We start from the raw sequence: 72,089 nt of genomic DNA on the forward strand, positions 1-72,089 counted from the left end.
CGAGGAAACCACTTGGTTGTGTGGGGCAATTATAGACAGAACAGGGCATGGAGGGCCAAATTGGGGATAACCTTACTATGAGAGACACCATTAGACAGAAGTCAGAACTAAGAGGAAAATTGGACAGAACTCAGCACTGAGGGGCTAATAGGGAATAACTCTGCACTAAGTCTATCATGGCTGACAACCAGAGTTCTAAGAGGCAAAAGGAGGTAAATCTCACCACCAAGTTGTAAATGGAAGCAGAACTGTGCACTGATGTGTAAATTGGGCCAGACCCGAGCACTGAGAGGAAAATGGGAGTACATCTTCGGCCAGTGTGTCAATTGGGAGCAGTGATGGAGAAGTCCAGGCACACCTCAGCCTAGAAAGTTCAATGAGTCATTTCTCATCAACAATGGACACATTTTAGCAGATGTAAGACAAAGAAAGCAGCGGAGGAAAGGACTTTGCCCACAAGTTACACTGGAATATCATGTTGAGAGATGATTTTCTTTGGGACAGTAAGCATGAAAGGAGGGCAGCAAAGGGACATATTGTTGAAATAATAAGGACTTTAATTTGCTTGAAACACTAGTGGCGTGATAAGATGATGATCTGCCAAACTCCCCAGAGGGGTGAAGTGACTGGCCCCTGGAAACTGCTGCACTCCTCAGGTTCAGTTTAGCACAAGCTCTAGACACAATGGGTCCTGCACCAGGAGCCCCTGCTCCATGAAGTGCTTGAAGCTGAGGCTCTCTGACAGAAGAATCGGGGCATAGTGAAGTGAGACGCCAAGAGGAAGTTCTTCCCAAGAGGACCAGGGCCGAATTGGTGGAATTCATGTGCAGGGGAGGGAGCCATGCATCCCCCGCCTGCACCTGTCTGGTGCAGCTGCATGGTAAAATCAGAGAACTAGATGGGCCTCAAGCAGGACCCTAAGGTAAGGAAGTGTGTACACTATAATGGAAACCTCTCTTGCAACTGAAACAGCACCTACGAAGGTGAGGCCACATGAAACATCATGAAACAGCACGGAGGTAACACATATATCAACTGAATAGTGAAACCCACCCCACCTTGCATTCCATCAAATAATAGAGGTTTTACTGAGACACGTTCAATGGCAAGGGAAGTCAGGAGGCCAATACCCCTACCAGTTTCAAAAGTGAATAATTTGGTGACACGCCATCAACTATATATACTGAAATAACTGCAAAGCGTACACCATCCTCCTTACTACTAGGAATTCTTGGGAACCCTGTTTAACCAATATGAGTGTAACCCTAGCACACAGTCAGTGCATATCCAAGACAAATACCCACCCAGCCATATCTCCCTATCGGCAAAAGGTCCCTGCCTGACCCACTCACCATGAGTCATTTCAAAATCCAAAGAGGGGGAACCTCCTCCTCCAATAGGGACCTACTTCAACCCCCTAATGTGCGGTGACAGAGCTCTCAAGCCTCAGTCTCCTCAATCAGTGAAGCTCCAACTACAGAGCAAGAAGCCACCCCAGACACAAAAGGGGATATATCCAGACTCCTACTAACAGTGAAGCATGACATAACAACTTCTTTGCAGGAACTGCCTAATGCTTTCTGTGAACTGAACCATAGTGTACATGGCACAGAGAAGAGAATGGACACTCTGTAGAATAGAATTCTTGAACTAGAAGAACACTGGCACTGCAAGATGAGAACATTGAGTAAGGAGAAAACGGCTTGTGGCTTTAGACTTCAGGAATTTCTAAGGATGTTTTTTCTAACTCAGATCTAAAATAATACACAACACTGTTGTTTACCTCCATTACAGGTGAGACCCTGGGAATTGATACTTCTCTAGACTGTAGACTGTATCCACAGAGTCTTCACACATTTTCAAAAGCAAAAAGAATTCACTTCACATGTCATGGCTAGACTGAACTCTATTAAATCAAAGGAACTCATTTGACAGAAAGTTAGGTCTAAAGATGCTATCCTGTTTAGAGGGGCCTCTGTAAAACTCTTCCAGGATGTGGCTCTAGACACCATAATTCGACACTAGTTCATAAAACCCCTAATGTCATAGTTACAGCAAGAAAGCATTGCCTGCTGTTGGGGATACTCCTTCAAGATGATCTTTTCTTTTGAGGGAATTTTTCCACCAATTTTCATCATTAAAAACAGCCTTGAAGATGCTTAAAATGCCTACGAAGGATCCACGTCTACCGGGGAAACTGAATGATGTCAGCAGACCTCTTGCAGGGAGAGAAGACATAAGCTCAGAATGCCTTCAATGGACAGACGAGAACGTAGCAACAGTTCTACCCACTGGGGTGAATGGGGAGGATGCAAACAATGGGCACGTTAATGACGAGGCCGTTGTTTGCATCCTGGTCTGCTCGCAGGACCCGTTATGGACGCCTGGTTTTACCAGGCATCCTTAGCGGGTCCCTCAAGGAGACCTCGTAATGAGGTGCTAGGGGGTTAACGGGGCCAGCAGCTCTACCGGCCCCGTTAACACCCTACCACCAGGGTCGTAATGAAGCCCAATGTTCTATTTTAACTGTGAAAGTACGTATGCATACTCTTAGCTATATCCCATCACTTTCTTTAAAAACAGAACATTCCTGTATTCATACATACTAACAAACAAGCACTATCCCAGAGGGGAAAGCAAGGAAAATCATGGTTGGGCAGGATTAACAGATGGTATATATATTTCAAGCTCTTCCCATAGTTATCCCAAAGAAGGTCTTGCTAAATCTTCAATCACTTAGATTTAAATGTATTTAGACTAAAAGAATACCACAAATTTTAAGGAAAACAACACTGTCATCCAAATTGGATGGAGGTCTAAGTGTTTCCGAAATGGAGAGATATTTTCTCTATGCCCAACACTCAACCGCCCTTGAGTGGAACAGACAATCTGACACCAAACTCTGGATGGAACCTGAACAGCAAATGGTCTTGGCTTTCCCCAAAGATGCACAATGGTAAGCCTAACCTACTCCAGCAATGAGAGTGACCCTACAATATTGGGACTAGATGAAAAGGAGATTCCATACCTCTTCCCTCTTACCACAGTCCTGGCAAACTTAGACTTTCCCCCTTTAGTGCAGGCACTGTTTCGTCTGGCTGGCTGGTCTGTTCTTGCCATGAAGATGTCCTATATGCTTGATCTTGTTTGTAGGTATTCCATGATGCCTTCTCTGTAATTGTATTCACTCCTGGCTGATGAAGTGTCAACTACCTGGAAGGTGGATTGTTTTTCTTTTGGGCCATCTAGGTTGTTTATGCTCTGGAGTTCAAGACCCTGGGTGAAGAGATCCTGTAACACGATATGCGAGACAACATTTGTTTCACCTTTGCTGAACCATGTTCCCCAAAATCTGAACTGTGAATACATATCTCTGGGTGGTGGATTTGTGGGTTACTCTTCTAACTGACCCTCAATGCCATGTCCGTAGGTTTCTGCAGGTCCCCTTCTGCAGCTGTTTGACTTTGGTTACCTTCGTCTGAATCCTGCTTTGCTTCTCTTCATTGTGGGGCTTCTATGTCTCGAAATAGGAACTGGAACAATTTAAAAGGTTGTTCTCGTGTTCTCTAACATTCCCCAGAGGTTGGCTGCTGCCTTATCCACACCTATGTTGTAGACTCAGCCTTACCTGATTTTCCCCATAATTGCTTCTACACCAACAAACTTTGTTCCATATATTCCTCTGGAAAATATTTCTAACTCTACAAATTCAAAAAAATTACTCTTGAAGGTTCTCACCTGAAAGTAACATTTGTACTGGGTCCCTGGAGTTTATGACCAAAAAGTATAATGTTAGCTTCTGTCTCTGATCTGTGATGTATATGTTAAGCTATTGTAGGGAAAGTTAGCATAGGGGATGTGCTTCATATGAGGTGTAGGGTATTCATGATACAACTTTAACATGACTAACTATTAACAATACTAATTTTAACACTACTGACATTAGTAATTAGATTTGGGGCCATAATGGGCTACTGTTTCTCAGATCACCACAGACCGCTGATCCCTCTACTAGACTTTCTCTCCCACACTGACTGTTGCTTGCTATAAACTGTTGATTGTTCATGATTCCTCGCAGGTTGCAAATGGGTGCTGCCACACTACTGAGTGCTGCCTACTCCTGTCAGAGCCCGTCCGCTGCCGTTAGTAGCAAGTGCTCAACATGTGTCAAATGCACTGTGTACTGCTTCCATTCCATTGGAAAAAACCAATGGACACAGATCACTCTATAGCTAATACTATGTCATTCATGCCTACATCACAGCGCTCACCCTGGAATGGCCGTAATCTTCATTCGTCGGTACACCATCTCCATCTCTCTTGTAGTATTTAAACCTGCCACAAATGTCTGTCTTAGCCAACATTGCCTCCTGCCTCTCGGGCAAGGCGTTCCTGTTCATGCGAGGTGATCCACTGCTTCCTTGTTCCCCTTTCTGGCTGGATCATTATTGTCCCAGCTAGCAGGGTATGCCACTAAATGAACAATGCAACTTGTTAATCCTATAACTGCTCAGCATTTTAAAAATGAAATTTTTACTCAATCATTTGAGGCTTGATCTGCCCTGTGCACCAGCAGCAATGTTCCTTTCATACTCATTGGCACATCTGTAGCTTCCCCGGTACCATGTCAATTTGCTGCACGAGTAGGGTGTACCACCAGGTATGTGTAGCTTAAGCGCCAGGTACACTGTTCTGCCACTTGTGACTGCTTTGTAAATTATAAGTGCAGTCTTGAACAGTATCTTGGCTTGGAGAGGAAGCCAATGTAGTTTGCATAGGATGGTGTGATTCACACAAATTCCTGCTCACCCATAATAAGACGTGTTGCCACCTGGTGGACTGCTTTTAGGGGAGCCAAGTGAGTAGCTGTGAGCCCTAACAAGAGAGCATTTCCCCCATCAATGTGTGAGACCACAGGTGCCTGCACTATTTTCTGGAAGTCCTGCAGAGGGATTAAGGGTTTGATTTTGTGAAGTGTGGAGATTTGTAGCCAGGCCGTTTGGACTTCTTTGCTATGAGTTTCTGGATTGGCAGGCTGCTTCAATGGTGGACAAGTTGTTGTTTATCTGAGGAACCAGTGAAGATGAATTTGGTTTTAGATGGGTTAAGTTTGAGGTAGGCAGTCAGCATCTAGATCTGGATGATGGCTAGGTAAATATGAAGATGACTGATGTCCATGTAAATGTTAAAAAGGATAGGTGAGAGGATGACGTGTGGGAGGACTCCTCAGGACATTTGAAGTTGGTTAGAGTCCACTTTGTTTATCTGGACAATCTGGTGTCTGCCTGAGAGGCAGGATTTAAGCCAATTCAGGACAGTACCAGAAAATCCCATCCTGTCGCTGAGGAGAAAGAGGAGGGTGCAGTGGTGGACAGTGTTGTTTGATTCTGGTGAGTAGTTGTGCAACGACTAACTTTTCCAGGTATTTTGCCAACAAAAGGCAGGTCAGAAATGGGCCACTAGTTGAGGCAGGGATATTGTTACTGTCTCATTACAACACATGTCATTGCTAAAAGTTTATGGTAGTGCCCCCTTAATAAGAATCACCACCACTCTGAGATATTCTACCACTGTAAAGCCACCACGTTGATATGGTGTAGTGTTTTTACTGATAGCATTATAGAAAATGTGCAGAAAATGTGTTGTACTACTCAACAAAACATATTTAAACCATACTGAAAAGGAATGGTAATATCAATATATAAGAATCTGATGGGGTCAGCCGGTAGCTGCTCACATTTCCATCACTGTGCATGCAACCAGTTTAGGGAGACTGCAAGGGCAAATCAGGCGGGCTGTGTATTTATTCCTTCCACGCTATGCAGCGACTAATAAGAAATTCAAGCACTGTTCTCAAATACAGTCAGTGGGCCTCATTACAACTTTGCCGGTCCGGAAACAATGGTGCCCCTAAGCTAACCGGAACCACTGTTTCCGGATTGGCAAAATACAAGCCTGGTGGGCGGGTGCCCTCTCTCCCAGCCGGTCTGACTTGCGGGGACGGACCAGCACCTGCTCACAGACTTTCACGGAAGCAACGGCACCGTTATTACCGGTGCCAGTATTTCCATGGTCCCCATTCAGGGGAACAAAATATTATCGGCTCCTGACTTTCCGGCCACCAAGGTTGTAATACCCGAGTGTTATTGGCAAGCTAAGCACCGGTAGCTGTTTACGGGTTTACGGCTGCTACCTGCCAGTTTTACCGGGAGTGCTTACTGCCGTACCCGTAATGAGGCCCAATGTTGTACAAACTACAAACACAGTGCATTTGCATCCCTTGGCCCTCATTAGGACCCAGGCGTTAAGGGGTTTACGGCGCCGTAAACGGCGCCGACCCTTAACGCCTGATTCCAAGGTCCCTTTGCGGGATGGTGATTTTAACGCCTGCTTTTTGCAGGCGTTAAAACCCATGCCGCAAAGGGACCTTGGTGCTAATTACGCCACCGTAAATTACGGTGGCGTAATTAGCGCCTTTCCCCATTCCCATTATGCCCTATGGGGCAAAAATGGGAATGGGGAAGGGTAAAATGGGAAATGGGGATTTACCCCCCCACTCACCTTGGAATGGGGCGGTAAATCCGCCAACCACCATGGCGTAAACATAGTTTACGCCATGGTGGTAAGGGTACGACCCAGGCGGTAACTTACCGCCTGGGTCGTAATGAGGGCCCTTGTCTGCAATAGCTTGTCAGTTTATAAAATGGCAAAGATAGATAATGTATGATTCCATGAAACACAAACAAAAAAGGATGGGCCTGTAATGCTTTGCAAGTGGTTGGATGTAAATGCTAGGAGATAAAACGCTGCTTGAAACATTTTGGAAAGTGCTGGACAAATAACAGCCATTTATGCTGGATCAGAGTCTCTTACCCTTTCCTATAAGTTACAAGGAAACTAATAGACAGAGCTCTTCGATGATACATTTATCTGGATACTTCATTTAGTATAAAACAGTGCCAAAGAGTGATTACACACCCTTTTACTTACTCAGAAAGAGAGAAAATGAACCATTTCAATATCAAGCTTTATTTCGGATTTGTCTCCATAAAAGCAATATAATTATCTGCAATACATATATACAGATACATACAATATATGAACACACAGTTCATTTGATCATCATCATGGGACAGTAAATAATATTTGCAGTCCCAACTGGAGGAAGTCAGAATAAGTTCATATATGATTAAAAAGGATTATCAATTTTTCATCCATTATATTTGACAAATTGAAGGTCATTACAAGTTTGCCGGTCCGGGAACTACGGTACTGGTATGCTCTCCAGTACTGTAGTTCCTGGACCGGCAAACTACAAGTTCTACTTGCGGCTGCCATTACGGCCAGTTTTACCGGCACGGCTGCTGCCAAAGTCGTAATGATGCCCATTAACTTGAGTCTATTAGCTTTAAAAACATGTAATTATCACTAGATAGATGCTTCATCGTCTTAGCCCGATATATGTATTTGGAGACAGCATAAACAACAGAGTTTAGTTAGTGGATTTGCAGAGGATAATCACATCACTTACGCGGCAGATCGATAGTTTGTTTAATACTCAATTTAAATTATAGTGCTTTCGAAAAGAAAGTGTAAAACATCTTCTTTACCGACATAGTATATAGAGCATGTATCAAAGACAACCACGTGTCAAGCTGTAACGCTCACCTGGCTCCCACGGAGGCGCTGGTCTGGTCTGGGTTGCTGTGGCCTCTTCAAGCGTGGTGCGCAGAATTCGGACCACCGATTGAACAGGACCCCCAAATCTTGCCTCTTTTATCCTCTGGCCACCCAGTTTCCACAATAAGTCTATTAAAGGTTGCAATGTAGGAAAGGAGGTCTTGATTGCCCTGTCGCAGAGATAGAAGTTCGTCATCTAGAGCCTGCCCCTGGGAATGACGAGCAAATAACCTTTCCATGCTTGCTTGAAATCCTTGAAAATCACGAAGAATCGGGTCATCTTGAGTTACCAGTGGAACTGACCAATCGGCAGCACTGCCGCTGAGATATGACAATACAAAGTCTACCTTGGTCTGGTCATTAGGGAAGGCCCCAGGTCTGCACAGGAAATGCAAACGACACTGATTCATGAATACGGCGAATCATTTGGGGTCCCCAGCAAAGCGTTCGGGTGGGGCCAGCGGCATGTTTCCAGGTAGATTAATCTGCACCGGGTTACTGTAAAGCACAGGAGTGGGGTTCCCTCCGGAACCGGGTAAAGGAGTTTGTCCAGCTTGACCTTGCAAAAGCGGTCTAGCCAGGTCATCAGCTCTTTCCTTTGTTACAATCACTTCCCTCCTGAGAGCATTAGTCTCTTGACGAGCGGCGTGTACTTCGGCCCGTAATTCCACCAGTAGTTGGGCCAACTGGTCAGTCTCAGAAGTTTCCATAGCGCCTGGGTGGGAATTTGTAGGAAGGCTTCGCGTTCTGTAACGCTCAACTGGCTCCCACGGAGGCGCTGGTCTGGTCTGGGTTGCTGTGGCCTCTTCAAGCGTGATGCGCAGAATTCGGAACACCGATTGAACAGGACCCCCAAATCTTGCTTGTCTGGCCCGTAGGAATATCCTTCTGCAGATGAGAAAGGGGATTAACTGTCTGCTGATTAGTGTGCTTGCTCCCCCCTTTCCCCCTTCATTCTTCTCTGACTGCCTCCAAAACCCCCGGTTTAAGCTCACCTTATGGTTTGGAAGGATGAACTCTCCATCCTGCTTCTGGTGCAGGGGCGCGCGTTCGTCCAGTTACTTCACTGGTTTTCAGAATGGCGCTGGCAAATCCACTTGACTTTTCTGAGCGATACGCCGTAAGTAAGAAGCAAAAGTTCAAGTGAGCCTCCTTTTATGTTGTTTTTCCTAACCTGTGATCTGTCCTTTATTTCAGGTGCAGAACAAAGGCGATGCGTTGAGGGGTTAAATTGCCGGTGGTAAAATCAGGTGAGTTAGTGATGAGGGCGACACCTCTAAATGCGTTTATAATTCCCCTGTAATGTCTTTTGTCCTTTCCCCATAGGGGCTGGGGTGCGGTACCTGCCAAAGATGCGGCGCCGACCCGAGATGTGGAATGGTTCACCAAGAAAAGCCGGTAAGTAATATGGCTGAAAATTCGGCTTTCCTCTTGTGTTCCCTTGCTCACCTTTTGTTTCTTCTTCTCTCCCCTAGATGCAGAGATGTGGCGACCGGTGCTGTGAAACGCGACGGAGCCGGGCGGCGTCTCGGGAACAGGTGAGTGAAGCGCGGCGCTGCAGCGAGCAACACTGTGCTTTTAAATGGAAGTCTTCCTTCAGGAATGCTGGCATGAAGATTCCGGATGCAGGTAAGAAGGTTGAATAAGTTCTTGGTTTTCACCTTTCTCTTCTCTTCTTTCCTTACAGGAGTTTCAGGTTCGAGGCGGGCGTGGCTGGAGTCCAGGTGCAGGAGCAGACACAGTGAGCGTTCAGCTGCTGGGATGCAGAACAACGCGAAGCACGTGTGGCTGTCCGGGCGTGGCTTAAATAGCATTGGAAGAAGTTCCAGGTGAGTATTCTTCCACAGCCCAACCCAAGTAACAAAATAGTTCCTTCAGAAAAATAGTCCCTCCTAAGCCTCATTTGGCTTGGTTCTTCATGCAGCATGGTCTGCATCAGGTGAGTGTGCAGCATGGTCTGCTTCAGTTAAGTGCACCAAACACTTCCCCTTATGAGCCTGGCGCCTATGGCGCCAGGACTGATGTCCAAAGAGCCCCTATAAAGGGTCGCTGGGCTTTTCCCCAGGGGCGTGATGCCTGCTCCCGGGGGTGCTGGGCCTGGCCTGGTGCTCCGGGGGTAGGCATCATGACACAAGCATACTGTAGGGCAGTAAGAGGTAAAGTGCCTAAGCAAAATCTCACATATAGTTACCATGCATAGGATGGAATGATCAAATCAAGACGATTTTCATATCCGCCAGTATGTTTGCAGATCCAATGTGCATCCACCTGAGTGGATGAGTTGCAAAGCATGTGAATCTGATCTTCGAGAAGGTTATCATGGGCCTGGTGTAGAGGGTCATTACAGGTTTGCTGGTAACCCGCCTGTAATAATGGTAGATTACTGGCAAACCTGCCTTGCCATTACAGGCTCCCGATATCCTGGTGTTACCAAGATATTACGGGTGCGGCAACAGCGATAAGTCCCCATTCCATAGAGTTCTAAGGACTCCATGGAATGGGTTTGCCGCAATCTCCAGCACCGGTAGTACTGATGCCGGTGATAGGGGCAATTCTTTGCGACAGGGGCCGGAACTCCCGGAAGGTCCGGCCTGACGGTAGTACATTTAGTTAATCATTAAACTTGCAATTTAGGACATTTATGCTCAGCCCTGTATGACGATTTGCCATTTGTGAGGGTGTGAAAGCCCTAGCTTTTAATAACTGTTAGTAATATAAAGTAATGCAGCTAATTCTGAACCTATGTCCTAATGCTTCTTGGCAAAATTATAGTGCACACATGTGTCTTTTCTGAGACAACCTCCTGGTGCCCTCAGAACCAGCACTGCAGTGGCACAAGGCAGTTTCAAAGGTCATGTGCACTCCTGAGAGATGCTAGAACCCAAAGTTCCCGCAGGCAGAGGTGTCTTTTTAATTTTCTGCACCGCTATTTTTAAACGTCCTAATTGTATGCCTTAGTCAGTCTGGTGTCCCATAAATCTTTAAATGTAAGCCATGCCTGGTTGGGGCATAGCGACTACTAACAGCACACAATTATACAGTCAGAGAAATGAGATACTACACTAGGGTCAGCTCTGTGTGCAGGGCCCACCTAAGGCACAATTGATGTGTACTGGCATCTGATCTGAGTGTCTTCTCTGCTGCCATTTGGGACAAAAACTAGGCTGTTGACCTTTCATGCTCCTGCAAGTGGGGCAACACCTTCCTCTCAGGGCATCGGAACCCTCACCAGGAGATTTCCTTTCATAACAAAGCCACACTCACACCACACTGCTGACCACTGGAGTCCAGTAGATAAGGGACAGGGGTGTCAGTAGCCAGAATGGAAACTTGGGTTAAGAGTGGGCTTCACCATCTTGATTTTGTTAAGCCTCTCTACAACTTCCTCTCCTCCATCCTCCGCAGAACAAGGCACTCTTGGAACGATGTCGGAAGGCAAGGGTCACTTGTTGCAACAACAGTGATTGGAACACTGACAGCAGGCTTGCTTTGCCTTCAAAAGGAAGGCACTCATTCTTTGATTCATCTTTGGACTCTTTCAATTACACAATGAGAACATTGGGGTAAACTGATGTAGACCAAGGCCCTGCTGCTGTATATACTGGAATTAGTACCTTGTTTACTGGATGTGAAGGTGCCAGACAAACTTCCTAGAGTGGGAGTGCAGAAGAGATTGACTCACATAGTACTTTAGATAATGGAGTGGGTCTCCCAGCAACCACAGAAGCAAAGATGTGACCCCTGGCTCTCCCTGCATCACGAAACCTCACTGATGCTGGTGGGTACCTTTGTTGTCATCCAAGCTGCTGCAAGGGAACTGCCAGGGTCATCACTGACATTGACACTCAGCCACCTCCGCATTCCTGAGTTTTCTCTACACTGAAGCTCCACCGTTTCTGTATCTGCGATCTGCCTTGTATTCTAGCATCCCTAACTCTACACCGCCACCTGGTCACCACCTCCTTCAATCTGACAGAAGATGCAGCTGTAGTGCCTCAACACCATAGTGAGCCTGAAGTCACTGAGTCTTCCAATGCCACCAACATGAAACCGACTGCAATTCTTAGCATCTTCAGCCTGCAAGTTGATACCACTGCCAAACAGCACAGCATCATTGGTACCTATTGCCAACACTTCAGTACTTTCCACTGGCCTGGCATTAAACAGCAGCCAGACACCAGCATTTCCTTAAAAGGCCTGGTTAAACACCGGTGAGCACCAAAAACAAGACTGCAAAGAAGCTTTGTCTCCCACATCCCCTTTGGAACCACAGTGGCTATAAATGCCCCTCCATTTCTTCCTTTTTCTTCAAAGACATTTCCTCAAACAGTGACATTGTTGACATTCTGTCGCCTGCAAACCCCTGATCACGTATCCAGAATACGCTTTTCTGTGTTTCTTCCAGAGGTGTTTTTTCCTAGGGTTTCCTCGTTATTTGCTTGCATTTTATTGTTTCATTAAAGCTCTTATATTTGTATACACCTTGATTAGAGATTCTTTTATTTTGGAACCGTTGTAAGGGTCATGATGTTGCTACTGTAATCAGCTAACACCCCTCCTGAAGAAATAGCCTGCCCTCGTCCCTAGTTACCAAAAGAGGCAAAGTGGCATATCTTTCATTTTGTGCCTGTTTCACCTTTATGATTTGTGTCACTGCTGGTTTAGTAGTAGTGTGGGGCTGAGTAGGCGGTGTAGCCACTACTCATTCCTGTACTCCCGCCCAGAAGTAGTCAATTTGCAACACTGCTTTCATTTGTTTTTTTTATTATGATCAGACATTCAAAATTATCCTGAATTTATACGAACATAGGATGGCCCTTCTACTAATTCCTGGTGCCACAGTAGTTACAATTAATCCCTCCCAAATTCGTATGATTTGTCTGATTTACTTTAATATCAAATTTGGAAACTTGTTCAAAATATACTGCAGTAGCGTAGGGCAAATACCAGCTCCTTGTGAGACTCTCCATCTACTCACCAAATAAGCCCCTAATTACTTGACAAACAGGTGGATATTATCCTTTTAAAGAAGTTTGTGTTCCTTTTAAGATATGAAGCCCAGTGAGATTTGCCTGCACTAGCGGAAAGAGGAATTTTAATGGGAACATCTTTTAATCCAAACTAACTTCCAGATCAGATATACACTTTGTAGCAGGACTTCGAACTTAAATAGCTGGCTATGCAGCATCAGGCGGGGTAAGAATTTCTGACATGATTTTCAGGCCCCTGGAATGCACATGGGGGCACCCACCATTTTGTAATCATTTGTATTCCTTGATATTTCTCAGGGAACTACTCATAGTGGCATTGGGTATAGTTGGGTGTAGTTGGGAGTAGCTAGTCATTAGTAAATGCTGAACAGGTTGCATTATTGAACTTTTTAGTATGGTCGACCAGTCCTCGTGATCAACAATTGGTGACAATTTGGGAGACATGCATGTAAATCAAGGGGGAGCTGAGATCGAAGAGAGTGTGGCAATGCATGTATGCAGAGTTGGGGCAGTGTTAGAAAGGGTGGTGGGGAGGCAAGGGTGAGGAGAAGTGTGTAAGGAAACTGGGTTCAGGGAGGCCATATTCTGTCTTGAAGCGAACAGAGAAGGGGGAGGGATATGGGGTAGCTAGGGTGGATTGGAAGTAACAGTGTGAGGCGGGGGCAGGAGAGAGGGGTGGTGGAGCACACATGTAGTGGATGTAGGCAGGTGTGATGTCACCCTCTAGGGCTTCTGCCTGATACATAGTGGTCAGTGGGCAAAAGTACCCTCATTAACTGATTCATCTCTGCTTATGATGGCTTGTAACTTTGTAATACATTTATCAACCCCTTCCAGAAATGTTTCATTTCTTTATTAAAACTTGGGAAACCTTCCAACACATTTCTACTATCCCCAGGCATACAGGGGGCATGTAGAGTTTCCAAATTACCAACTCCATTAACTCCTGACAGTTGCTATAAAGGTGCCTGCAAACCAGACAAAACACATACAGGGCCAGCTCTGGTATGGGAAGGGCTAATGTTCTACAAATGCTTGCTTGGATGATAGGGGTGTACACAGGGTGTACCTAGTGTTAAACGGGAAATCATATTGTGCCTCCTTTCTAATATATATTGGCCTAAGCCCAGTCGCTCTATGAAGAAAGCCGCGTTGCAAAGCTCCGATTTTGGATCGACTTCTCCGCCATTTTAGGATCATCCGCCATTTTGATTTCTGTTCATATGTAATTCTGTGTTCTAAAATGGTGGACTGTGTTTCCATCTTGTAACCGAGCCTTCCTGACCTTTGCACCTAGTTAATGGTTAGACTGTCTGCGGGCCGAATGTTTATACTGGGTAATGAGACCTTGTCCCATACATGACTTGTGGTCTTAGGATTGTCTGCACCAACAAGCCTCATCCACGAACATACAACGAGAGCAATGTAATGCAAATGTCGAGCGTGGACACTGGCTGAACTGCATTGTGAAGGGATATGTGCTAAGACTTACTGCTAAATCCTGGAATACACTTTGCCATTGTAACTTGCCTGAAATGTAAACCAAAGTAATCCGTTTGCATATTGTTGTATGAGCCATAAGTGAATTCGGCACAAATTCTAGACCACAGATTATTAACTTGCAGAGGGGCTGGACATTATTACTGAACTGTATAAAAATGCAAATGTCCAGATGTCCAGTACCTCTCACTCCTCACACTGACGGGCTGACACTCACTGTGATGTATTGAGGGCCAGGTAGCTATCTGATTTTGTTTCTTTATAACTGCGCAGTAGAATAAAGATCTGTGAATCTTTATAAGCCCGTGTTTGGTGTATTTCCTTTTGTGGGACTCAACCTCGATATTTCCTTTTGCTTTTATGCTAAGGGTGTACACTGGCACATGCTTCTTTGACTTCATGCTGGAATCAGCTGTCGTCTGGGGCTGGAGTGTACCGTGAAACTGCGTGGGAGTCTGTCACTGCTGCTGAAGCTTCAGAAGTTATTTGGTCAGCATTCGTACTACTTAAGACATCTATAATATCTTCTCTAGGCCACATTTTCTGCTTAATCGTTTACACCAACAAATGAACTGAACTTGCATTGTAATCTTAAACCCCATTAACTAATTGTAGTCTTCTCCCCTTTCCTCCATGTCGCTAATGCAAACTGTAAATAATATGGCTTTGCTTGCAGCCCTAGAAGAGACACCAACTACATGGCCAACCCTGAATCAGAACCCCTCAAAGGTTTCAATTAGGCCTCTCACTTATCCTTTTTGTGCACACAGAGTTTTGAAGGGAGAAGTCCAAACTCCCATCACATTCTTATATGAGCATGATGAGGCAGGTCATAGCACCCACACTGTCAGAACTTCAAATAAATGCAAAGCTGATTCAAGACAGAGGATGATAGTAGAGACAGGGTTATTTCTTTAGAGCTGTAGTAAAACAGACAGGGAAACCAGCAGAGTATCTCCGTCCCAAGAACGTGCCTTGAGTCCATAATCGGTTGGGTTTTTAAAGGATTTTACACAGTGGGAGTGAAACATTACACAGTAAGATACATTTAGTCAGTGACCTTCAAATAGCCTAGCAATTCGGTGCTGGACTGCCAAAGTGGGTGGGACCAGACTCATACGCAAATAGTTATTTCTCCACTGTGAAAGGTACAGTGAGGTAAAATGTGGCTGTAGACCCTCCCAGTGGGATCCAATCCAGAGAACAGGGATATTAAAGTGAATATCTCAAAATCTTTTTAAATGAGTTATAAGCACCCTGGCAAAGGGAGCCAGCCGATCAGGTGGCTAGGAGCGTGGACATCGCTTGGTCCGATAACTTGGGCTGCTGGGCTGTTAGCCCCCGTTCCAGCCCCTGGAAAGGGGGACTAACGCCATATAGTAGGAACAAACAGGTTAACTCACTTATTTATTTGCGCAATGAAAATTTGAAAAGCGTGAAGATGATCTGGGCATTCAGCTTTCTGATGAGAATAATTAGTTGGCACATGTTGCAAAAACAGCAACATTGATGAATCAATTAAATGCAGGGATAATCTGTTTTACTTTCATTTATGATGGCAAAGCCGTTTTTCCAACTGTTAAGGCCTACCAGTCCATGTATGGTGGCATTTTCCGTTAGGGTACTTGCGTGTGGGGTTTTTCCCACATGTCATCTATTGCAGTTAGTGAGAGGATATTTCTACGTTTGCTTTTGGGTGTTTTTCCGGGAACAGCCACTGAACTCCAGTTTTTGGGTAAGTGGCCTCACCCGGCTAATTAACCAATTACAATCATTATGGTTTTCAATTTGTTTTTTGACAGGGCCATTTCGAATATGGGATTTGTTCAACTAGAGGACAGATTGAGCTCCAGTACGGTTTACTATCCATATTAAGCAATACAATAAAATTAAAAAAAATATATTGGCATTAGACCTATACATGTACTACATGTGTGTAACATGATGTTTAACTACTGCCTTGCATATGTCCGAAAACAATGTTTTACATTTTTTTTATTGTGTTTATGTCCAAAATTAGAACTTTTAAAAATTAAGAAAAACTTACATAGTTCATTAGATAGCAAGCAAAATTTAGCAATTCTAAAAAACAAATTCTTAAATAAGACAATTTTTCATGCCACTCATTATTTTATACAAACTCTCATATACATTCAAACATTCATTCATAAAATAAACCAAACTCCATTCTAGTTTTAGGCCCAGGGGCCCTATAAGAAGAACATTAAACTGTTGTTATTCAATGCATGATACAGTTCATCACAGCATCTACAGATGTTTTAAAAAATGTAGCACTTTCTAGTATATCCTAATTCATCCAACATTCTGATAACTTCCTTAGTTAACAAAAACGTTGTTTCCCGCGCTTAGCCTCTCCCATATTACTTGTGCCAGATCTTCATTGCTTAATGTGAAGAATCTACTCAGATATTTCGTTCTGAAATCTCTTAAGAGTGGACATTCCACTATCAAATGGTATAAGGTATGTTTGGTCATTTTACAATAGTGACACACACTTGTCTCTATCCTCCTGCTTCTAGTGGCCAAGATTTCCCTTGTGGGCAAGAGATTGAGAAGAAAGCGCAAAAATAATGGCTCCTAAACATGGGAATTGCTTCAAATATGTTGGGAGTATCCCCAATGGTTTTTCCATCCTGGCAAAAGTAGAATAGGTTTTGTATTTTCTAACCAAGGCGATCATATTAATCCAATCTGTTTCTTTCAGTCGTTTTGTTTTACTGCGTTTGGATTTTCAGACACCTCTTTCTGATCAAAATAGCGTCAGCCCTCTTAGCCATTACCATTAACAGGGATGATTTCTTAGACTCCAATTCTTTAGCTAAGTTTACAAAGAGTGTGTGTACAGTGGGATGGAGAATTTTTGTAACTAAGGTCAATAGTTTCCATTGGACCCAATATTCCAATGATAATAAGCCCCGTCCATACTGAATAGATGGCATCGGTGTCCAACTCGGTAAGCCTAGTACCTTTATCCATATGAAGCCCTCTATTTTTACCCATGCTATGGTAAGACTTGTAAGGTTCACTTCCACTCCATATAATATCTTGGGGACAACTTTCCCAACATAGTATGTGAGCAGGGGTTTTATTGTGAATTTGCAGTATTATGAGAGGATCTTCTTCATTTGGTACATCATATGAATGCTTTCATGCAGCATTCCATTCACAATGTCCTCACACAATGTTTTCTCAGTACCTGAATACCTAAATAGATTACTTCTCTTTCAGGTAGTATCTTGATAGTGTCTACTTGCCAGCTACATTTTGCTTGTAAAGCCTTATGGTGAGAAAGCTGTATCACCTGACACTTTTTATGATTAATTACAAGACCATTACTCTTCGCATATTCAGTGGTATTTATTAGCAGGTGCTGGAGCCCTACCGGAGCAAGATCCAGGAGTGCCAGGTCGTCTGCATATGCTAACCAGTTTATAGCTTCTCCTCCTAATTTCGGTGAGACTAAGCCCATTCCCTCTATTGCTCTCTTAAAGTCCACTATAAAGAGGTTAAACAAACATTGCACAAAAATGCGCCCTGACATAGACCCTTATGTGTCTTAATTGGCGATGTTAATGCACCTTCTAGATCTAATCTCATTCTTATCCAAGTCTCTGGGTGAATGTGTTCTAATATTGCCAAGCGATACGCCGAAATGCCCCATGCCTTAAATTCCTTCCATAAGTGTTCCCTATCAACAAGGTTGAAGGCCTTGGAGAAATCTATTAGGGCAACAAATATTCTTGTCTGACTACCTCTGCCGTCTGTGTCAATTTGATCATTTAAGACCGAAAGGATCAAGCCATTTAGGTTGGTTTCCATTCCTTTACGGAATCCTGTTTGCACTTTTGGTAAGATACATTTCTCCTTTACCTAATCATTAGGTTTTTCAAGGACTAAAGCAGCAAAGATTTTGCTATCAGGATCTATCAAAGCAATGTGGCGATAATTCAGAGGGTCTGAACGATCCCCCTTCTTATGAGTGGGTACAATTATGAATTCTCTCCATGATTCTGGGATCTTTCTTTTCCTCAAGATATCCTTAAAGAGAGGATTCAGCAAACCTGTCCATAACTCTGTGTTGTTTTTAAAAACTGCAAAAGAGAGGCGATTCAGGCCTCACGCAACTGACATGCAAGCTTTTCGAATTAATCTCAATGTCAAGGGGATCAAAATTCAAGGTCCAAGGTATACAGGTATAAGTCACTATACTGGACCCTTCATGTACTTCTCTGTTGATTATTTTCCAATGCGCAATCCATGCAGCCTCCGAAACACTTGTAAATTGCATTATGGATTGTGTATAATCAATGTTATTCATTAAAGACCAGAACTGCCTGACATCTTTTTTCAAAAATACTTTTAGCATAATTTCCATGGAGGTATTGTTCAGCAGGTATCTATGGCTCCTTATCCAGCATTTATATGCTAATTGAACAGCCTTTTTTGTGACAGGTAGTGTTTTGACCCATGCTCATTCATTTTAAGCTGCCTCAAATAGTATTTCATTTTTTTCTTATTCAGCCATACTTCCTTGTCAAAGGCATGGGTGTGCCAAATTGTGGAGTTTCGTATTGTGTTTGGTATTTCCTGAGACAAAAGAAAGTCGCAAAAATCTTTTACTGAGCAGTCCTTAATCAAAGCCCCCTCTGTTAAACCTTCCACGTAGTTTAGCAGTTTCAAGTTCAATGATGCTCCCTTGCATCTGTATTTCCAAATCTGGTTTCCAGCTGGATTGACCATCAGATCTACAGGTGCAAGGGTTGCAGTGCACTTTACCTTAATTTCCAGAATAGTAATCAACATGTCGTGATCACTTAGGGCGGTCTTTTTTACTCGGAATTGTTCGCATAGGTCTAACAATGGTCTTGATAGAATTACATAGTCAATTGTGGAGTGAGACTTTCCCGGTTCCATCTGGGAGCCATTTTTTGTTAGAGTCCATTGTTTCATTAACAGTATGCAAATCCTAGGTGTCACACAAGATCTCCCATTTTTGGCCATTCACTTGATCAATCTTTTTAGAGCAGGAATTATAATTGGCACAGTCTGTATTGAGGTCCCCCACAAGCATAATCAGCGAATCACCATCCATTTGAGACTCACCAATCATTTGGAAAAAATGTTGGATGTAGCTATCTAGTGTTTCCAACTGATTTTTCCAATGCAGGTTTATCACCGGTAGCTTCCTTTTTCATTTTCGACATATAGATCCCCACTATGGCATCAGAGACTATGTGGTATGAGGTATTTTTCGAATTTCTTGAAGCCACTATCAAACCACCCATAGGTCTCCACTTATTGTGTTTCTTGGCTACTTGCTGTATTATAGTGAAACCATCAGGGCATAAGGTGGCTCTAGCCAGGTTTCCTGAAATGTTATGATGTCATAATCTGTAAAAATACAATTGATGTCTTCAAACGCCAAGAAGCTATTAAAGCCTCTCGTATTCCAATTTAGGCATTTCAGATACTACTGTGTCAGAGATTTGCTTGAGACTCCCTCATTCCCATTAATTCATTTTTTAGCAATTGAAGGATTGTTTTCACCTGTCCATGTTGTTCAATGGCAGGATTGGCTGTCACTTGGCTCCCACTTACATCTCTAGCCACCATTGAGTTCACAAAATCTCTCACCTTCATCATATTCATTTCATCTCCAACCTACTTCATATTCCTTACATCCACTTTCCTTTTACCATTGCCACATTGCCTTATTCCCTCATTCAACTCAGGCAAAATATTTCTCACTTCCTGGAGTTCTTCATAGACCACGCAATCAAACTTCATCATTTCCTCTCTTTCGTCTAGTACCATGCGTTTGACAAAGGATGACCTGCAGCCCACTTATGCGAGGTCACATTTGTCCTCAAAAGGAAAACTAACATACAATATACCTGGTGAGCACATTTTTGCCAGACTACTGGCCTCCCTCAGTAAAGTCAGGATAGTGGATCTGTTAAGTACAATGTTATGATGCACGTTTTTGGGCACATTTCTAGATACATCATATTCTGATTGTGGGTCCCCTGGCTGCTCCCGTCCAGATTTTATTTTATCCTTGCTGTCTGCATCTGTCCTGATTTGGAATTTCTAGTTGGTTGTGAATCTTCTTCAGTGACTACTTTTACAGGGCCAAACAGCTCTCTTACTCTGTCCGCCGGACGCCCCGTGCCTTGCTGCAAGAGGTGCATTGTACAGCATTTTTCTGACCCGAGCATATCAACTATAGCTGTGGCCTGAATGGAGCATTACATTGTTTCAGGTAAATACTTACATCAATAGACCAAATATGGTTCATCAGAGGAATGACAGTTCATGTGATTAAAAGAAAGAGCAAAATAGCCATCACTCTCCCCAATAGCTACCCTTCACAGGATTGCACAATTAACATTCAGCATGTTCACAATTCCTGTGTTTTGCCTGCATAGGAAGCCTTGTGCAACCATTTCCTCTTCCAAATGCTGAATCCTGCTGATATGACGTCATTACAGAGGATTATGGAAGTCGAAATAAACTGCTGTGATGTCAGAGCAGTGTGATATAGCATTGTCTCTGTCTGGTATTTTGTTTTCCATTTTAGGCTGAGGGTCAGGGCAGAAGGAACTTGGGGCCTCCTTCCAGGTTTGGTGTGAAATTACCGCCAAACTCATTTACCGTTTCTGCAACTCACAAGCATGGTAAATGCACCTGATTACAAGTGGACAAATGGCAGAGTTGATCTTCATTCCAGGAGTCCATAGGACTCCATTGGAGAACTGGAGGATTAACTGGCAGAGGTAATCCTGCCCACAGTAAAGCCTCAATTTATTTAAGCTAAAATGGAAGAAAATCCTACACAAATTCCTCCACATCATCCGGTAATTCGGGATTTGCTGGTGCTACAAATTGGCTGCAAAGTCAGGGTAATGGAATTATCTTGAGTTTCCGCCAATTTGTTCCATCACCGACAAACATGTTGTTAAGTCCTTGGCATTTTTTATTGTGTCCTTAGCAAATTATGCAACCCTTTTCCATCCCCTACATTGCAAGGGGTGAAGAGAGGAGGCATGAGGGCTACATACAACTTAACATTATACATGGGTACCTTTCAAATACAGGATGCATTCCACCTCAGGAGCTTATGGGACATCACTCGGAACCCCTCAGTGGAGTGTATCCCGATACTTGGTAGCTTCCCATGTACAGTATTTTATATCTGGCTACATTGTTGTTGTATTGTGGTGCCATGTATGCATGTTGTTATTTTGCACTACTTCAACGTAAAGGAAATCTTGAACCGCTGTGTCTGCTTTCAGAATGCATCGTCAGGTCATTGCAATGGGGGGGGTTCACTTCAGCAGATTCTGTTCAGAGGCTGGAGCTACACCGGAAAAGGATTTTCCTTACAACACTATTGTAATTTTTGGAATTTATAAACACACACCTAATTGTTGGACGTTTTCCCTTAGACTCTGCAAAATGTCCCCCTCATGAACCCAGTCAATGCATTCCCAAACTAAAGTGTTCCCCTGCTTTCTAATGAAACATTTTCATTTTACCCCAAGGATGATCACATAAGAACAATCAATAACGTACACAAGCCACTCCGGGGTCCAATAACTATGAAACGATGCCCACGGGATGTGAAACTTACCAAGACAGTGTTATAATTGGCCTTAAGTATATAATATGCGTCGTTTTTCTTTGTGAGGAAGAGAGCACACAAGTCTGCTTCCTTTTTGCATTTATATAATAGGCTGCCGGTCCTTCCTCCAGAAAGCTTTTCATTCATAGCCATGCATCTCGAAGGAAGGAACAAGAGCTCTATACATTTATAGACCGTTTTACATATTACATGAGTAGTCACACAATTCAAAATACATATACAAGATGCAATACACCAATAACACATGTCCTACAAGACTCACTAAAAATGGCTGCACCCAATACGTTTCACAGTCAGTACCCAGGTACAGACAGTGATGCGTTATTCATTATTTACACCCCACAGTTAAACATTCATTTTCTATCATACATACAGGACTATGCATCCTAGTTTCCACTTGTTTCTAGATCCTATAATGAGCGACCTTAAAAGCAATATGCCCCGATTCCTGGGATAGTTGCATGGTTCAAAGTGACTTTGCACTGCTGAAAAATGACTTTGCACTGCCAACCCAAACCCTAATTCATGGAAGTGTGCAAAGTGTATTTTTGCATTGCAAAGTCAGTGCAAGTTGCACTGACTTTGCAAAAATAAAATGTGCAGTTCCACGAATCAGGGCGTGTGTCGCCAGTGCAAAGTCATTTTTCAGCAGTGCAAAGTCACTTGGAACTGTGCAAATATTTCATGAATCGGGACCCTAGTCTCAGCGTTTAGGCAATACATCCAGAAATTATTGGAATTGATATGTTCAGAATCGTGAAGGAACTCCCCCCAACCCCAAATGTTGTGTATAAAGACTACCCAAACACACGCGGTCAGTACCCACACATCAGATCCTCCTCAGCTGGGATTTTGAATGCTGGGCCTTTCAGCTGGAGAGTTGGTATCAGGGGCGGGACATAGGTTCAAATTTCGCTGTCTTTTCAAAATAAGTATTTCCCAAACTAGCATACTCTTGTCATGTTTTCAAGGACACCAGATGGTCATATTTCTTCTGCCAATCATTCTGACCACGTTTTTTGACAAAGCTCTGTTTCCTCAGACCAATCAGGCGACCATCCTGTTTCTTCAACCAGCCTCTCGCCCATTTTTGTAATACTTTTAGAGCTTCTAATGACTGAGTAATAGTTCATTGGCAAAGGAGCAAGGAAATCGGATTTTTCAGCATTTTTATGTACAGTACGCCAATATTAGACACAACTTTACCGGTCAGGGAGAGCAACCCCAACTCCAGACGCAGGGTAGCAATAGGGACACTCTGAGCTAAGCCCAAGATGCTCCTCCAGAGCTTGCCCTCGAGTGCATTCAACCATCCCATTGTCGAATGATCCCACAGCAGTGTTTGCAAGCCGTAGGTAATGGCAGGGTACAAACACTGCTTATATAAGGTCACTCTGCACTTTATGCTAACACCCGTAGCGTCATGTGTTCATTTCAATATCATATTTCTCAGAAGTAATGCCTTTCTTTGTTATACATAATAATTGCCTTCAGCCCCTTTGTGGTAGTTGTGGGTTGGACAAGATAGCAATAATTACATGTTTGCCGACTAACCCACCAGGTATACTCAGACGGCGTGAAACTAATTTTCATTGTCCAAAGTGCGTGAGCTTTGTTTTGTCCAAATTTAGGCAGAGCCCATTTTCAGCCGAATATTCACTAATAAAGAGGTATGATCGACCAGGACAATTTTGTCCAAGTAGGACAGCCAAATTAGATGTTTATTTATTTGTTTATTGTTTGCTTGGTAGGCGCTTATACAATAAGAGTATACTGTTTCAAAGCGCCCACAGTGCAGCGAGGGTGAGAAATACATTAGAACACAATATTAAGAGCAGAGGGGGAAGAGGAAGAGGGACACACCTACTATGCCTTGTGAGTATTCAGAACATGCAAGTGAAGAAAGGAAGAGGGAAGAGGGGGTAAGTGCTGGGGAGTCCGAGCTTGTGGGTGAGCCATGGACAAAGTGCTAGGAATGTTGAGTGCTACATGGCCTGGGCCACGGGAGGTGTAAGTGCAAGTCTCCAGAGCAGAGGGTGTGCAGATGCAAAGTGCTGTGGATAGGCAGGAGCCGTGAGGAAATGGTGTGGGAGGGCAAGGCCCTGAAGATGCATAAAGGCCAGGGATGCCAATTCAGCAACTGGTGGATTAGCAGAGGAGAGGAGGCAAAGAGGAGGAAAAGAGGAAAGTATTAAGGAGCATCCGGAATATGAGAAGATCCTGCTGAAGGCGCAGGAGGAGGCTATTCCAAAGGAGGGAGTACGCAGAGGAAAGTGAGCGACCCCATGCCCTGTTGCCTATATGCAGGGCACAGTTTTGCACCTTACTTAGCCTCTCAGACAGGTCAGACAGATATAAATTGAAATGCAGGGGTGTAAGCACACAACCTTGTTTCAGTCCCTTACCTGTAGGAATATATGTTGTGCATGCCCCCCTGCTACTATGCCTAATACACACTGGTATTCTCATGCAGCTGTATGACCATCGCTAGCAGAGGTGCTTGTATTCCCCATTTATTCAGTTTCTAACACAAGTTCCAGTCTGCAGAATCAAATGCAGCACGAAAATCCACACAGTCCACATAACGAAGTGGATTAGGCTCATTGATCAGAAAGGTTAAGGTGAAAAAGCTATTAATGGTTGTAAAACTGGCGCAGAACCCTGTCTGAAATAGGCTAAGCATTTTTGAACTCTCAACCCATCTATTGAGTTCCTTTAATAAGAGTGTAGCAAAAAGCTTCCAGGTCACATCCAGCATCGAGAGAAGTCGGTAGTTTGAAGGCTCTGAACATGAATTATTGGTGTACACTGAGATCAGTATATTTTATTTCCACAAGGCTGGGATATTCCCCTCCTTGCATGCCTTGCTGAATAGGAGCATTAGAATATTCCCCCATAGTTGCCTATCTTTTTTTACGGCCACTTTGGCCAGACCATTAGGTCAAGAGTTTCTAGAATTGTGCAGCCCTTCCATGGCTGCAAGGACAATGTACCGATAGTCTAGCCAATAATTTCCTCTACTGGTCAATTTATCAATATCCAGCATTTTACTGTCCAGAGTAGCACTGATGTACCTAAACCAGGCATTCTCACTAATGCGATCAATTATTTCTTTTTTTTGGACCATTCTTAATATTGCTCACCATCGTCCCATACTGTTAGGACACTCACCTGGGAACAGGAACGTCCGTATCCTCGCGGGCGGGGTGATGCCTGGCGGCTGTACCCGCGGTATCGTCTTGGCCGAGGGTGCATTCTCCGAGGTCATCGCTCATTTGGGGTGCCTGCCCGCTCTGTGCGAGTCGGGGTGCATGCGTTCTTACGCGGGGACGGCAGGGAACGGGCTTGTGGTTCAAGCCTCGTTTCCATGAATACCTTGATTCCGCGCATGCGCCGACTCGGATTGCGGGTCAAGCCTCGCTTCCATGCCGAGTCACTATAAAGAAGCTTCCTGGTCTTGTACTCGCCGCGTCTCAACGCGGTTTGGTCCTGACCTCCCGCTCGCTTCTGGATTACCTTGTCCTTACTTGGTTTCTCCGCTTGCCTTCCTTGTTCCCTTTCTGTTTGCCCCTTTATTTTCCTGTCCTGTTGGTCTGGTTCCTTGGTTGGGGGTCTGGCTTCCCTGGGTTGGGCTTAGTCTGGTCCTGGTCAGGAGCTCCCCTTTCCTACCTGTCCACCTCCCCTAGCCTGAATTCCTTCTCTGCCTTGTGCTTGGGTACCAGTGCCTCTACGGTGCCGTTACTCTGCCTCTACTGCTGCCTACAGTTGCTGCCATACTACAGTCTCGGCTGCCATCTTCCACCATCTTCGAGAGGATCTTCTGCAGAATCAAGCTACGCACTCAAGCTTGCTGGTTACATCTACCGACCTTCCCTGTTCAGTGCTTGCACTGTTCTGGCGCCACGTCAATACAGGGAAGTGTCCATCCGTGGCGTCAGGAATTGGACCCATTTTCAATCCTGCAAGTCAGGACGGGACCTGGGCCGGTTCTTGGCGTTACCCTGTCATCTTTCGTTCTACAATCAACGTCCTGGCGACCCCGGCACGCAAGCCTTCAGGAAACACAGGTACGCAGCGTCCACGGGACGCACACTTTGACAGATTGAGACGCCTCACCTCCGATTCGGACCCAGAGATGGAGGAACCCACTGATCTCAGAGACGAAATCCGATCTTTAAGGGCTGAAATGACAGCGCTTCGTCTAGAAAATGAGACACTACGTCAGATGGTGGTGCATAGGACTAGCACCACAACTCAGGCTGATTCTGCCATGGCACAGACGACACCCATGAAGTTTGATGGGGATTCTAGAAGAGTGGCCGAATTTTGTAACCATTGCAAGATACATTTTTTGTTCCGGGCTTCCCATTTCACCGACGAGAAGGCGAAGATTGGGTATATTCTAGGGAATCTAACCGGAAATGCGCTGGCATGGGCAGCTCCTTTGGTGTCCTCAAACAGTCAAATTCTGAGTGATTTTGCCGCCTTTGAGAAAGCGTTCCTTGAAGTGTTCCAGTCACCTAACTTGGCCGCCACTGCACAAAATCAATTGATGGACTTAAAGCAGGGTTCAAGCGATCTGATCACATACATCGGTCGGTTCCGTCAATTGGCGGGGGATTCTCAATGGCCGGAAGTAACACAAAAGACGCTTTTTCGGCGAGGCCTGAGGGAGGAGTACAAGGATGAACTTCTTCATATACCAGAACCGGATACTCTACAGGTACTTCAGGAACAGGTTCTTCGAATCGATCACCGTTTGGCTGAACGGAAGGGAGAAAGACGTCGGTTGGAGAGGACGTACTCCAGGTCTTTACCATTATCTGCTGGTACTTCAAGTACATCAGAGTCGGGTCCGGAACCCATGCAATTGGGGGCACTCAGAGGACCTTTATCCGCGATGGAGAGGAAACGAAGAAGGGACTTGAACTTATGCCTGTATTGTGGTGCCGCCGGGCACTATTTGGGTACTTGTCCGTTACGACCACTCAGGAAGTCGGAAAACTAATAGGCCTGTCATGTATAAGGAAGGCAATGACAGGCCCACCGTTTAAACCAGTCCTTCCGGATACCGCTGGTTTCTTACTGCCCATGTCATCCGCAGCCCTCTTGGTACTCCGAATTAAAGTACTGTGGCAGGACAAGTCAACCGTAATCATGGGTCTTCTGGATTGTGGAGCATCTGGCAATTATATCGATGTAGAGTTCGTCAAGAAGAACCAGATACCCCTACTTAAGAAGAATCAAGCTACACCGATTGAGGTCATCGATGGTACACCTTTGTCTTTTGGTCCCATTCAACATCACACTGGAGTTCTGCAGTTGTGGATCAATGAACATCAGGAAAAGATATCTTTGGATGTGATTAAGTCACCATCTTATCCAATCGTGTTGGGTTTACCCTGGTTGTTGTATCACAACCCTATGATTAATTGGGTAACCCGTACATTGACATTTAATTCTGATCGTTGTTTAATGGATTGTTCCTCCTCAGGGTTATCTGCTGGGATATCCACAACTGCCACACAGACAGAGATGAGTGGAATATCATATGTATGCCAGATATCTACCGTACCATCTGAATATGCAGACTACTCTTCTGTGTTTTCGGAACCAGGGGATATTCATCTGCCTCCTCATAGAAGTTTTGATTGCGCCATAGATCTGTTGCCTGATTCTGTGATTCCACATGGGCGAGTGTACTCCTTATCCCCACAAGAAAGAACAGCCTTACAAGAATATCTAAACGACTGTCTTCAGAAAGGGTATATCACCCCTTCCAAGTCTCCTGCAGGATTTCCGCTGTTTTTCGTTAAGAAAAAGGAGGGCACTTTACGTCCCTGTGTGGATTATCGGCAGTTAAATGATCTTACTCGGAAGGACAGCTATCCGTTGCCTCTAATACGTGACATCCTGGAATCCTTGCACTCTGCCAGTATATTTTCTAAGTTGGATTTAAGAGGGGCATATCATCTGGTACGAATTAAGACTGGTGATGAGTGGAAGACGGCTTTTAAGACACCTTTGGGGCACTATGAATATCGTGTAATGCCTTTCGGACTATGCAATGCCCCAGCCGTTTTCCAGCGTTTGATGGATGACATATTTTCGGATTTATTCGGATTATCAGTGTGGGTATATCTAGATGATATACTGATTTTTTCAAGAGATAAGAAGGAACACATTTTACATGTCAAAGAAGTTCTCAGCCGTTTACGTCAGAACCACTTATACGCCAAGGCTGAGAAATGTATCTTCAATCAAAACAAGATTTGGTTTCTTGGGTACGTGATTGACAGTTCTGGCATACAGATGGACCCAACTAAGTTACGAGCAATACAAGAATGGCGACAACCTAATGATGTGAAGGCCCTTCAGCGATTCCTTGGATTCGCCAATTTCTATAGGCGCTTTATACCAGGTTTCTCGACTCTCATAGCACCTCTAACCAGTTTAACCAGCAGTAAGACCTCGTTTGTGTGGAATGAGGAAGCTACTAATGCGTTTGAACGTCTCAAGGAAGCCTTCAGCACCTCTCCAATTCTACATCATCCCGACGAGAGTAGACCATTCATTGTGGAAGCAGATGCGTCGAATTTCGCCGTTGGATCTGTTCTGCTACAGAAGGACCCGCAGTCAGATGTTGAATTCCCAGTGGCTTATTTTTCCCGAAAATTAACGTCAAGCGAACGGAATTATGCCGTGATCGAGAAAGAACTTTTAGCTATCAAATTAGCTTTTGAAGAATGGCGCCATCATCTTTTGGGAGGCCGGTTTCCTGTTGAGGTCCGTACCGACCACAGAAATGTACAGTACCTACGATCTCTTCAATGTCGCACTTCCCGCCAGGCCCGTTGGGCGTTTTTCTTTTCACATTACGATTTCACAATCTCTTACATACCCAATGCTCGGAATCTGAAAGCAGACGCATTGTCTCGCTCCTTGGAAGACATCAAGCAAGACAGCCAGAATCAGCTATTGCTAGCCCCGAAGCATTTTTTGTTTTCCGTGTTTCATTGTCTGGACACGTTCTTACAAGAAACATTGGCAGACCCCTACAGAACGGAACTATTGAAGTTACCCCAAGTTAGGGAGAACAAGGGGTTGCTCTTCTTCAGTGGGAGATTGTATGCACCTACCGACTCTCTTCGGATTGCCATTTTGCAAGCATTTCACGATTCGAAGATTGGGGGCCATCGGGGCATACGTGCAACTCAAGAACTTGTCGCCAGACAGTTTTGGTGGCCAGGATTGGCTAAACAGGTTAAACAATACGTGGAATGTTGCCCAGTATGTGCTCAAGTAAAGATACCCAGAAGGAGGCCACTCGGTCTACTCCATCCCATCGAGACACCGCCATATCCATGGCATACCATAGCTACTGATTTCATTGTGGAACTACCACCTTCCGAGGGCTTCACATGCATAATGGTAGTAGTTGACTGTTTTTCCAAGATGGCTCATTTTATTCCCTTTATTAAAGTTCCCTCTGCTAGTTCCATGGCTCGAGCATTTCTGCACAACATTTACCGGTTACATGGACTACCCGATAAGATCATCTCGGACCGTGGTTCCCAGTTCATATCATCTTTTTGGAAACAGCTGTGTCGTCACCTGGGCATACATCGGGCGCTTAGTTCCGGCTATCATCCACAATCCAACGGACAGACGGAGAGGACCAATCAGACGTTGGAACAGTATCTGCGCTGTTTTTCCAACGCCTCTCAGACCAACTGGGCACTGCATTTGGACTTAGCTGAGGTAGCTTATAATAACTCGATCCATTCTGCAACAGGATTAAGCCCCTTTCTTTGTTCCTATGGACTCAATCCCAGACTTTTTCCGTTTGCTCCTGTACGACCAAGCACGGTTCCCTCTGCTGATCAGCTGATTCAAGAGATCCGAAGACTGCATGCTCAGGCGACTGGTACCCTGGTTAAGGCACGTGAGGACATGAAGGCTCAGGCAGATAGGAGGCGTACCCCTGAACCCACATTTAGGGTTGGAGGGAAGGTATGGCTTTCTTCCAAGAACTTACCTGTTCGCAACTTACCTACGAAACTTGCTCCCCGTTTCCTAGGGCCTTTTCGGATTACTAGACGGATTTCCCCAGTGGCATTCAAACTGGATTTGCCCCCATCCTGGCGGGTACATCCCGTTTTTCATGTCTCCTTGTTTAAACCTTACCTGGATGACCCCTATGGGCGTTCAGGCTCCCGTCCTGCGGCCATCGAGGTACAGGGTGTTCCTGAATATGAGGTCCGGGAAATCTGTGACTCTCGTTTCCATCGGGGTCAATTGCAGTTCTTGGTGGATTGGGAGGGGTATTCAGCTTGTGACCGCACTTGGGAACCTGTTGGGAATGTCCATGCTCCTCGTTTAGTGCGTGATTTCTATTTACGTCATCCTTGTAAACCGGGGGCCCCAGGTCTTTCTGGGAGGGGGTATGGTGTTAGGACACTCACCTGGGAACAGGAACGTCCGTATCCTCGCGGGCGGGGTGATGCCTGGCGGCTGTACCCGCGGTATCGTCTTGGCCGAGGGTGCATTCTCCGAGGTCATCGCTCATTTGGGGTGCCTGCCCGCTCTGGGCGAGTCGGGGTGCATGCGTTCTTACGCGGGGACGGCAGGGAACGGGCTTGTGGTTCAAGCCTCGTTTCCATGAATACCTTGATTCCGCGCATGCGCCGACTCGGATTGCGGGTCAAGCCTCGCTTCCATGCCGAGTCACCATAAAGAAGCTTCCTGGTCTTGTACTCGCCGCGTCTCAACGCGGTTTGGTCCTGACCTCCCGCTCGCTTCTGGATTACCTTGTCCTTACTTGGTTTCTCCGCTTGCCTTCCTTGTTCCCTTTCTGTTTGCCCCTTTATTTTCCTGTCCTGTTGGTCTGGTTCCTTGGTTGGGGGTCTGGCTTCCCTGGGTTGGGCTTAGTCTGGTCCTGGTCTGGAGCTCCCCTTTCCTACCTGTCCACCTCCCCTAGCCTGAATTCCTTCTCTGCCTTGTGCTTGGGTACCAGTGCCTCTACGGTGCCGTTACTCTGCCTCTACTGCTGCCTACAGTTGCTGCCATACTACAGTCTCGGCTGCCATCTTCCACCATCTTCGAGAGGATCTTCTGCAGAATCAAGGTACGCACTCAAGCTTGCTGGTTACATCTACCGACCTTCCCTGTTCAGTGCTTGCACTGTTCTGGCGCCACGTCAATACAGGGAAGTGTCCATCCGTGGCGTCAGGAATTGGACCCATTTTCAATCCTGCAAGTCAGGACGGGACCTGGGCCGGTTCTTGGCGTTACCCTGTCATCTTTCATTCTACAATCAACGTCCTGGCGATCCCGGCACGCAAGCCTTCAGGAAACACAGGTACGCAGCGTCCACGGGACACATACTAGCATTCCCACTTTTCAGAATTCCCACCATATTCTGCCACTGTTTAGTTAATTTGGCACCTTTACAGTGCCTTAGCCACTTGTAATATTCATTCTTAAGTTTCTGGTACTATGGCCTCTCCACATAATCCAGTTCTTCTAATAACACAAATCTTCATTTTCAAGACGCACTTGGCTTCCCTGATTGCCCTGTCACAGGAATTCTTATGATGGGCCGTTTCCCTGATGCAGTGTGCGTTTCCTAGTATGGGTAAAGAGTAGGCAAGGGTTTAAATCCAACCCTCCAAGTCCCTACCAAACTTCCCCATCCAACGCAGTCACATATTTACTCATAGCTGCACTATTTCCCACTGACCAATATATTCTATTCCACCCCCGTTTACTACAGCATCTCCAAGCAGACAGCATTTATCCTTTTCAGTATTCATTTCAATACAAAGCTCAAGTGACGCGTGATTACTGTACCTCTAGGGAAGTAACTGATTTAATGAACTCCAACCCACAGAATTAATGATCCAGGCTAGATACTGCCCATCCTCCTGTCCAAGTGTAATTACCAGGGACATCACCAGCAGTTCTTCCATTCAGCAGAACCATTTCGCACTCGCACACACAACTCTACGTCTCTGTCTATTGGCAATTTTTTGTGTCATAATACTGGCCCTAACCTTTTTATGTTTCTTCGATTAGCATAGTATCAATACAAAGGGCAATAAAGTCACACCTAGTAGATCCAGACCCCATTACCACTTTCACCCATTTGAGTAACAGTTGCATAAATGTTTCTTGGATACCCTCAGCTCAATCTTCACTGCCAATATATTGTTCTCACTGCAAGGTGATTCCAATACTTTGGCCGCTAGCCGATGGTCAACTCCCGTCATCAGTCCTCCATATGTTCGCCCCCTAATACCTTTTTCGGCTGATTAACAAAATACCTTGTAGCCGTCCAGTAGACATTGATCCTGCAGACATCTCTCTTGCATCGTAAATATGTCACTTTCAATAAGTGACTTAAGAGAGCCCCCTTCACAGCAAATGTACTATGTCCTCTCATATTCCAGAATGTGATTTTATAAGTTCGTGGTCTGTTCCCTGATTCTACTGGCAGGAAATCCCTCAGGAAGTTCCATTCATATATGTCGTCCCGATCCCTTTTCTCATATCTGTGGGTATCATTGGTAACAGTGTTGCCATGACCATTCGTAGTAATTCTACCATCAGCATATCCAACACTAGCAATAGTGCTCTCTATGTCCATGTGGCTTATACATAATGCATCGATGTCCTAGCCCATCCTCAGGAAATGCGCTATATGACATTTTACTAGGTCAACTGTATTACCAGAATAACAGTGCACTTTTATTACGACTACGCATGTTTATTCCATTAATTCAACATTCTCAAAAAGGCTTGAGGATAGCGCCAGAGGGTGATGGCAGGGGGGGTTGGGGGGGAGGGAATCATGACTAATATATGTAATAAATGGGAGCGATTGATCCAAGCACCCCTTCCTTCATTAAAGACACTAGTAATGGTAAAAGTCCTAGGCTCAATTTGGCCTTTGATGTCAGCTACCGAGGGCACTTCTGCGCTGATTCATTCCACGTGCCACAGTATGTGTTCTCGGGGGCGTCATTTGCTCTACCTCCACATCCTGGACATAAAGATTTTTAGAAAGTTCAGAGACATGATCGTCCTCCAGGATGCTGGTAGCTGACACCACTAAACTTCCAGTATTAGGTGCTAGGTTTTCATTTCCCACATTTTTAAGCAACCAACTAGTAAGAGTGGCCTCTTTCTTATTCAATCCTTTTTTATGACGATTTCTTACGTGCTTTCGTCGAGTTCATGTTTACCAATGGGGGGCTTTCACATGATGTTAAAACAATTTGATTAATTTGTTCCTTATCCAGTTTAGATTTTTGCATGTTGACTTTCTCAATATGCCTCCTCTCTTTGCGTGAAATATATCACCCAGCATCTGGTTCACTGTTGACATCCACTGGGTGTACTTTTTTCCTATATGCTTAGCCCGATTCTGATATGGTGATGGTGTCGATTTCCACATTGCCCACGGGCGAACCCACCTCAGACTGCATGGGGTCAATAATTCTTCCCTTACACCCACTCTACCCATGGCTTCCTATTCACGTTTCCTATTTTGGACTCTAGTCTTTTTTATTGCCTCGCCATGCATGAGTACTGATTGAGGTGGAAGACAGATGCAAACTCTCCAATGTTGCAGCCTCATTGTTCTCTTCGCTTCTGTCTGTGTACAAGGCCGGAGTGACTGAGAGCCTTTGATTACTTGCCTGATTCTGAGGCTCTTGATAAACGTCTGCAATGTCACTAGGCTCCCCCTCTTCTCCGATAATTATCTCTTGCGCTTCCCTCGCTATTTCAGCTTGTAGGGAGTAGCAGAGATTGAGGAAGGAATTGTTATCAATTACCATAGAGTCTGTAATTGGGAGTTCACTATCTTCACCCGGTTTAGCACCTTTCCATCATTATTGTGCACTTCCGGTCCAAAGAAGGCAGGGATTTTTCGCTTGTGTGCCGAGACTATGGGAATCACAATGGCGGATGGCTCAAGATCCGCTGATTGATGGACCATAGCAAAGGTTCATTTGTCCTGTTTCACCCCGATAGTTGTTTTCTGACAAGTCATTGTTATGTAAAGTGTATGCCCTTTTATTTAGTTTGGCTTTCTCTGGCATAGTTTAACAAACAAGTTTATACAATATAGGGTTAGGAGATATGTCCACTCACCCTAGCTTGACACGTCAGACTCATGCGTCAAGAATTTGCATGGCTGTTTTACGGATTTGTCCTTTAGCATCTCCTTGGTCCCATAGGGACTGCAGCGACTGCAACACACTTGGCGGCACTTTGCCGATTACGTGTGCGCTACGCACTTTCTTTCAGTTTTTACAATATCCAGGCAAAAGATGTAGCACGCCGAGCAGGTAGGACATGAAGTTGATGCCAGAATCAGGGTTCCAGCACAAAGCACAGAGCTTGCTGCAGAGACTGCAACACACTTGGCGACACTTCCCTGATATGCTTATACGTTCTATATATTGCAGCCTAATATTACTTTTTTTAATCACTTTCATCAATCTAACAAGTATTCGTTGCTAATGTACAGTAAATCTTCGCACTATATTCTAAAGTTACCTCAGTTGTCCAGCCCTGACCCCTCCATAAGTCCACTAATCAACAACCTCGCCAGAAACTAAGAAACTAAGGACCCAGCTAAAAAGTTGTACACATGTGTGTGTACCAAATGTGCATAGTAGGTCAAATGAACACATTTTTTAGGAAAGACAATCAATTGTGTTGTCAAAAGCAAAAGCAGTATGTGAACATACATTTGTAAATGCAATTTGGCCTGCACACAAAATGTGTATGTGCTTGGCAAGCTGAGGCTCTGCAAATCAGATCCCGGAGTGCAGCCCTTATTTACAAATAGATGTATGTGTACAAGGGGGCACACCGCCCTGTGGAATCTTTGTTCTATGAATGGCCATGTTGTTTGGGGCCAGGTACACCGAGGATGGGGTCATCTTTAGAGACATGCATGCACTGCATTACCTGGAATAGAAGCACAAATGCACACAGGACATGGTTTGGGGTACACTACCCCAACTAAGCTATACCCACATGATCATTGCCATATCCTGTCAAGCTCAAAGCGCACTGTGAGGGGCCATTGCTAAGGCCACTAAACTGACCCAGACTAGTGACGTTTATTGCTTGTAAATGTGCTGGATGTGAACAGGCAAGTGTGCCAGGAACCTGGAAGGAATTAGTGTGAAGCTGAGATGGTCTGTGGTCTCGCAGAATCCCTGGTAGGAGGGGGAGCAGTTCACCAGTTCACCAGTAGAGGGAGCTACAATCACTCTGAAAGGACCCATAATTGGGCATAGACAGTGCCATCCATCTGCCATTAAAGCTGCAGAATCCATTTCATTGTGTGAGGGGAGAACATGAGAACATTGACAGCCAACATAACATAATGTGCATGGGAAAAAGAAAAGATTAGTCAGAAAAGGGTATCGTTATAATAAAATAAATGAACTGTGTCCTGGTTACACACAAACATGGTGCACAGGTGGTAAAGGAAAGTCTAAGCAGTCAGAAGAAGGAATGGCTATAACAAAAGGAGGTAACTATGTCCTTGTTGCCAAAGAAACATACAACTCAGGAGGGAACGGGAAGCCTAGGGAGTCAAAATAAGGCACAGGTGGACACCGCACAGTATGCCCCTCCTCCTAGACACAGAGTCCGAGCAATATTTAGAAAAGCGCAGTCCCTGGCCTTGCCATTCTCCACTTCTAACCTGGAGTCCATTGAGCTCGGTAGCTGACACCAAGGCCGCCTTTGATGCTGTAACTTTGCAACAGGATTTTTCATTAGTTGCACAACAGACCTCTTGTCATCTGAGTGGAGCATCTCATCCAGTACAGTATCTTGCACAGTTGTCTCACGTGAAGCACAAACAAAAGGGAATGTTACTGTAGCAAAGGCAGTGGGCGAGCCTGAAAGTGATGGGCTCCCTCCTAGTGTGGCTGGAATCCTTAACTCATTAGTTGGAATTGGGCTGAATGCATGTGTACTACAGTACATGAGACACAATAACGATACAACGTAGAAGAAAGATATGACAAGACTTGTTATTCTGACAGTTTCACACTGTGAACCCTCCCTCACTCAGCACAGCACTCACTAATCCTCGTGCTTTATTCTCTTCTTTTGTGCAGGTGATGCCCTCTAAGGTGTGGCAGAATATGGCTGCCCAAGTGAATGAATGCCCCAGAGAATGGAGCAGCTTCTAGATTTCCCAGACAGGGTAGCCAATGATGTAAAGCTTTAGCAGTTTTGCAGACATTTCTACCTCAATCATTTTGGAAACGGAATCAAACAGTGGTTTGTCGTGTAAAAAAGTGCGCAATGCAAGCCAAGTGGAAAGCAATGACAGGAATCTCCTGGAGCCACTGAAAATAAATGCACCAGAGCATTGGAGCATTAGACATTGGGCCTCATTACGACCCTGGCGGTAAGGGGTTTACGCCAGCGTTAGCTGCGCCGACCCCTTACCGCCAATTACGAGGTCCCCTAGCGCCATGGTGCTTTTAACACCTGCTTTTAGCAGGTGTTAAAATCCATGGCGCTAAGGGACCATGGAGTTAATTACGCCACCGTAATTTACGGTGGCGTAATTAACGCCTTTCCCACTCCCATTATGCCCTATGGGGCAAAAATGGGAATGGGGAAGGGTAAATGGGGATTGGGGACTTACCGCCCCGCCAAGGTCGGAATGGGGCGGTAAGTCCGCCAACCACCATGGCGTAAACGTAGTTTACGCCATGGTGGTAAAGTCACGGCCCAGGCGGTAATTTACCGCCTGGGTCGTAATGAGGCCCATTGAGGCTAAGGAGTCAATGCACAGGGAATTGGCAGGTGCCAACATGGCGTCCATAGAGCACTATCACAGATGTTGCACTGGTGGTCTAGATGAGGGGCTCACAGCACAGGGTACTCTTCAGGAATCAGGCCCCATTGTATTACAGCATCAGCGGACATACATTGGTACACGCATGAATAGTTCTGAATTTAAAAATCAGACCTTGTGACTCACTGGGTGTCGGTTTAGCCAAACAAAAAATACCCGTGGTACAGTGAGCTGGCATAGTTCGATCACACAGTGTGAGTTCGGGCCTGACCTGGTGATTTGTACAGTACCGTCGTGCACAGCTAATTCACCATGTTTGCAGAAACTGTACCAGCTAGAGTGTATAGTACTTTGGTCCCTCTACCCATTGCTGTGTTACAAGAACTGGCCACAGTATGGTTCCCCAAACACGATGTTTTCTTTAAAATGCACATGGAATAAGAATTGAATATTTAGTTAAATATGGCCACAGTTCTGACAGATACCTAAGTCAGGATGACCAAAATTGCAAGCCAGTCCATCCATCAAACTCTATTTGAAATTATAACCGGGACCAAGCATTCGGAGGTAAATAGAAGCAACACCATGGGGGAAGGCATCCGTTTGAAATAGAGTACTGCATGCTCGGGAATCACAGCCTGCTATGTGAAAGCCTAACAGCGGATTGTATAGGCCTTCAGCATGCATTATTACAGTATACCGCACCTCCATTGCCTCAAGTGCATGATCATGGTCACGTGTGACACTGAACTGTAGTCAACGGAAATGGAAATAGTCGCCTGATGAAATCGAAGATGTGTAGTGGAGTATTTAGTGGCAGAGTCCTTTATCCACAATCAAGAACATGTCACCCTCGAGGTAACATCAACAAATTGATGAAAGCAGTTATTTTCATCATTGTCTTTTCACCATTTCAAACAATTATTAAAAGGGAAGTCTGATCGGACTCCATCTGGACAACCGTTTGGGCACTGTCTGACCCACTAGCCATGCAATCATCATGGCTGGCAATGGGGCTGTATTATTCAGCCAGCTGAACCCAATCACACTATTGGTTAGTTTGGGATTGCCATCATGATCCCCAAAGCAGAGCTCAAAGGCGGGATTTCAACTGTCAACGCACAGGATTAAGGTTAATGATTAATGTACAGGCTCCACATACTCCTTAAGAAATTCAACGCACACTAATACACATGAATTGAAGGCCAGTATTGGCGTCACATGTCTGAATTTCAATAGGTAGTGCCGCGGTGTGGGGAGAATAGCCATGTTTGGAGAGATCCTTGGCAATGCATGAGTAGTGCTATCAGTGACTCAAGGTTTGCACCATATTCAGGGGGTCAAGTACTAAAAATTGATGAGGGAGGACTCATCATCAATTGCAAGGGGATGTGAGGTCGCCAGAAATTAGCATATCAAGGTGAAATATGCACATTTCATTACATTGGGCCTCATTACGCGGTAGGAGGTAGCCATGGTGCTATTAGCGCCATGGCTACCCCCTTACCGCCGTCGGAGCCCGGGTTCCCGGAATAGGGACTTATCGGTCTATTCCGACCTTTGCGGGACCGGTAAGACCCCATTCCGAGAACCATTCCCCATTCTCATTTGAGCCCCCATAGGGCTCAATGGGAATGGGGAAGGAGCTAATAACGGTACCGCAATTTGCGGTACCGTTATTAGCTCTGAGGTCCCTCAGCGGGAACCGTCCATAACGCCTGGGAAGACCACACGTTAAGGACGGGACCCGCTGAGGGACCTCGTAGTGGGGTGGTAGGGGATTATCGGCACCGGTGCATTTACCGGTGCCGGTAATCCCCTACCGTCTACCGTGTAATGAGGCCCATTGACTTTGCATAACCACCCAAATTGCACAGGACGAATGACATTTGCCTTTAAAAAAAATCAACACACACATACAATCAAGAGAGGATATTTTTTTCTGATAGTGTTTTTGAAAACGTTAAATGGTGTGTACGTTTTCAACTCCAAGAACCAATACAAATGTTTTCCCTGGAACTTGCAGTACCGAAATTGGACATTTCACCTTTCGTTGTGTGTTATTTTTCATTAGGTTGTAAAGTGCACTGGTGAATTGTCCGGACTGCAAACCTGACGACTTGGTTCGATCCCCGTGGTCGGCTTTAATGCACAAATTCAAAGAGGACATTCAATGTTTCTCATTTTAGCTGGAGGGGGACTGAGTCCACCCTCTGAAAAAGGTGGGTGGATCCTCGACTTGAGCCCTGCTTATTGTAGACAGAGTTGGCATGTAGGATGGGTTCATGCTCGCACATATTCTATAGGTTTTTGGTCTAGTGCCACACCATTACGAAGGTTCAGATATACAACACGGTTTTCTTAAGGCGCATCAACAAGAGGAAAATAAAGAGTGATGCGCTGGAGACAGTTTGCAGAGTACAGAGAGATTTTACTGTGCACTGACGGTATATTGCTGTGGTTCAAGATTTCAAAATGGTGATGACAGGTACAGCAATAACACATGCCCTTTTGTGTGGAACATATAACTCAGTCATATACATCCCAAATAAAGCACTAGGAAGTCTGAGTGCGGATTTGTCTATTAACATTTTAATACAGAGGGAGGGGAGAAGTGCCAGGGGCGGGGTGGGGGTAGGGTGGTGGATATGTGCAGGTAAATCAATGAGTGATGTCGGAGGGTGGCTCATTAGTGTAGAGAGAGTAGGGACTGCAGGGTTGCAGATATAGGGCCTCATCACGAGTTGGGCGGTAACGCCGGCGCTATTACCGCCGGCGCTATTAGCCCTACCGCCAAACCTCTGGCGCTATTAGCGCCGGATCACGGGTTTGGCGGAACGGTTAGTGCCCATTTCCCATGGGGCCCATTCGGGAATTCCTCATTCTCCATTGGGCCCAATGGGGAAAATATGTCTTATTACCGCCGACGGATTTCCCGCCGGCAGTAATAGCGCCGAAAATTGGAAAATTTGCTGCGGATTTCGCCAAGGCCATGATCTGGCAGACCCTTAAATGCGGCGGTAATAGCGCTACTGCCACATTTAAGGGTTACCGCCAGACTCGTGATGAGTCCCATAGACCCTTAGGTGTGGGGGGAGCCGGGAGGCAGTGCAGGGGGAACTGGACATACAGGATCCTGGGCCCGAGTTTCAGTGGGTGGCCAGGTGAACAGTGAGAAGCCAGGGACATCAACAAGGGAGAGGAAGAGAGGACGCAGAAACTAAAAGGAAGGTCTTGAGTTGCTTCCAGAACCAGAACTGGAGGTGGTTGTGCTCAAGTTTGAGAGAGGCACGGAGGCTGTTCCAGAGGGAGGCCCCAGCTCAGGAAAGAGATCTACCCCACTCTCTGCTTGGAGAAGCGTTTGACCCTCAGAGAGTTTGAGGTTAATGAGTGAGGCCTCGAGAAATAAGATGCTTAGGAAGAGAAATGTGGAGGTAGGGCGGTCCTAGGCCAAAGAAAGCCTTGTGGATGATGCAAAGGGTCTTGAACTTGATCCTTGAAGCCACAGGGAGCCAGTGGAGAGATTTCAGAGATGGGTGAGTTACGATCACTGGGCTTGAGACCAAGGACAAGTCTCGCAGTCCTGTTCTGGAAAAGTTGTAAAGGTCGAAGAGTAGAGACAGGCAGAGTTAGAAAAAAGCTGTTGCAATTATCCAGCGTAGAGAGGACCAGGGCTCTGGAGACAGTGCACTTCTGGGGAAAGTGAGAAAAGGCAGAATACCTCTGAGGAGGTGCAGCTGATAGTGTGACTTCTTAGCAATGTCAGAGATGTGAGGAGAGAAGGAGAGGGTGGAGTCAAAGATGACATCAAGATTCTTAGCTTAACAGGAAGGAGCAGGAAGATGTCCCAGGTGGGCGACGAGAGAGAGGACAGGTGGGAGCAGGTGTCCCGATGAGGAGGTCTCAGTCTTACTGGCAATAAGGCAGAGATCATTGGCGGCACAACATTCCTGGATTGTGCAGGAGACGCTGCCCGACTATACATAGAATGCTTCTCTATGTCCACGCTTCCGTGCCTATAAGAACTGAGGTATGGACCCTCTGGACCCTCTAGGGCAAAGCACTCGCAGGACAAGACCCCAGTGTCGAGCGATGCAGGTGTGCAGGAGATGCTGTCCGTCTATACATAGCACCCTTTTCTACGTCCACGATTGAAGTCGTTATAAGAACTGAAGTACGGACGCTCTGTGACAAAGCCCTCAAAGGAAAATGCCCCAGTGTTGAGCAACGGAGGTATGCAGGAGATGCTGCCCGACAATACATAGCATGTATCGCTACGTCCATGCTTCCGTGTCTTTAAGAACCGAGGTATGGACACTCTGCAGCAAAGCCCACACAGGACAAAGCTGCAGTGTTGAGTGATGCAGGTGTTTGGCAACAATGGAGTTGTGGTGTAGACCGTGAGTGTGGATGACCTCACCCTCCTGTCTGTGGTTGCCAGGTAATTATGTGCAGCAAGATTTAGCTTGCTACACTTCATGCATCCCCCCTGATCTGGTACACCTTCTCACTCTTGCACAAATGTTGTTTTCCCTTCATGTCTTGTCTGTGCACTGCCCTCCCAACCCCCTGCTTACTTGTGCTCCCTCGCATCTTAGTCCATGTGCGCTCCCGCAGAACTCTAGCTCGCATGCACCCCCTCTTACTTTAGGTTTTGTTTCATTCCCTCGCATCCTAGGCTGCACGCGCTCCTGCACAACTTTAGGCCGCATGCACCCCCTCTTACTTTAGGTTGCATTCACTCCCTCGCAACTTAGGCTGTGTGAGCTGTGCGCAACTCTAGGTCGCGTGTACCCTGTCTTACATTAGGTTGCGTTCACTCCCTCGCAACTTAGGCTACGTGTGCTCCTAGGCCACGTGTACCCCCTCTTACTTTAGGTTGTGTTCAACCCCTCGCAATTAGGCTGCGTGTGCTCCCACGCAACTTTAGTCCACATGCACCCCCTCTTACTTAAGGTTGCATTCACTCCCTCGTAAACGCCAGGCCGCATGCGCTCCCTCTTACTTAGGCCGTGTGCAGCCCTGTGCATTTTTTTGGTCACGTGAGCTCTCTCTCTACTCGTCTGCATGCACCCACTCCTTCGCTCTGCCACTGTGCTCTACACAATCCCAGCATGCCTTTCTCTCCCCTCTTCTTAGGTCCCTCCCCTTATCTTTTTGTTTATTGCTCTTGACATTTTGTTCTCCACTGTTGTTAGCTTAATTGCATTGCCTGTATTCCTGCCGTGTTAATCCTTTACTTCTAGGTTCCTTTGGTGATTGTTCTGTTCCTTTTCATTTTTGTTTCTCCAGGGTTGTTTGTTTACATTGTTCTGCCTGCATTCCTGCTGTGTTCATTCCTTACTTCTAGGTTTCTTTGGTGATTGTTTTGTTCCTTGTTGTTTTTGTTTCTCCAGGGATGTTTGCTTACATTGTTCTGCCTGCATTCCTTCTGTGTTCATTCCTTACTTCTAGGTTCCTTTGGTGATTGTTCTGTTCCTTGCCATTTTTGTTTCCCCAGGTTTGTTTGCTTATATTGTACTGCCTTCATTCCTTTGTGTTCATTCCTTACTTCTAGGTTCCTTTGGTGAACTGACTTTGTCTTTGCATTTCATCTGATTTTCTGTCCGTGCTCTGTCCTCTGTGTGCCCCCCTCCTTCTGTGTCCCCACCTAGTGTTTCCCCCCCTGCCTGCCTGCTTCTCAGTGTGACCCTCCCACCTCCCTGCTTGGGCTCCCCCTCCACTCTCTCTTCTTCCCCCTTCCGCTCTTCACCCTCTATGGTGCTCTCTGTCTCACCTTTCTTCTCTAACTGCTTTTCTATCAACTATCCTATCTGGCAGGAAAAAGCTCAAAAGAGACATCCTGGTCTCCAACCCAGACCTCCCTATTGGTGATACCTACACCAGAGCTTCCTCCAGACAGACCCTTACCGACATCCTCTTTGTCGTTCCCTCTCCAGGCCTATGGACCCGCATGTGGTCTATGTTCTCTCTCCTTTTTCCTCTTTGCCCATTAATGGTGGCACCCTGGGGGGAGGCCCCCCTGGCCTCCTTCCACTCCTCCAAGATCGATGATTACCTAAATAGCACCGTCTTTGTCCAATGCCTTCAGGCCAACATCCTCCTTTTTGATAGACACTCCCTACACCTTATCAACTTCCTTTCTTCTCCTGCTATTCCTTCTTTCTCCTCTCTGAATCCTGTGCGGCCTTCATCCTCTGCAACCTCTATGGCTGCCTCTGCTGCCTCACCAGTCACTCTTCTGCCTTCTTCCTCTGCCATCCCTCTGGCACCCACCTCCTCCTCCCTGGCTCCCTTGACTTCTCCTCCTTCCTTCTCTGCCCATCCTCAGGCACCTGCAACACTTCTTCAGGGTGTACCTCTGTCCTGTACTTCTTCAAGGAAGTCCTTCAAAGTGGGCAAATGCTCCACATTGCTACTCTCAACTCTCACTCAGCTGTCAAACACTTCTCTGACATCTGCTGTCTCCTGGAAGAATTCGATTTGGATCTACTCGGTCTGACAGAGACTTGGTTCACGGCCAGCTCTGTCACAAGTTTTGACACTCTCCTTCCTTATGGCTACAAGATCCTCTCCAAACCCAGAACCAACCACCCCAGCGGGGGTGCAGTCGTGATCTTTCCAGAGTGGATCCCTGCTTCTATCATTCCTATGCAGTACTACTCCTCTTTTGAATGCCTGGTCTCCAGGCTCTCTATCTCTCCTGGCCTATCTCTCACTGTGGCCTCTATCTACGGGCCGCCTGTCCATGTCGCCCCTTCCTCTCTGAGTGGATGGACCTCTCCTCCTCTCTCCTCACCTCTACCTCTCACCATCTCCTCCTGTTAGACCTAAACATCCACCTGGATGACACCTGCCCTTCTTCAGGACTCTTTCTTAACCTCTGCAACTCTCTCTATATTCTTCCCTCTGGCCCGACTCACTCTACAGTGCACACCCTGGATGTTCTGATCTCCTCAGACCTCCCACTCTCCAACTCTCTCACCACTCCTCTCTCCTGGAGTGATCACCTTCTCCTTTTCTCCCACCTCTCTCTCTCTACCCATCAGGCCAAGCCGACTCCAGCACTGCCACCTACCTTCTTGGTCATCTGACCCATGAAGCATGTATCAGCTGAGGCTTTCGCCGCTACCTTCTCTTCCCCTTGTGCATCTTTGGCTGACTCACACCCTGACACAGCACTTTCTGACCATCATCTTTCTATCTCTAACACTCTTGAAGTACTTGCCCTGTCATGAGGCAATCCCAAATCCAAGTGCAACTCTTGGTACGACTCTGACCTCGTCACCCTCAAACGCAAGTGCAGGGTGGCTGAGAGGAAGTGGAGGTCATCAGGTGCATCCTCTGAAAAACTGGCCTGCTGCCTGCTGCAAAGCCAATACAGACTCTCTGTTCACACCAAGAAAAGAGCCCACATCCAATCCCACGTATCTGCAGCATCTAACAACTCAACAAAACTCTTAAAAATATGCAAGGAGCTAGCCAATATGCTACAGTCTCTACCTCATATGCTCCCTCCCAGGCCGTCTGTATGGCCTTGGCTTCTAATTTCATCACTAAAACTTAGGACATCCTCTTCCTCCTTCTCCTCTTCCAATCCTGGGCCTCCTGTGGCCATCCTTCCTCCTCTCTTCTCCTCATTTCCCTTGTTCACCCCTGACGATGTTTCTAGACAAGTCCGATCTATGAAAGTCTCATTAAAAGAGGTTTTCCCCTGTTCATCCAGATCCATCAAGGACTGCATCCACACTCTTTCTCCAGCCTTGGCCGATTTGTGCAATCACTCCTTTGCCACTGGAACTTTCCTTCCCCCCTTAAGCACTCCCTTGTGCATCCCCTGCTACAAAAGCCCTCTGCCGATCCTTCCTCTCTAGATAAATATCACCCAATCTCCATCACCAGCTCCCCAATCTCCCAGCTTAATCTGCCGCTGAATCTGCTGGTTGTCTCCAAGACCACCAGTCTGGTTTCAGAGCTGCACAGAAACTGCTCTCCTGAGCACACATGAAGATCTGCTCCCTAACCTTGACTCTAAACTTCCTTCTGTCCTCATTCTCCTCAATTTTTCTTCTGCCTTTGATATGGTCAACCATGCCATCCTGCTAAATTGCATCTGTGATATCCAGGGTATCACTGATCAGGCCCTGGTTGACCTTGTTTCTCACTGACCAATCCTCGCAGGTCCAACTGGGGTCTTTCATCTATTTTATCTCTCTCTCTTCACTTGTGGTGTTCCCCAGGGGTCTAACCTCTCTCTCTGGCTTTTCAACCAATACCTGACACCTCTTACCCACTGCATCGCTTCCTTATAATCCAACTTTCAGTGTTGTGCGGATGACAGCAAGCTTTTCTTCAGGCTCCCATCAACCGCCTCTTCTCCTTCTCTCATTCCAGATTGTCTGACCACAATTCATGAATGGTGCGCCGCCAGTGATCTCTGACTTAATGCCAGTAAGACTGAGATCCTCCTAATTGGAACACCTGTTCGCTCCTTTCCTCTCACTCTCTCTCTCTGGCTGCCACTCTTGGTCATCTTCCTGTGGCTACCTATGATGCTAAGAACCTTGGGGTCATCTTTGACTCAACTCTCTCCTTCTCTTTTCACATCTCTGACAACTCTAAGAAGTCAAACTATCAGCTGCATCTCCTCAGAGGTATTCTTCCTTTCCTACTTTCCCACAGAAGCTCACTGTCTACAAAGCTCTGGTTCTCTTTGGGCTGGAATACTGCAATAGCTTCTTTCTAAATCTTCCTGCCTCTACTCTCCGACCTCTACAACTTATCCAGAATAGGATTGCGTGACTTGTCCTTGGCTTTAAGCCCAGGGATCGTATCACTCCAGCTCTGAAATCTCTTAATTGGCTCCCAGTGGCAGCAAGGATCAAGTTTAAGACCCTATGCATTGTCCCCAGGGCTTTCTTGGGCCTGGGACCGCACTACCCCCAACACTCGCCTCCTAAATATTTCCCCTCTAGAGCTCTCCACTCATCTACTTCCAACTCTCTGAGGGTCAGTCGCTTTTCCAAGCAGAGAGACTTGGGGGCAGATCTCTATCTTCGGCTGGGGCCTCCCCCTGGAACAACCTCCCTGCTGCTCTCAAACTTGAGCAGAACCACCTCAGGTTCCGGAAGCAATTCAAGACCTTCCTCTTCGCTTCCGCTTGCTCTCTTCCACTCCCCTGCTAATGTCCCGATTGCTCCATGCACTGGTCACCTGGAAACCCTCTGAACTTGGGTACAGGCTCCTGCATGTCCAGTTGTTCTTTGCACTGCCTCCCGGCTACCCTAGCACTTGTGGTCTGTATCTGCAACCCTACAGCCGTTTTTCACTGCACTTATGACTAATCTGTTGGGGGCACTTTTTGAGTTACCTGCACTGAGCCACACACTGGCTGCACTTTTGAGTTACTTGCACTTCCCCCCCAACCCCCTCAGCAATTCTCTGCTTCCACTTCCCTGCACTTGCGCGATCTGAATGACATAGGGCTTAGTAAGATTGTTGTTTTGTCCTCTGTATGTTTCCCCCTCATTGTCTTGTCACGACTAGAAAGAATTGTGCACAGGCGCGCAATAAATGCCATATCATATCAAATCATAATACTATTTTGACTCAATAAGCTTGACAGACATCTTGAATTTAAGAGGGGATTTTCATTTAAAGCTGGGGGTAAACACGCCAGACTCGAGATTGGTCGGAGCGATAAATGCGGTGCTAACAGCATTACTGCTGCATTTAAAGGCTACCACCCAGCTCGTGATGAGGCCATATGTCTCAAAAATAGATTTGCAAGATACTTGTGAGGGATGCATTAGGCCATAATTTAACAAGTTCCTACTGGATTGTGTGAGAAACTCATGGTGACAACAAGTAAGACAGAAACAAGTGCTCACAGTTCAAGGGTTTTTATTGAACAATGAAAGTTGTATGCAGGCTGGAAAAATGCCTATTCTAAACCTATATCTAAGATGAGAGCGAGCGTTGCCCATCAAATGAAAAATAAGGCAGTCCTAGTTGTGTTGTGTCAAAATAAAAGGTCCTACACCAAGAAAACTATTACCAAGCCTTACAACTAATACAAAAAGAGGTGTGGGATAGTTCTCAAGAAAAGAAAGAAGTGTTCTCAAATGATATGTCAGGATATGGTTGCCTGGGCTTTCCTTCCCCACGTTTTGTGCATGGGGTAAGGGGGAGCTTGGAGCACAGTACTGTCTCAGGCTTCTCCAACTTGAAATGACAGTTCCAATGGCAGTTCTGAGGACTGTTGATGGCCAAGTCTCATTTCCTTTGAAAGTCTCTTGCCCTGGGGGCCTGATGTGTTCAAATAACAAAAACAAAAGTTCCTTTAACCAAATGAAAGTTTGTTTCCAAAGTTCACTGGGTGACAGGGTCACCCCTGGGTCTCCTTCTTCTGGTTGCTGACCCTTCTCAATTGTAATCCAAAAGTTCAGAGAGGGTGATGATTTCACCCCTGGGCCCCCCTCTTCTGGGCTGACTCTTCTCCATTGTAATCTAAAATTTCAGAGCGGCTGATGGTTTCACTCCTGGGTCCCCCTATTCTGGGCTGACCTTTTACGTTTCTTATTCCTTACTTTGATATGTCCGTTCCTTTTCTTAAAGCTTGGATGACAGCATCACCCCTGGATCTCCCGGTGCCGGGCTCTGACCTCTCTTTACTGCAAGTACTTGGGTGATAGCTTTGTCTCTGGGAACCCTCCTTCGGGTTTACTCTTTCCTTCTCTTTAACTTCTGCTCTCACTTTTCTTAGTGTCGGAGTGTCGGAGTGACAACCTTTCACCCTTGGATCCCCCTCTGCCGGGATCCAACCCCTCTCAATTCTTAGCCTCCTTTCACCAGGTTTACTATGGCTCTCGAGCAGGGTGATAGTGGCTCACCTCTCTTTTCTTTCAATGTTCTCTTGCTGTGGGATTCACTTCCTTTTCTTTCACAGTGCTTCTACAGGGATTTTGTGTGACCCTCTGGATGACCACTTTGACCTATTTCGCTGGCCTTCCTACTGCCTTCTAGTACTTGTAGTTTATCTCATATGGGGAATGGGGCTCGGCCAGAGTCTTTTGAGTTAGAACCCACTTGGTGCTGGTTTCCTTCTGCAGCTGGTCTCCCCTTCAAATTTGCCACTCTGCGATTCTCAATCAACACAGACCGGTTCTTATCAGTTTCCCTCTCGACTCACTGGCTGTGATGAACTTCTTGGGTTTTAGCTTCTCTGGAGTCAAGGCTGGTACCATGGGCGTGGGAGCTTCTCCCGCTCCTGCATATGGGCATAGGCTTGCCCAATGTACCATTGACATCTGCTGCAGGACACCTGGGCTATTGTTTGCGGTTTTAGGCTCTCTCCCACAAAGGTTCTGCGGGCCTGGGATGAAAAGGGCAAGGTTACTTCTTTCCTTGCCATCCTTCTCGATTCCTGCCACCTTTCTCCTTCTCTTCAACTGCCGCATGGTAGCTGTCTCGTCATGCTGTCTGCTTTACTTGCCTTCCTCGTACTACCCTCTCTTGCTCCACCTTTTATCCCTGTGGGGAAAAGGAAGGGTCGTCAGGTGTGTGTGATTTAAGTCAATTGCCTGACTTTGCCTGATTCTTGGGTTGGGACATGTCAGATACACAGGTTTAACATAAGTCCCTTGTCTATTGTGTGGTGCAAAGGTGCTTGTGCCAGAAAAGTGGGGGACAGTGTCTTTGAATGTTGTATGTGAAAGGATGTGGAAAAGGTGATAAAGGAAAGGTGATACTGTGTCTCACTCATCGGTATCCCACTCTAACCCCTCAAGTACCCCCTCTCCAGACAATCCTCCCTCACTGGTCCAGCCCCAGGAACTGGATCCAATAGCGATGGCCATGTCCTGGCCACCTGGAAAATGTGTCCTCAGGGTTTAGACACCTTCAGGTTTCTCACAATTGGGGGGGGGGTCTAAGAATGGTTAATGTAGTGTCCCCGCTATTGTTCCTGGAAATATTACCTTTAGGAGCTCTCGCTTCATGTCTGTTATAGACTGGTTTATACTGAGAGTATGCTATTGGGCATACTTGAATTAATTGAAGGTTATCCCCAAGCAAGATAGTGACCATGTGGCTCTATCTCTTAATTTGATTTGGGGGAATAATTGTAGTAGCAGGGCTATTGACTCTTCTCCAGTGTGTGTAACTGAAGCAGTCCCCAATATGGGAAGAACGGAACTGGGCTACATTGTCACTGGACCAAATCAAGCAGGTGATAATGAATGATACCCTTGACGAAATCATTTATTACCTGGGAGAGAACTATAGCCTTACTCTAGTCATATACAATTTAAAGAAATGTGTAGAGGATGCTGGCCTACACTTACAATCTAAACCCCTAAACTCAAAAGTGAACAGACGCTACGTTAAGGTTGGCTTGTTTGCACAGGGGTGCTAGTTAGCAAAGCAGGGGTTAATAACTCCTCCTAGCCCAAATAAGGTGAAATCAGAGAGGCTTGCTTTTAAGATCACTTGCCTGCACAGGAAATAGAAGAGGCAGCTTTCTTGAATAATTCCCATACATTTTGGTCACTTCTGTCACGCTCCAGGAGTGATCCCATAGCATCTCATTGTGATCCCAGCGTCAGTTACCAGTCTTGGACAGAGTATTTCCATTAGGTATACTCGATTGAAGGCTTAAACAGGGAAATCACACTTAACCACTCAATTCATATAGCTGACTTCATGCATGCTTCATCATGATAGACTTCATTAAAAGAATCACTAAGTCATCACTAAGCCAGCAGCTCTTAAGTGTCCTGGCTCTAATGTGATTCCAGCTGACCTCTTTAAGTTTTATTTAGACCTCTGAGCTCCATTTTCAACCAATGTTTTCAATGCTATATGGGTCACTGGGCAAATCCATGGGAGCTGGAGGCAGGCCGTGATTATGCCAATCTATAAGAAGGGAGACCGGGTGGCTTCTCAATCATATTGCCCAATCGTTCTACTGGATACACTTAGTAAACTCTCTGCTAAATTGGTTTTCACTAGGCTTAATGAGTGGGTTACGGGAGCCGGGATCTTGGCTGAGACTCAAATAGACTTTTGCACTGTGCTAGTTATGAGAGAGAAAACATTTAATGTATACCTTCTAGTGACTAAATACTATTACTTGTATAAAGTACCAATGTATCTGGCATGTGTGGATCTCTCGATTGCCTTTGACATGGTGAATAGGGGTAGGATATGGGTGGTTTTAGATGGATTAAAAATACCCTTGCATCTTTTAACAGTGATAAAGCTTCTACATTTTGACACCCAAGCAGATGTTTGCTTTGGACTCACAGGTGAGTATACTCAGTTCTTGAACATAGGTAAGGATGTGAAACAGGGGCTGTGTTGACTCCACTCCTGTTCAACCTCTTCACAAACATTTTGGAGTCCAAGTTGAAGGCTACGCTCGCTGACGTTCCCATGATTGCTGGCACTTATGCTCCAGTTCTTAGCTTTGCAGATGATGCAGTGTTAGTAGCCAGCAGGTCCTTATTAGAAAATATTCAAAATGTATGGGAGCAAGAGACGTAAAAGTCAATTCCATTAAGTCCAAAGTAATGATGATTGGGGAGAAAAAGGGAACATATTTTCCCTTTTTTCAGAATAATCTTAGACTTCAGCAGGTAAACCACTATGTTATTTGGGGGTGGTATTTACAAATAAGTGTCACTGGAGGCCCCACCTATCTAAACCAGCCTAATCTATGGGTCAGACACGTGGAGCCATCATTAGCACCTCAAATCTTAAGTTTATCAGTCCATTACAACCACTCTGAAAAGGTACAGGGAAAAACCCCATGCAATGGCAATGTATGGCGGTGCGGTCTTGGGATATGAGGATACACACTTAATTCAACTAAAGGAGGATGCCTTCATTAGATGCCTCTTCAATCTCCTGTGCTCAGCCCTACCACTCAGAACTGAACCATCCCTTTTTAAGTGATGAGCTCAGGTTAAGACCTATTTGCATGTGGTTTTCACTGTGGGCGAATCTTGCGGCTGGTCTGTCCTGAAAAAGGATCTTATGGTGAGAAAAAACCTCCATAGGACCCTTGGATAAACTATGCATGTAAGACCCTGACGAAAGTGGACTCAGGAAGATTATTTACGTACATGAGTACTATTTCCAAAAACGACCCTGGGCTTAATACTGGGAAATGAAAACATAAACAGGAAGTAGAAAGGGGGAAAAGGAACTCTGGAAACAGTCAAATAGAAGGCACTCCACTATTTCTATCTCAGGCCAAAGGATGAACTACGTTTACCTGATTGCTTCACGCGATAGTAGGTCACACATAACTAGCCTTAGGTTTGGTTTTCCACCAAGTGGAAAGGTATCCAAGTTGAGACATCTACATCACCCAAAAGGTTGGCCTGCCCACAGTGCACGTAAGCAGAGGAGGACAATGTACAATTCATGCTTTTATGTGAATTATACAGAAAGATTAGGCAGAAGACCCTTCTCCCTATGTTTAGACATGCAGGTATTTATACTACTGGGCATGCCCAGCAAAAACGTTCTGTGGTTGCAGATATGATATGATATGATATGGTATTTGTAACGCGCCTATACACAAGTGTTTCAAGGCGCGACGAGGCAGGGAGGGGGGGAAACAAGGGGAAGACAGACAAACGATCCTACTAGGCCAGGTGTCATTCAGATCGCGCAAGTGCAGAGGTAAGGGGAAAAGGAGAAAGTGCAGGGGGAGGAGGTGGGGGGGAAAGTGCAGTACAAGGTAAGTAGCGTAATAAAATAATAAATAATAATAAAAGGGCCAGCTGGTGGCAAGTGCGAGGTAAGTGCAGAGCAAGTGCTGGGAAGGGGGCTGTAGGGATGCAGTGACAGTCCCACAGTGCAGGGGGAGCCAGGGAGGCAGTGCAAGTGGAGAGTGGCTGGGCCCTGGACCGAGGTCACAGAGTGGCCCAGATGCAGGTTTAGTGCAAACTTCAGTGGGGAGTTTAGCAGGTTTAGCAGGGGAGAGGGAGAGAGAAGGCAGAAGCGAAGAGGAAGGTTTTGAGGTGCTTCCGGAACCGGAGATGGTTCTCCTCAAGTTTCAGGGAGGCAGGAAGGCTGTTCCAGAGGGAGGCCCCTGCTGCGGAGAGAGATCTACCCCCAGCTCGTTGCTTCGAGAAGCGGCTGACCATGAGGGAGTTGGAGACGGATGAGCGAAGGGCTCGTGAAGGCAGATATTTAGGAAGAGAGAGTTGAAGGTATTGTGGCCCCAGGCCCCAGAAGGCCTTGTGCATTCGAATGCGTATCTGTAACAACTAGTTATATTTGCATTGCATCAAGGCTGTGCAATCAATATATAGTCAGGTTTTCGGCATTCCCATAAGAACATGGTTTTACTTTTAAACCTCAGACGGTATGACGTGTAAATATATTTTTTTTTCTGCACTTGATCAACGTATTTATGTATAATGTTGTTTTATATGTATTTGACTTTTATGGCTTGTGCCAAACAAAGTGAATGATGATGAAGTATGCATACACTGTGCACTTCCATTAATCAGCTTTTGACAGTATAAATACAAACATTGATGAGAATATATTTATATTTTACATTTGTTTATACATTGATCATGTATGCCTGTGAATCCGACTTATCTGATGGACATCGCTGGATTAAAATTGACATGGAAGCTGAAATGGACACAATACTGGCTATACCTATTTCCTGAAAGTGTGTGCTACTTTACCTTTTGTAAAAATGGAACAGTCACAGGATTCTATCTTCTTTCTCGCTTTTGACTTCACATTGCATTATCTTTCACTATTATCGTCTGCATCCTCCCTGTGATCTCTTTTACTATGTTCACTCCAGTCCAAATAATGTAACTTTTCTTTGGGAAAACTAATGAAGGAAAATACAAGATGTGAAATAAGATTACCAAATATACAATTCAAAATAAATAATAAATAACTAATATTTCATGAAAAATACAATGCTAATGAAACATAGACATAACATTGATCAACAGTACCAATGCAGATTAATGTAAAATAGTAATAATTCATAAGCAATACTATATAAATATGAAATCATTTAATATACATACATACATAGTAATAACTAAGATTATTAAAACATAAAAAATAGCAATACATATGCATGATACAAAATAACATAATCAAATATATTTATAATCATTAACAATATAAATTAGTTTTAATTCACAAAAAGAATCACTAGTAATTAAAAACAAATGAATATTGTTAAGAGATAATAATCAAGCATAACAAAAAAGTTATAACTCACAAAAATACAAAATTCTTACACACAAATGAATTTTACCCAAAAGTAACCATCAAGACAAAGACAACATAATGTAAACAATACTAATACATGCAAAATAAAACCACATTATACAGTTACCAAAAATAATGAGAAAAAACAATAATTCATTACAAATATGTTAGTAATAAAATGAAAATGTAATGTAAACCAAAAATATACATTTTTAAAATAAATGGGCAAGTCCTCCCCATATTGAAGCCAAAGGCATAGCAGCAGTTAGCCAGCCTTCACACAATGAAAGTGGTTGAACATGTAAAATTGCTTCCAATTCCAGAAGCTCCAATTAGGACACCCTCTTCCCATTCTCCTGTGCCCAAGCCTGCCACTCCAGATGACTCCACTGTTGCCCTGTGTGTATGTCGTTCACTATCCACCCACAAATAAATCATACGTTGCAAATATGAGATACAATTAAATGCTCATTTTTGTGCCCCGGCCTCCCCAACCCCTGAATCTAAGCCATTCATTAAAGTTAAAATAGTTTTAAAAAAAGTTCAGCAATGATTATTTTTATGTATGTAATTAGTAATTTTCTGGGTTTTAGTATGAAACAATATGAGAGGATCTCACATCCTTCATTGGATAAGCTTTCACGCTTTTGCCTTTTCACACTTGGTAGAGCGTACACAAATATGGGCCACTTCTGATTCTTATGTGGGTTTGAAGGCACATGTTCCAACAACATTGATTTTAATTCGGCCCACCTGAACATTAAGATCACATAATGCCTTTTCTTTTTTCAATTTCTTTTCTGCAAGCTAACTGCTCAATAATATGCTGAGATTAATATTGTGAATAAAGTGTACAGGTGTATTTTGGCTACTCTCAACGTCACAGCAGAAAATGCATTCGACTTCCCCGCATTAAGTAAGCTTACACATCATAACTTTTTGTTCCACGTAATTCATCCAAAGCAAAAATATAGAATTACAATAGGATTCAATGTGTGTTCATTGTGTTATTGTGGTTGTATTTTGACAAGGCTTCAATCCAGTGTAATAAATCACAGTGTGCGGGTTGAACAATTCGAATTTTACTGATCTTCAATAAAACATTGGAGTTTTAATTATACTTTTGAGGTGGATGCCTCATTTTTAATGCAAACAATATCTCTTTTCATGGAAAGATAAAATATCCACAAATTGAAAGGTCCTGTTTCTTGTTGAGGACTCAGTCTGTTTGACAAAATTATGTTAAAATATATGTTTAAAATAGAACATACTGCTTAATTCTTTTAGAGCGTTTGTAGCTTGTCTCTTTGCTTTACCTTTCCTGTGGGTGTAATGTGGTTATTTGTTTGTGACTGTAGATCATGTTTGAGTTATTTAGTTCTTCTTTTAGTAAGTAATGGAAATGGCCCTATGTTTTGTAATGTATTTCTAGCACACATTTATTTGTTACACAACACTGATAAAGAGGCAGTAGAGAAAACTGACTACTCTGAACAGTTTCATCATGCTAAGTCCCTAATCATGATCATCGAAACATATGTAGAAACAGTCTCTCATAATTGAGTTGCTTACCATTCAGACACGGCTGATATAAGTGATTTGATTACACAGTGACACAGACTGTTGTAATATACCAGACTATGAAACATGATTTACCTAGAATTGTTCTTTGGCGCATGTCTGTTTTTGCTTTGTCCATGGAATCATAAATTGTACCTTATTTTTTCACATCATATTTTACACCGTTTAGGTGATAAACCAAACGGGTAGTGACATTGTGCAATTATTACAACTGGTGTATGTAGTAATGAATTACAAATGAAGGACCAATGTTTTTTCTAGTTTTCTTCAAAGGGCTCTTCTGTGATCTTTTGTATTTGCTTAGAACAGCCCTTGGTTGAAGGGACTCGAATTTGAAACAGAGATACAAAGTAGCACACATAATACCATCTCAGAGGCTGATTGCTTCACCTACATGGATGAACAATCGCAGCAGCTTATTATACAACCCTGTTTATTGGGTTGCTACACCTGAAAATTCCTTTCAATCTAATACTGGCACACATCAGATACTGAGATATGGAGAAAAAAAAAGATGCTTTAGACAGTAGCATATGGGAATTTTATAGTGGAATATTTAAAAGCTAACATTGTCTGTGAAGGTTTAAAGGTGAAAAGGCATTCCTCGGGCAATCTTTGATGAGGCTATGCCTTAATCAACTTAGTTCAGTTGAAAATCAATGTTTTCCGAATTTCAGGATTTGCAAATTTTAGATGTTTAAGCCATACAAAGACAAGGAGATCTTTTGTAACTCTACCGTTAAGGGTACAACACACCTCCTTGACAACATGGGGAAAGAAATAACAATATTTGAGATTGATATCATCAACCAAATATTGAAAGACTTAAAAAAGACATTACAAAAATGATCAGAAAGTGTGAGTTTACCCTTAGATGAAACCAAAGTATTACTCTGAACAAGCATAGGTGTGCCAAGACTCAGTGCAGTGGATTCAACCACCCAGGAAATGTGACAAATGTTCCAATACATTAGAGAGTTGTGACTCCAGGATGGGAAATGACGATAAAATACCATGGGCCTCATTCCGAGTATGGCGGTAAGGGATAGCGGCCACCGCTAACGAGAGCGGTGGCGGTAATCCCTTACCGCCATACTCCGAGTTCCCTTAGCGCCATGGTGCTTTTAACACCTGCTTTTAGCAGGCGTTAAATACCATGGCGCTAAGGGACCTTGATGTTAATTACGCCACCGTAATTTACGGTGGCGTAATTGACGCCTTCCCCACTCCCATTATGCCCTATGGGGCAAGAATGGGAATGGGGAAGGGTAAATGGGGATTGGGGAATTACCGCCCCGCCAACCTTGGAATGGGGCGGTAATTCCGCCAACCACCAAGGCGCTGCCGGTCCGGGTACGGCGTCAACCAAGGCGTTAATAGCGCCATTGGTTAGCGCCGTACTCGGAATGAGGCCCCATGTCCTTCTAGCTAGTGCCATTTCTTTTCTGAAAGGGGAGGAACGGGAAGGCGTCAATGGTACCATTATTTACATCCAAGTCAAAAGAAAGCATGAAAAGAACAGGGTACACAAGAACAGAAATAGCAAATAAAGATCCCAATCTTTAATCTAATATAGTATTGTCACTAGATGAAATAAATATACTCAGCAAGGGCCTCTCTTTTGTTGCCACTTACCAAGCCAATTTTGCAAAACCATGTACAGAAATATTGTCATTCCTTCACAAATTCGATTATAATTTCAGCTAACATCCATGTAAAACCGTAGATGAAAATACAGTACTGCATCTAATTTTCTACTGCCTATTCATACAACAAGTCACTTTTAAAAATCGAGTTTGGCAACATCCCAAAAAAATAGAACATCTTTCCATGTACATTAACCTTACCACAACAGAAGCTGAAAAGGATGCTCACAATCAACCAATGGCAGATGGCTCAGTCATTATAAAATTGTCCAGTAAGGGTGGCAGCATAGTGAGTATGAACATCCAGAATCATGAAGAAGTGATCAATATACAACTTAGTGATAATACATTCAACAGTTCACTAACAAAATACAGATCCTATGAACAATCTCAACATCATTATCCAGCCATAACTATCGGGTGTTCACTCTAACCAACATGTTACAGGTAAAGAGGGAAGGGTGATACTAGGCATCCCCTTAGCACCCCACATAAGGAGGAGTGTGCTAATCTCTCATAAATTAAAGCTTTAGGAAGGATACACATTATCCCTCTTTCCTTTAGAGCAGTAGTTCTTAGGGCAAATGAAATAATATAAAAGAAACACCCAAAGGGTTCCCAGCAACACTGCACATGGGGTGCTGTGTGCTGCAAAAGTTAAACACAGGTGCCTTTAAGATATATGGAGGAAAACACGACTCCATAGACTAAGGTAAAACAGAAAGAACAGGGTTTCCAAAATGAGAACAAATAAGAATGAATGAGGGGAAAAGGGCTCCCCTCATTCAGGAGAGAAAGAAAAAAGTCCAGAAGTCCAGCAGAAAGTCCTGAGGGTCTCACTAGGAGAGGTGATTAAACATAAAACCCAACTATCTGGTAATGTATTTAACAGAACTATCTATCAGGAATCGATTCAGCAGAACTTCCAACTAAGGACATCTCTAGCACATACACAATAACAACATCAGTTGGGAGAGATCTCCCTGTCACCACCTGTCAGTCTTCGCCAAAGCAATTTGACCAACAAGACACGGGAAAGACCTTAGCCTAAAAGCCCGAAACACAAAGGGCGATACCACCTTGCGACAGGCAATGGAAGCTCAACAGGGAACAGGGTGCCCCTGGAAAGCACACAGACACTCAAGCACACTATTATGCTAACTCTTTCCAATGCACCAACAAACAATAGAATGCAGCTATACCCCACGATGATTAATTCAGCCTAGCTGGACACATACTTATGCACCTCCACAATCACCTCAACAGTCTTTACAATGCAGCTATATCCCTCGACACCGGCCTAGCTGCACACGTAATCCCAAAGTCCAGCGCCACAAGAATGCAGACACCCAAGTCCATTGGCCTTGCTGCACACATTCTACTGATCTCTCACAACCACTGCACCAAACCCAGCACTAGTAATCAGCTACACACCACTTTTTCCACACTGTCTGCACACATAACTAGTGCACCCAAGCACGTTTGCTACATTAGTCGTTCAGCTGACCTGGACTCCAGACCCCGAGGGCGTTCAACCCACAGTTCTTTGGAATTATGCTAATGATAAAAGGCGCTACACAAATGCCTAATAACACAACATAACATAACATAACATACTACACACAGCTAAAGATACTGATTGGACCACATGCTTCAAAAATAGGTTTTTCCATTCAGGCTTGCCAAACATGAAAGTCAAACAATGCCATTTTTTATTTTTTTCAATTCTTCTCCCTTACGCCAAGCTAATGGTCTAATGACACTCTGGGATTAATAGTGTGAATTTTATGTGCACTAACATTTTGGATGTTCCCTATCGCATGATAGAAATTGCATTAGTCTCCACCATTAGATAGGCTTTCACATAGCTACCTTCTCTTACACATTATCTATTGCATTGAAACATAGATTTGCATTAGGATTTAATGTAATAAAAAATGTTTGCACTCGCAGAATATTTGCACCAAAATAAAAGATGGTCCATATGCTCAAAGGGCACTTGTATATGAGCATCATAGCTGCACATGTTCAAATTACCTCTTTGCCCCTATAGAGAATTGGTGCAAATCAGGGGGTGCTCCTATCCATTTTCAATTGCATCCGGTATTCAAAAATAGGATGCATTTTAAAAAGGACAAATTGCAAAGATATTTCCGGGCACCCGTTTGGATGGCAGGGTTATTCCTGACTTTCTCATGGATGTATTTTCAGTGTGAACCACTGCTGTACAACTTGCATTTCTATCCCTCAAACAGGAATAAAGTGCTTTTTTCATTTCTGAAAATGTTACTGTGACAAGCCCTGTCATTGTGAAATGTGCAGAAGCACCCACATGAGTGCTTAGAGGATGCAATGAACATATTAACATGCAGGATCATTTCCCCCTTGTTAATCCATTGTCACAGTGGTAATGCCAGGCCCAGTCTAGGTTCAGTTGATGCTATGGAGTATTGTGGTCATACCAAGATTGGGGCCACTGTACAACATTGTCTCAGTCGATTGAAGATGGCGGCCAATATGTCACATTGCCCCACTTATGATTCTGCATATTTCCAAACTCAGTGGAAGTTCAAACGCATAGCAATGGAGGGTGCCTCCATGTAGCAATGCTCAGGTACACTTTCCTGTAGCAGACATTGTCCTCTTCTCTACTCAGTAGTCTTTCTCTCTCTCTGTGACCTCTTGGTTTTCCCTTTGTTCCGTGCATTGGTACCAGTGCTGAGATCCTTGTGTCCTTGTGAAGAAGCCACCCACTGTTCATCTCCAGCCTTGGGCCCCTTTACCTTGCATACTTGTGTGGGCAAGTTTACTCTTGGATGCCATTCCTTCTCTCCCTTCCATGGACATTACACTCCATCTTCAGTCCTTGGAACCGCTAGTGAAACTAGCGTGGAGAAGGTTTTTCTTCACCTTGAGTATTTCTCTTCAGGCAGTTGTTTACCAGTGATCTCTAACTAGAAACATTGGGGGGACTAACAGTGGGAAACAAAACCTTTCTTTTCTGCAAGTATAACTGCAGTCTTCAACAGCTGGTATGACCAGTTGCTGACAGATTGAGACACAAAAATGAGAAATATAAGAGGGACCAAATGCAACAGATTGGCACTGCAGTGCAAATTCCTACTACCAAGATCCAGGCTTAAGGTCTAGAATGGCCACCCTTACAAAATGGGAAACTAATAAGGGTGCTCATGCCCTACAAATGTGGTGTGTGTGTGGTAAATTTACCAAAATCCCCACAATTGCAGGTTTTTCTGTGTTCAAAACAAAGTGTAGTCAGGTAGAATCAGGTTGGGTGTATAGTACTCACACAGGTATCTTGTAAGATATCTATAGTAATAAAGATGTATTCGGCCGGTCACGGAATTCCACATGTCAGATTCTGAACACAGAACAACCTGCAATTGTGGAATTTGGTAAATTTACCACGTACACACTTGCTGAACCAAGCACAACTTTTTCATATTTTTGTGGAATACATAATGAATTGAGAGAACTATTCCAGAAAGCCCCTACAGGTAAATCGCACAATCAGAATTATTTTCATCTCAGAGATTCCAACGGGAAGAGCAGAGCGCTTTTCAATTGGACTTGACAAAGACCTGGTATGGTCGAAACTCGTGTTGCCTGTAATTTTAGGATTTGTAATTTCCGGAATATAATTAAATCTCAAATGTAACATTTAAACCAGAAATTCCATATGAATTATTGAATCAGGATGGAGCAAGACTATTTGGAGTCTGATGTTAAATCAATAAGACAGACTTAGTGCAAGAGTGATGCAGGAATACTTGTGTTTTTTATTTTGCCTACAGGTACTTTTGATGAAATGCCAAAATGCCTTATTGAAGACTTGTACTCCTTTACACTGCAGTTTAGCTTTGATGCCTCTTTTTTGCCAATGGAATAGGCTGAGATCGGATGTATGGGGCCAGGTTATCAAAGTTTTATCACAGGTTTTGCTGCTTAGATACTTGGGAATGGAGCAAACAGTTTAGGCCTCAACTTGCATTATCTAAAGATGTTTTCATGAGAGCAAAATGAAACAGATTGTTTTATTTACTATGTTTGATAAGCATCATGGACAAAATGTAGTTAACAGATTTCTTTTTATGTTATGCAGCAAACATAGTCCATAAATAAGTCTGATTTATTTTTGCATAAGTGGAAACGTTTTTACATGACATGGATTGTGGCATAATCTGCATGCTCTATCCCGTATTATCAAACCAATTGCACACTTTTAAGAACTGATGAACATCTTATGTTATATGGCAACTGATCTCTAATTTAGAGTTTTGTGATCTTTCCTGCGCTATTACGTTGGTCACAGCTAGCAACTCCATCCTGGATTACTACCAAGGATGTATAGCAGTCTAAAGCACATGTTTGACTGTCTTCAGCTGACTTTTACAGCTCAGAAAACCTTATTGGACTTCTCACAAGGGAGACCAGATATGTTTTCATATGTGACTCACCTTAAATAGTTGACGTCAGAGATGGTGTAGCTCAAACTAATACAGATTGCACTCTTCCATAGAGGATTGAGTGAACACCTAAAGGATGAGGTTGCTGGAGGACCCTAACCTGCCAACTTGTCAGAACCTATTACTATTGTATTGAAGCTGGACTATTGAGAAGACAAAAGGGAATTGCAACAAGAGATGACAAAAGGATGAGTTTCTTCTGTGCTAGCTTTAGTGGAAACTCCTCAACTCCCCTCTGCAAATCAGGATGAAGCTGAGCTAATTTAAATCATGACAGTGTGTTGCCCATATCTGGCGAAGAAAGTACTGGAGCCAGACATAACCATTATGCACATACTGTACCTCTCAGAGTAACCGAATGAATGTACCATACTACTTCCAAGGCACTCTAAATGGGCAGAAATGACTGGGAATCCAAATGAACAAGGCCTTCCTCATATGCCAACCTACTTGCCATGCGAGATTCAGTGGTGCAGGTGGTTGCTCTTCAGGTCACTATATCCTTCAACCAACCTGCTATTCCCAGTATACTAGCCCAATTGTATTGTGGAGCAGTTGAGATTGTTATGGAATACCAATGACCAAGTCTAAGTAGCATCCTCAAGTAGCCAAAAAGATAGTCCAGCCAGTTGAAGGGGGTATCAGGGGCAGTTATGGAGCAAACTGCTGCTGTCAGCCTCACCATGAAGTCTTCCTTTGCTATCCAAGCCACTCATTTTCCTATCAACCTACAATGCTGTTGGCTCACGTTCCATAACCCCTCCATCAACTGGTTGATCAGAACACTGTTCTTGGGCTAAGAACACTGTGCAAAACATTGTAACCATAACCAGAATCCCCAACTTCATTCAATACCTCGGATCAAGCATTGTGGGGAGGTCCTCAGACTTCATTAGGAGTCTAGAGATGATGTAAGAATTATATCATGACTATCAAGACACCTTCTTTAATAACCAATATATGTTATTACCATCTCATCTGACCCGATTTTTTCAGAGGGGGCGGTTCCAGGTGTCCAGGCACCATTTTGCCAGATGCATGCTCTATCCCTCCAAGATAAACAAGCCATGTACGAATACATTAAAACCAATCATATTTTGTGGGCCAAAGAAAGACTGCAGTGAGATAAAGCCCTGCTTGGATTATCATGGACTGAATAAAGTCCTACTAAAAGATCAGTACACTCAACCTCTAATATTGGATATTACTGAAGCGGTTCAGGGAGTCAAGATATTCAAAAAAGTCAATCTATGAAGAGCACACCTTCTCATTCCAATCTAAATAGGAGAAGAGTGGTAGACATCCTTCAGAACAACCCTCAGCCATTTCAAGAATCAAGTAATGCCCTTTGGGCTAGCAAATGCACCCACAGTGTTTTAAAGATTGATGGGACAGATCTTTTCTGTCCTGTTTTTCCACTCAGTACCATTTATTTAGAGAATATACTGATTTGTTGATCAAATCCACCGATCATGTGTATCATGTCTGAGAATTATTACAATGTGTTCATTTACACCATCTGTTAGCCAAACCGGAGAAGTACATGCCTAAACAGAACTCTGGCTACACATTAACAGCAGAATGACTAGCAATGGACCCCAAGAAATTATTGGCAATTTTACATTCAGCTGCATGACATACCATAATAGAAGTCCAACACTTTCTGGATCTCACTAAATTTTACAGAAAACTTATTATACAATATTCCAAGAAAGTCATACCCATTACTCGACTTCATTAAAAAAGGGTTTCTGATTTTGCAGAGAGACCATTTCTGAAAAGGCTTTCATCAAACTAAAAGAGAAATTCATGTCAGCTCCAATCCTAAGGTATTCAGACACCCATAAACCACTTTCCATGGAAACTGATGCCTTTACCAACACAACTGGTACAGTCCTAATAGCTTCATGGCAATGCCCAGGAACATCCAATTGATTACTTGTCCCAGACCCTTTCAGATTTTGAACCAAATGATGACATCTTGTTAAAGCAGTTACTGGCTATTAAACAAACCTGTTTGAAGTGGATGCCCCTTCTATTGGGGACCCGATTCCATGTAAAGATGAGGCCGCATCATTGTAACCTCCATGTCCTCCAAAATGTTCAGTGTATGAACGATCATCAGGCATGGTGGGCATACTTCATTTTACAATAAGCTCTTACCTGTACTTACCTGCCAAGACTAGTAACATATTTGCATACTGTTTCACCTACAAAGTGAATGACAAAGAAGATGACATTCCCCGAAGCGACTGTTACCTAAGTCTAAATTATTGTTTGCTGTGTCCTCATTCCATCAAAGGGTAGAACAGGCCAGCAAAGAGGACAGTATTGTAACTATACTCAATCTCATATTACAAAAACAGTTGAGAAGACACCAAGGCCTGCTCTTTTATTTATTTATACAGCATATACAAGTTATCCAAGTGTGCCAAGACATCTACCATGCAGGTCATAAAGGAATCAAGGTCATCTTGACTACCATTCAAAGAAAATGTTGGTCGACTGGTATTAATGCTGATGTATTCAATTATGGGTAGCCCAACCGACCCTAGATCGTACAATACAAAATTGCTGGGACCGGAACGGGGAGCCAGACTGGGGGACCTTTTCCCTGAAGAATGATTCATTACTATACCAGAACTACAGGTGAGAACAGGTAAAGGCCTGATCCCAACACTGCAGTATCATCGACTGAGAGCGGCATGCAAGGCAATCTGGCCATCATTTCCGATTGAACCCCCGATACACAAATTCCTCGCAGATATTTACACCACGGAAGGGTTCAACAGCAGCGTCTCCGAATTATACAAGAAGGTGCAAGCGCACACCACCCTCAGCCAACACAATGCGAACCAAGTGGCAGGAAGATCTTAACACTCAGATCAGTGAACAACAATGGACGCACTATTGTAGATATACTAAAGCCATCTCCATCAACACGAACTTCCGCCTAATCCAATACAAAATCCTGAATCAACTGCACATCACCCCAAAAAACATGGCCAAATTTGATCCCACCAAACAACCAAGATGCCGCAAATGCGGGGCAATCAAAGCAGGCGCAATGCATATGTTTTGGAACTGCCGTCCGATTCACCAGTTCTGGATAGACGTGGCGGAGAAAATAAGCGACATTCTGAAGATCCACATACCGGCAACCCCACAAAAATACTTATTTGGGGACATCGGTAAAGCCTCAACCAAGACACGCAGACTATTCGCAGTGGCAGGAGCGATAGCCAAGAAACTAATACTCCTGAACTGGAAATCTACCTCCTCCCCCACGCTCCAAGCATGGCTTAGACAGCTGGCCATCACGCAGGAAAACGAGAAGATGTATGTGCAAGGAGTACAACCCCACTCCAGACCAAAGGACATATGAGCCCCACTGAGATCATACCTACAAGCCCAATCATCAAGATCAGACGAAGAGGTCGACTTGAAAGACTTTATTGATGAATAACTGTGAACTCTATTTACTAGCAGAACGGTCTATGTCAGCAAATTGCATACAAACATCCAAAAGTATAAATATATTATGTCTGTTTATTGTTCAAATGCCATGTCAGAATTAAATAAAGGGTTTTTTAAAAAATATATATGGGTAGCCCTTGGAAAGCTACAAGAACTGACTCTTTCAGCTGTGCTCTTGCAATCTATGCCTACTGACCTAATACTGGACCTGCATCCAACTGAGAAGAACATGATTTTTTAAGTGAATATCGATCCCTTGAGCAAGCTGGCCCATTTCTTTGCATTCCTCAATTTACAACTGCAGCCGAGATGGTGCAGTGTTTTCTTTACCAAATCTTTAGACTACATGGCCTCCCTAATTCTATCATGTCAGAGAGAGATCAGCAATATGTCTCTTGATTCGGGTCACATTTGAGCAAATCCTTGATGTTAGGAACTTACCCACCGTACTTACCTCATCAAGAGTAGAAACCTTTTTGCGCACTTATCATGTGCAGTGGATATTGGCTTGGTCTTGTCACTGGCTGTATGGCATGAAAAGCCAGATGCGAGTAGGTTGAGGAAATGGAGCCATGAGAAGGTCCTTCCTTCATAGACGTTGCGTTACCAGATATGCGACTAAGCAGTGAGATGGTTTCCTCTTACCACTGGGTCGTGACATACATTACCACTGCACAGGTCCATGCATTCATCAAAAAAGGAGAGAGAGACCAGAAGAAAGGCATTCTTGCAGCAGTCTAATTTTCAGACTCCTAACAGGATCACATTTTTAGGTTGGTTTGTTATCAGTTTAGGTACATAGTTAGACCTACTTTCCATGCTTCCAACCACGTTTGCCCTATTTCCAGTACTCTCTGCATAGACCTCCTACACAAAGTCGTATGGACTCGTTATTTCAAGTTGGGGCTTGAACCTAACCAAGGTAAAACCTATTTAATCTTACCATGTACATTATCTCATACTTGTTGACCCTGGGTCCCTCTCTTCCCTTGCTATAGCTCCTGTTCACAATGCCACAAGATCACAGTAGGTGTGTCCCATAGCACTTCTGAACTGGGGGAACCAATCTACATGGTTGTCCCCATTCAGCCTGGGGGTTATTTCCTTTTAGGGTGAGGAAAGTATAATTTCTAAAAAACACTGAGAGGTCCAGCATCCGTCTTCAAGGTTACAAAAGCTGATACTTAGGCATTCAACTTCTCTCTATGACAGAGTTTGTAAATAACAAGTCTCAACATTTTTCCAATGCAGTCAGTCCCGTTCTGCACACCTATGGATACCACCCGCAAGTCTTCCCAATGGTCTCACAACCTAAAACTAACCACAACTCTGTGGATAAACCCATAGTTGAATTACAAGAACATCACAAAAAAGTACTACAACGTCTTGCAGAATTATGAGGCTGTATCAAAATATGTGCAGATCCGAAACATGCTCCAGCAGCAGCCCTTGAGATTGAGCCATGGTCTGGCTGCCTTGTCATTGCATTCCACCATTCATATTGGCTTCAAACGTAGCCCTATGATATTTTGGGCCTTTAAAGTGAACCAACTGATCAACCATATCACACTTGTTCTGAAGCTGCCCAAGGCCTTGTCAAGAGTGTACCTGGTGTAACATATTGCACATCTAAAACTACATCTACCAGACACATTCTCGAGATGACATAAGGAACCTCCTACTCAAATCCGTACAGACAACAGATCAGAACCACAGAGGTTGCCTTAAACGCTTGGTGGAATGGAAGGGGTATAGTCTGAATGAAAGCAGCTGTGAACCTGCCTCCCACCTCCATACCTCTCTACTATTGCATCATTTTCACTTACTTCATGCTTGAAATCAGGCCTGGCTGATATAGGATGGGGCTTTCTGTCATGCAGGCTCATCATTGCCTTGTTAGTTTATGGTCACTGTGGCACTCTATCTTCAATTGATTCTATTGAATATTGCAGCCATCCCAAGTTTACGGCTGCCATTGCCATAGGATGATGCCTTGGAACTTCTGCGAGTGAGCCGGTTCTCCAAGAAGAGATTTGGAGGGAGATCCTTATCCTCAGCACGTGCCTCCCTCTGGAATAGCCTCCCTGCAACCCTCCATCTTGAGCCTGAACTTCTCACATTCCGGAAACTCCTCAAGACCTTACACCTCTCCTCTTCCTTTGCTCTCCCTCTACCCTGCTAACCTAGCCCTCCGCTCTCTCCATCTCTCCCTCCTCTTACTTACAGATTGCTTACTGGCAACCTGGTGTACCTCAGAGTCTCACTGGTCCCAGTCACACCCACTAGTACTCTCTCACACTCGCCTAAGTTCTCCACTCCCACCCACCGTCACTGCACTTAGAATAACCCAAGAGAGTGGCTTTCTCTGCAGTTACCCCAGTCTCTGCCCACTCTGTTGCACTTGGACCTCCGCCTCCCTGTGACCTTCTATGCACTTTCACGTCCCAAATGCAAAGTGCCTGATGATTGTCTGTCTGTACTCCCTTATCTTCTCCCCTTAATTGCACTGTTCAACTGCAGAATCGCTGTTACACCTATTTGCTGTGTCTCAACCGTTAAATGTATTTTTACACACATACTCTGCCTGTGCAGACTATTATCGTCTCTGAATTTCAAGGGCTCTGAGCGACGGTTGTTTTTTCCCCTTGTTCCCACCCTCCTTGAGTGCTTTGAAACTCTTAATTTGTATAGGCGCTATATAAATAAACAATACAATACAATTCTAAAATGGCGGCAGCTGTGCCACATTTCCACACTTCCAGTTCTGCATATTTCAAACACTATGGACCATCAAAATCATGGTGGTAGCTTCAAATGTGTTCATACTCTGTGCTCTTCCTTTCTCTGTGCCCCCTCTTGGTCTTCTGTTCTTCTATGCTTCAGCCGCAGTCCTGGGATCCCACCTCCTGCTTTGCTTGAAAGTGTACACTTGGACGACATTACTTCCCTTCCTTCCACTGTGTTAGGATTCAGTTCCAGTCCTTGGATCCTCTCTGGAAACTATGCTGGAGAAGGGTTTCCATCCTCTTGAGGGTTTCCCTGAAGGTCGCTTGCTTACCAGTGCTCTCTAACTGGAGACATCATGGCTAACTGAGGGGATCGGTCACTTTTCTGCAATTGAAACCATAGTATTCAACAGCAGGTACACCCAATTAATGGCATTAATACATCAGTGTCCTGGGCATAGAAGTTGGATGACAGTATATCTGCCAGCCGCACTGAAAAGCTCTGGTCATCTTTAAGAATAAGCTGACCAATGCTTTCTCAAACTATTGCAAATTAAAAAATCACACCCTATTAACTTTTTTTAATGTGCAGCAGTTTCTAAGATTCTGCCCCTAAATTGGATCTTGCAGGGTGCATACAATTTTGCCGGATTGGAAAGCTGATAAATGGTAGACTGCATTTCACACTAAATACTGTTTATTTAAATCTCTTGCGGTGCTCTCCAGGCTATGTTACATCACGGAAACGTTCAAACACTTTGTTAATAACATATTTCTTGAGTGCATAGACAGTTTTCTTGTTTTTTTTTGTTCACATGACATTCTGATTTTTTCTGACTGTGTCATGCAAAATACTTACAGGCCGATTCATGGAATAATTAGCGCGGCGCAAGTGGGCAAAAACGTGCGATTCGCAGTGGAATAGCGAAAATCGCAGTGCAAGTGCGAAAATCGCACGAAAAGCAGCGCACATCGATTCATGGAAGTCCGTGCGCGAGAAAACCAGCGGATGTGCAATAAAAAAGTGCGCGCCAGGTCACAGCGAAAATCGCACAGGCCAGAGCGAAAATCGCACATAGCGCGGCGCACGCAACAAAAGTAGGCGGAACACGGGGCGTACCACTCGGAATGGGGAACAACTTGCCAAAATGTGGGCGTCACGGGGGAAGCACAGGGTACAAGTGCGCGGAACGCCCACACGCTCGCCTACAACACGTATTCATGGAATAGAATAGGGCAAAAAAGCGCACGCTCAAACCAGCGCACAGGCACAAACACGACCGCCACAAGAAAGCAGGCGGTAGCGTCTCTGCGCCTGGAAGAAATGTGCGCCAAAAGGTGCGCCAACAAATAGCACCTATATACAGCCATGATGAATGCCCAATACTGTGGCCCTCCAGGACAAATGACGTGCAAAGGGGTACCCACAAACACAGACACGCGCTGACAGAAAAAAAACGTGTGCGTGTATACCGGGGTGCGCGGGAAGTCTCACACGCGAATTGGCTGGGTACGTGGATTACAGGGGTGCGTGGGAAGTACCACACACGATTTGTCAGGGTACGTGGATTGCAGGGGTGCGCGGGAAGTTCCACACGCGATATGGCCGGGTACGTGGATTTCAGGGGTGCGCGGGAAGTTCCACACGCGATTAGGCAGGGTACGTGGATTTCAGGGGTGCGCGGGAAGTTCCACACGCGATTTGGCCGGGTACGTGGATTTCAGGGGTGCGCGGGAAGTTCCACACGCGATTAGTCAGGGTACGTGGATTGCAGGGGTGCGCGGGAAGTTTCACACGCGATTAGGCAGGGTACGTGGATTTCAGGGGTGCGCGGGAAGTTCCACACGCGATTTGGCCGGGTACGTGGATTTCAGGGGTGCGCGGTAAGTTCCACACGCGATTAGTCAGGGTACGTGGATTACAGGGGTGCGCGGGAAGTTCCACACGCGATTTGGCCGGGTACATGGATTTCAGGGGTGCGCAGGCAGTTCCACACGTGATTAGGCAGGGTACGTGGATTGCAGGGGTGCGCGGGAAGTTCCACACGCGATTTGGCCGTGTACGTGGATTTCAGGGGTGCGCGGGAAGTACCACACGCGATTTCTCAGGGTACGTGGATTTCAGGGGTGCGCGGGAAGTTACACACGCGATTTGGCCGGGTACGTGGATTTCAGGGGTGCGCGGGAAGTTCCACACGCGATTAGTCAGGGTACGTGGATTGCAGGGGTGCGCGGGAAGTTCCACACGCGATTAGGCAGGGTACGTGGATTTCAGGGGTGCGCAGGAAGTTCCACACGCGATTTGGCCGGGTACGTGGATTTCAGGGGTGCGCGGGAAGTTCCACACGCGATTAGTCAGGGTACGTGGATTACAGGGGTGCGCGGGAAGTTCCACAGGCGATTTGGCCGGGTATGTGGATTTCAGGGGTGCGCGGGAAGTTCCACACGCGATTAGGCAGGGTACGTGGATTGCAGGGGTGCGCGGGAAGTTCCACACGCAATTTGGCCGTGTACGTGGATTTCAGGGGTGCGCGGGAAGTACCACACGCGATTTCTCAGGGTACGTGGATTTCAGGGGTGCGCGGGAAGTTACACACGCGATTTGGCCGGGTACGTGGATTTCAGGGGTGCGCGGGAAGTTCCACACGCGATTAGGCAGGGTACGTGGATTGCAGGGGTGCGCGGGAAGTTACACACGCGATTTGGCAGTGTACGTGGATTTCAGGGGTGCGCGGGAAGTACCACACGTGATTTCTCAGGGTACGTGGATTTCAGGGGTGCGCGGGAAGTTACACATGCGATTTGGCCGGGTACGTGGATTTCAGGGGTGCGCGGGAAGTTAAACACGCGATTTGGCCGGGTACGTGGATTTCAGGGGTGCGCGGGAAGTTCACACGCGATTAGGCAGGGTACGTGGATTGCAGGGGTGCGCGGGAAGTTCCACACGCGATTTGGCTGTGTGCTCCCAGGTATTACCTGTACACCCTCCACGACCCATGCAGGCAGCACACACCACAGGGGACTACCCTGCACACCTGCTCATGTCAGCCACCACCCCCCAGCCACCAGGGGCACCCTCCACCAGGCCCCCACCCATGTCACCCACCACCCCCACCCCCCAGCCACCAGGGGCACCCTCCACCAGGCCCCCACCCATGTCACCCACCACCCCACCCCCCAGCCACCAGGGGCACCCTCCACCAGGCCCCCACCCATGTCACCCACCACCCCCACCCCCCAGCAGTGCAGGGGCATCCTCCACCAGGCCCCCACCCATGTCTCCCACCACCCCCACCCCCCAGCACTGTGGGGCACCTGCCAGCAGGCCCCCACCCATGTCCAACCCATGTCTCCCACCACCCCCACCCCCCAGCCACCAGGGGCACCCTCCACCAGGCCCCCACCCATGTCACCCACCACCCCCACCCCCCAGCCACCAGGGGCACCCTCCACCAGGCCCCCACTCATGCCCAACTCATGTCACCCACCACCCCCACCCCCCAGCCACCAGGGGCACCCTCCACCAGGCCCCCACTCATGCCCAACTCATGTCACCCACCACCCCCACCCCCCAGCCACCAGGGGCACCCTCCACCAGGCCCCCACCCATGTCACCCACCACCCCCACCCCCCAGCCACCAGGGGCACCCTCCACCAGGCCCCCACCCATGTCACCCACCACCCCCACCCCCCAGCCACCAGGGGCATCCTCCACCAGGCCCCCACCCATGTCTCCCACCACCCCCACCCCCCAGCACTGTGGGACACCTGCCAGCAGGCCCCCACCCATGTCCAACCCATGTCTCCCACCACCCGCACCCCCCAGCCACCAGGGGCACCCTCCACCAGGCCCCCACCCATGTCACCCACCACCCCCACCCCCAGCAGTGCAGGGGCATCCTCCACCAGGCCCCCACCCATGTCTCCCACCACCCCCACCCCCCAGCAGTGCAGGGGCATCCGCCACCAGGCCCCCACCCATGTCTCCCACCACCCCCACCCCCCAGCACTGTGTGGCACCTGCCAGCAGGCCCCCACCCATGTCCAACCCATGACTCCCACCACCCCCACCCCCCAGCCACCAGGGGCACCCTCCACCAGGCCCCCACCCATGTCTCCCACCACCCCCACCCCCCAGCCACCAGGGGCACCCTCCACCAGGCCCCCACCCATGTCACCCACCACCCCCACCCCCCAGCAGTGCAGGGGCAGCCTCCACCAGGCACCCACACATGTCCCCCTGCCCCCAGGTCCTGACGATACTCAATCATGGCAGTAATGGGCAGCATACCCAGCACAAACACCCAGGCAAGGATTGCATCCACCCACATAGTGAATGCAATTACATGATACAACCTCAATGGCAAGTCTGTAAATGAACACATGTCCGTCACACACACATACACAATGGGTGCAAGTGAATGTCAAAACCCATATCATGACATGTATGAAACCAATGAGAAAATACCACAAGTGAAAGTTAAAAAAACATGTATTAAAGATGAAAAATAAGTAAACAAATCAAACATACAACAATGGGGATAACAAAATAAATGGTCCAAGTCCGAGAACAAATGTAAAAATAAAAAAAACAAAGTAATCCAAAAACAAATGTTGTCCAAAGCAATATCATGTGGAAGGAATATAATGAAAAACCATTTCCTCATGGTGAACACAATAATTAATAAAAAAAATGTTTCTTCAAAAAGCAAACTATATACACGAATATTCCAGGGTCCATGAGCCCAACACCATAAATGAAACCTACTACTACCTAATGAAAATAATATATACAAAAAAGTGGCACATTGTCCGAGCGGTCCAAAAAAATAAAAATTAATAAAGGAAACCTAACACTAACTAACTAAATAACTATATACAAAGGCAGCGGGCAAGTCCTGCAGCTCACTCGGTGATGTTGCTGGCCAGGGCATCATCGAACTCCATGTCGATGTCCTGGAGGCGGGACTCTGTCCTGGCCCCGAGGTCTCGCAGGGATAACCCCATGTCCAGCTCAAACTCCCTGCGAGCTTCCTCGAGGCACTCAGCCCGCCTCAACGCCCGACGCATGGAGAACTCCGCCCTGACCATGGTGAGCCGCTCCTCTTCCGCCCGCTGCCGCTCCGCACCTATCCGCTCCCACACGGAAGACACCACCATCCCAGGGTTGCCCTGCCCTCCGGCCGATGCCTGCCCCTCTGATCTTGATGGCCCCGAGCCATGATGC

The sequence above is a fragment of the Ambystoma mexicanum genome, chromosome 1p (genome assembly GCF_040938575.1).
Source record: "Ambystoma mexicanum isolate Mex_15411 chromosome 1p, UKY_AmexF1_1, whole genome shotgun sequence".
In the NCBI taxonomy this organism is placed as follows: Eukaryota; Metazoa; Chordata; class Amphibia; order Caudata; family Ambystomatidae; genus Ambystoma; species Ambystoma mexicanum.